Below are 70,127 nucleotides of genomic sequence, written 5' to 3' on the forward strand. Positions count from 1 at the left end.
CTTTTCTTACTGCCTCAGGGCAACCATTGTGATCCCAGCTGTGCCTAAGCGTGTGTAAGTAAGCGCATCACATCCCTCTCTTCTCTGACTCCCCTCTGTCTTGATAAGAACAATCATTAAAAAAACAATAATAAAAATCAAGAAAAGGACAATCATAATGACACTTATTGAGCACTTACCACATGCATTGTTCTTTTTTTTATATTTTATTTATTTATTCATGAGAGACAGAGAGAGAGAGGCAGAGACACAGGAGGAGAGAGAAGCAGGCTCCATGCAGGGAGCCTGACGCGGGACTCGATCCCGGGTCTCCAGGATCACGCCATGGGCCCAAGGCGGGTGCTCAACCGCTGAGCCACCAGGTGCCCCCACATGTTCTAAGTATGACCTGGTGTCACTGCCCTAGCCCTGGGAGGTGGACGGCGGTACTCCTGCTCTCTGGACAAAGGGAGGCACCAGAGTCTCAATCGCTTGCTCCAGGTCACAGGGCTGGCAGGCCGTGGAGTCAGAACTTGAACCCGGGCAGTGTGGCTTCCAGCCCCGGCACGCCAGGCCTCATCTCCCCAGGCCCCACGAAGAGTTTGAGGGGCGCAGACACCCACCCCCCGCATAGCCACGGCCTGGGAGAGAGCACCCCCTCCTCCAGAATCTCCACGCAGCCTTCCACAGGCCACCGGACGCTCCATGGAAACTCTCTTCTCTTCCCAGCTCTCGCCACAGCTTAGGAAACTTAAAGATCCTCATTCCTTCTCCGGTCGGCCCTCCGGCCCTGCCAGTTCTGAACTTTATACCTTCAGCCCTTTTCTGGCTCTTGACAAATGGAAAACAAAATCATTCTTAGGACTGATGCGCGCGTGTGTGTGTGCACGTGTGTGTACGTGTGTGTGTGCGTGTGTGTCTGCCCATAGAAAAAAAAAATGACATTTTTGGCCCTCTCCTCGACTCTGCTTACATAACACCAGAAGAGACGAGGGGCTGGACGGAGAGTCAAGGAGGTGGCCACAGCCGCCCCCCCACCCGGCCCCGCCGAGCACCACACAGCAAAGCCCTCGGCTGCCCACTCCCTTCCCCTGCCCTTCTGCAGGGAATTACTGTCGTGGCCTCAAACCCAACCTGGAAAATGTAGCATTCCTGCCCACCTTCCAACCTCATCGCCCACAACTCCCTGGCACGGACCCTTTTTTCCAGACAAACCAGGCTCCTCATTGATCTCAACACATGTTTCATGCTTTCCTACCTCCGTGCCTTTGCCCACACAGCTTCCCCTCCAGGACGGCCCTCCCTTCCCCTCTCCCCGCATCCAAATCTACCATCCTTCCAGACCCCGCCGGGGACAAGCACTCGTCAGGCCTGGCTGGTACCCACTATGTGCTGCAGCGCTGGGCCTACCGAGAGGAGGAAGGCAGCTGGGTTCGCTGCCCTCAAAAGGGTCATTAAGAAGCAATTGCACAGGGGGCGCCTGGGGGGCTCGGTCAGTTAAGTGTCCAACTCTTGATCTCAGCTCAGGTCATGATCTCAGGGTCACGAGATGGAGCCCCGTGTGGGGCCCTGTGCTCAGCATGGAGTGTGCTTAAAATTCTCTCTCCTTCTCCCTCTGCCCCTCACCCCACTTGCACTTTCACTCCCTGTCTCTCCCTAAAATAAATAAAATCTTAAAAATAAATAAGCAGGGATCCGTGGGTGGCGCAGCGGTTTGGCGCCTGCCTTTGGCCCAGGGCGCGATCCTGGAGACCCGGGATCGAGTCCCACATCGGGCTCCCGGTGCATGGAGCCTGCTTCTCCATCTGCCTGTGTCTCTGCCTCTCTCTCTCTCTCTCTCTCTCTCTCTCTCTCTGTGACTATCATAAATAAATAAAAAATTTTTTAAAAATTTAGAAAAGAAATAAGCAACTGCACAGTTGTGAATGGTGGGCAGCGTCCCTGTTCTGGTCTGCTCACACCCCCTGTGCCCAGGGGGCCGCCCACATGGCCCAGCAGCTCTCAATAATGCCAGGCTCTCCCTTCCACCACCATCTCCATTTATAACAGTCTCTTGGATCTTTCAGGTTATCAGCCAATACCCAGCTCCTCTGGGGAACCTTCCAGAATCCCCCGTCCAGACACATTTACTCCCCGCCCTCCAGCCTAGTTCCAGTGGGCCCTCTCCATGGGCAGCCCTGTTCTGGGTCTCATCACGGCACTTACACAGTGGATGCAATCCCTGATTCCCACAGCCTTGGGGGCTCTGACTACTACCTCCTTCCACTTACCTCAGTGGGCCATACGGAGACCGTGCTGTTCTACATATTCTATGACCGTGTCATAGCAAGGTTTGGAAGCACACTGGTGGAGCCATGATGCTTACAGGGCCTCTCTGATGTTGTAGTGTGCAACACTGCATTAAGGTCAAGCCTTAAATGTCTCACTGTTAACTGCACAGATCTACAAGTCTGTGCTGAGTAGTGTCATTCTTACAGTTAAAGTTGGATTATTTTTAATTTTTGCTCAAAAAATTTTTTAAAGATTTTATTTATTTATTTATGAGAAACCTAGAGAGAGAGGCAGAGACACAGGCAGAGGGAGAAGCAGGGCTTCTCCCATGGGGAGCCCAATGCGGGACTCAATCTCAGGACCCCGGGATCACTGAGCCAAAAGCAGACACTCAACTGCTGAGCTACCCAGGAGCCCCAAAATTATTATCTTGGGTAGTTTTTTGATATCTTTTTAATAATTTGTGCATGGGTTGCTTAACAGACAAAACACCATGTGGTGAACAGACACAGCTTCAACCAGCAAGAATCATGCTGCTATTTCCTGCCCCCAAAAGTGTTCCAGAATTGGAACAAGGAAAATTTTTTCATTAACAACTATTGTTCAAAGATAATTTGGTAGGACAAGGTAAACTCGGTGGGGAAAAGGCCAAATCAGGGTAAGGAAGTGTTCATTCTAGAGTAAAAGGAGGAGAAAGCTAAATCAAATTCTGGAATTATGATAAGCACTGAGGAGAGGACAGGATCTCACAAAGATAATGAAAATGGAGTCCAAGATGCAATCCTCACACCTCAAAATTCTTGAAGAAACTGTTCAATTTCCCTGGGGTGATAGCTCCTCAGGAGGGAGGTTACTACCCAGCCATGTTCCAAACAGAACGGATGGGCATGTGAGCTGGTAGGAAGTAGAGAAGACTCTGCGGCTGAGGGAAGCAGCGGTGTCGTGTTGCTGCCAGCCCACCATCCTCTCCCAGGACAATCCCACAAGATGACCACCCAGGCAGCTGCAGGGAGGTGAGCTGGGCAGCCATCTGCCACGCTGAGGATGACCTGCCCTACTCAGCCCGTTGCTTTAGAAGCCACTGGCCCGGGTGGCAGGGCACTAGCGATTTTCACATCGGAAGGACAGGTCTCGTGGTCCGAGGACTCACCTCCCTCCGTAGACTTATGTTTGGAACCCTCCACACCCATATCTGCAGGCAGACAGTGCTCAAGAATCATCCAACAGACCTGTGACCAAAGGTCCAGATGTCTTGGAGAAGCAGAAGACGCCTGGAAGCCAAGGCTTCCTCTAGGACGGAAGGACTCCCTCCTGCTGTTGTCAGCCAAGCACCTGCCCAGGGTGCTGTCATCACAGACAGGACTTTTCATGGGTGAATCAAAACACAAAAGCCAATAACTGAAAGATAAATGGGACTACTCGCGGAGCATTAAGAAAGAGGTCCTTCTGGGGAATGGGAAGCTGTAGAAGCTCACAGTTATTATTATTAATTATTATCACAATTACTGATTTGAGGAGGAGGAACAGAGAGATTCACTGCATCCTCACAAAAGAAAGCAGTCTGGTGACCATCCAACGTCTTGAGCCATGGAAGATGGGTTGCTGGGGAACTTGGTCCCTTCCATCTAGCTGGGAACCTCCTTCCTCCAGTGGCTTAAACAGGAAACACTGAACATGGTCCTGGAGGATGCCAATAATAAAAGCAATGCAATCGCAAGACCTAGAAGGATCTTACGATAACTTTCCATAGAAATGCAGGAAAATTGCTTACAATATGTGATGATATAGCCAGTTCTTTTGAATAAAAACAAGCACCTGCAAGGGTGTACATAGCTTGATGGGTGATCAGAATACCAGTGCAGGTAATGCATCCATCCCTTTCTCCCAAAATTCAAACAGGATCTCAAAAAAAAAAAAAGAGAGAGAGAGAGAGAGAGAGACTAGATGAAGTCTTGATGGCTGCCTAATCTAAAGGTGAGTGTAGATGGGGTTTGTTGTACTGTCCTCTCTACTTCTACATATGTTTGAAAATGTTCTTAAGAAAAAGCTCTTAGCAAGTGTTCCCCCCAAATTCAGAGGTTGGTTACAGCTACTGCTTCTGCTTTTTAAATACTGTTGAAGTCTTTGTGGTTTAGGACACTGATTATATCAGGCTTAGAACTACCCTCTTTGTAGTCTATGCAGAATACTCTTGTGTGGCTGCAGAAAAAAGAGGGAAGGAAGGCAGAGAAGGAGGGGACAAGGGGAGGGCATGAGCAGAAGGCACACAGCAAACTCCGGAGCTTTCAGAGGAGTCCAACGGAGTTCCCATCCCAGCTCCTCCACGCTCTGGCTGTGTGACTGTGGGTAAGTGTGTGGAACTCTCTGTGCATATGTTTCTTCTTTTGGAAAATGAGGCTATTGCTCCCCATACACACACACACACACACACACACACACACACAGGCTTTCATGAAGCTATAATTAAATAATAGATGGTGAGTATTCAGCACATAGTAGGCACTCAAGAAATCCTGACTATGACTACTTTATAAAGATAAGTACTTTACAAAAGAGATACATCCAGGAAATTCTATGCTTTACAAAAGAATTCACCACAGGGTCCCTTTAAGCCCTCAGCCCTGCCAGCGCATTTTAAACGGGATTGAGTTTGCAGAAACCCATTTACACAGGACTTTTCAAGAACGCAGCAGCCAAGGCACTAATGAAGGCAGGCGGGTCTACGGAGAGAGCTCCCTGGGCAGACTCTCTCAGATCCTGTCCAGCAGGATTCTCTAAAGGACTGGAGACTAAAAACATCTCCTCTGAAAACCCACAAAGACCCACCGGCTGCCCTCTGGGAAGCCTTTCTTCCGTGCTATTTGGAAGGGCTGCGGCATCTACAGCTATGGGCCCAGGCTTATGCAGACAATAGCAATAGGCTAACAACATGCGCTAACATTTCCTGAGGGCTTCCTGGGTGAGAGGCACTGTGCTAATGCCCGTGCATTATCCTGCACAAGGCAATAAAAGCTAATGCCTGTATGACAAGTGCTTCCAGGTGAAAGAAGTTCCTATGATTCTCACAAAGATCTCACAGGGTGTTATGATCTCCATTGGCTGGGGTTTTGTTTTGTTTTCTCAGATAGAGAAACTGAGGCACAGAGTAGGTGAGCCATTGTTGCCCAAGGTGACCCAGCTGTAAATGGTGGAGTAGGAGAACCTGCGTAGCCCCAAACCCCCCATCCCAGAGCCCCCTCCCCAGCAGCACTCCCTCCAGCAGAGACAGGCCTGCGGGCCACAGGGTCCCCCGGAGGCGGCTCCCCCCGCCCCCCGCCGCCCCCCCCATCTCACTTAGCCCTCCACAAGCTGTTGTCAATTGCAGTGAAGTATTTACAGCAACCAGCGACCGCTGCCACCTCTGGCCACGTGGGCTATAATTTGATGCTCAAGCTGTTAACCAGCCGCTTTTGAGCGCCGAGCTCTTCATACATGAGTGTCTCTCCCAAGAGCCAGGCTGGCCGCCTCTCGGCTGCTCGGGACGCTTGCACACCTCTCCTGCTGGCCCCAGGCGTGCACACATGTGCACACATGCCAAATATGCCATCGCACACAGACAACTCCTCTCACGAGATGGTCCGCGTTCACCGTGGAGGACACCCCCCAACACACACGATGCGCAGCAGACTCCGGCCCACCCCTTTCACACACCTCCTGTCATGCACACCCGAGACGCGGCAAAGGTAACAGCTGAGGGTGTTCCGTGTAAAGTAGCACACACACGGGAGCAGCTGCTCGTCACGCCTATGCCATACATATAGTCCCACAAAATATGTTCTCCCCACGTGATTATTTATGGGAAAACTATCCACGTACTCAACTCTGCATTAGTGGAACCAGAAAAATACTGAATATATACCTTCACTTGCTTGTGCTAAATGCAACTGCCACCAGGATGTACCTGAATCTGATCATTGTTTCGCTAAGTGATCGGGGTCTAGGGAAATTCGCTGTTCTCTCTGTGTATGTTTGAAAATGGTCATTCCGGTGCCTGTACCTGAATCCTCGACTCCACATCCGTGTGCTGGTGCCTGTGTGTGCCGTGGAGTAGGGCAGGAGTGCAGGGGTGCTTGTGCTCTCACACTAGCACGTCTGCCTCTATGTGTCTGTTTGTATAAAGCAGACCCCGCACTTTGGCTCTGTTGCTGGCCCTGTCCCCAGGGAGTCTTTGCAGCGTGGGGCTGTCCTCTGCTTTACCAGCCCAGAGCAGACACCTCATCGAAACCAGATCTCCATGCCACCCTCCATGAATGCGGCAATGTGTCTGTGGGGAGAGGTTCTGAAAGAGGCAAGGAGCAGGGGACAAGGCAGGGCCAGGAGAGGGGGTGAGGGCCCTGAGGGCAGAGGAAGAAACTGAGGCCCATCAGCCCTGGGGAACGTGTGCTCATCCATAATCACCAAGGAGATGGCCCAGAGCAGCGGAAACTGACCCATGGAGGGTCTAAGGAGGACACAGGTTTCCAGCCCCTCTGAGGCCCTCTGGGTCATCGGGTCTATGTGGACAGACGTCAGCCGTAGGCTCTTCCCTGGAGGTTCTGAGGGAGGGGCGCCTACGAGACCCCATGGGTGTAGACGACACAGTGGGCCTGAGCTAACCGAGGACCTTCTATCTAGGGGCTCCATCATTTTCCAAGTGAGAGCTCCCCATCTTTTTGTGCCATGGATCCCCCTGGGCAGACTATTAAAGCCCATGGACCCCAAAGATTAAGGATTTGTCAATGCATAACATCCAGTTCACAGGACTACAGAAGAAACCAATTATATTGAAGTTCAAGTATCAAAATATTCAAAATACTTTTTATGTTTTGTGATAGAATTGTGTGATAAAACAATAGAATCAGGTTTTTTTCTTAAAGATTTTATTTATTCATGAGAGAAAGAGAGAGAGAGGCAGAGACACAGGCAGAGCGAGAAGCAGGCTCCATGCAGGGAGCCCGATGTGGAACTCGATCCCAGGTCTCCAGAATCATGCCCCGGGCCGAAGGCAGGCGCTAAACCGCTGAGCACCCAGGGATCCCCTAGAATCAGTTTTTGATATAATAATAGCAACAGGGGCACCTGGGTGGCTCAGTCAGTTAAGCATCTGCCTTGGGCTCAGGTCATGATTCCAGGGTCCTGGGATGGAGCTCCGCATCCCTCTCCCCACTCAGTGGGGAGTCTGCTTCTCCCTCTCCCTCTGCTTGTGCTCTCTCTCTCTCTCACTCTCTCTCAAATAAATAAAATTTTTAAAAAGCAACATAAGTTAAATTTGAAAAAATAGCAACGGGGTTAACGATACAATTTCAAAATGTTCTTAGCATAAATGACTTTTTGATATTTCTGTAACAACCTAACACGATGTATAAAAATACCTGCAATTTCTGTGGGTGGCAAAATTACAGGTACAGGGAATAGTACTATGGTTTTTGGCCTCCCTTCATAATTGAATAAAATGCTGAATTTCAGTTCAGAGGTGTGTCAAAATAAAGATAAAATTTTTCCCACCCCAATTTATGGAACTTCCACATACCAGATTCTAGCATTGACCCCCCTGTGGGCTGTGGACCCCAGTTCTAGGTCCTCAGCTTGGAGCTTCTAAACTCAGAGGAGGAGAGAGACGGGAAAATTCTGGGGGAGATTTTTTTTAAAGGGCCAGGTCTGCAGGTGGCAGATACCACTTTTGACCACTTTCCTTGGCCAGAACCCAGCCAGGTGGCTCCACCTGCAAAGGACTCTGGGGAACAGTCCCGAGCTGTGCACAAGAGGAAAGGAGCAAGGAAAGGGACCACATTTGCCACACTTCTATCCCTGGGTAAAATCACCTGAAAGTAAACATAGCAGATGCTTAATAAGTAAATGTTGAATTGAGCGGCTGACTTTTCTTTCTCCTGGAGGTCTCTTGCCCTCTTCCTGCTTCTGTCTTCATTCCTCTATCCACCCATCTGTCCTACAGTCGGTCTGTCAGGGACTTTCCCCCTTTCAGCCACCTCAATCCTCTGTGGGATCAATCAGGACATAGAGGCATATATAAGTGGTAAAATAAAATCTCCACTTTGGCAGGTAACTGCTCAGTCATCTCCATCCCAGGTCCTGTGACTTCTTCCCTACTGGCAATCTTTTTAAAATTTCTATTTTTAATTTTTTTTAATTTTTAAATTTTATTTATTTATTTATTTATTTATTTATTTATTTATTTATTTATGAGAGACAGAGAGAGAGGCAGAGACATAGGCAGAGGGAGAAGCAGGCTCCATGCAGGGAGCCCGACGTGGGACTCGATCCCGGGTCTCCAGGATCAGCCCTGGGCCAAAGGCAGGTGCCAAACCGCTGAGCCACCCAGGCTGCCCTAAAATTTTATTTTTAAAGATTTTAGTTACTTATTTGAGAGAAAGCCAGCAAACCTGAGCAGGGGCGAGGGCGGGGGCGGGGGGGGGAAGGCAGCAGGAGAAGAAGGAACAGACTCCCCCCTGAGCAGGGAGAGGGATGTGGGGCTCCATCCCAGGACCCTGGGACCATGACCTGAGCCGAAGGCAGATGCTTAGCTGACTGAGCCACCCAGGTGCCTTCTTGCTGGCAATCTTGAAAAGTGAGGAGACTCATAGACCTCTCTAGAAAGTCTTTCCACCTCCACCGTCTTATTTAGTCCTCATAGGGCCTTGAGATGGGCACCTACAGCATCTGTATTCCAGTGAGACTCAGAGAAGTCTCATGGCTGTCGCGGGGTTGCACTGTAAGTCGCAATAGGACTTGAACTCCCATCTCTGACACCATGGGGCCCGCCCTCTGCTCCCTTTTTTTCCATCCCCTGCCCCCCTTCCTGCTTCTCCCTGGGACTCAGTCGGGTCCTGCTGCAGGGTTGGCTGAGGGAGGTGTGCTCACTGTCCCCCTGCTCAGCTCCTGGAAGGTGTCCTTGAGGACTGACAGCAGCTTAGTGGCCTGTGAAAGCTGGAGGAGTGACCCCGGTCCTGAGTCCTCACCTGGCTCGCACTGCAAGAGCTCCGGTCACTGAAGCTCTCAGCACAGCTTGGGTCCCCTGTGGGCTCAGTATTTTCATGCCTCAGACTCAGACATCCTTTCCTCCCTCCCTCCCTCATTCTTCCCTGTCTTGCCTTCCCCAGTGAGCCTTTTGGCCTACCTCTTTATCTTTATTTTGACATACCTCTGAGCTAAAATTCAGCATTTTATTCAATTATGAAGGGAGGCCAAAAACCATAGTACTATTCCCTGTACCTGTAATTTTGCCACCCACAGAAATTGCAGGTATTTTTATACATCGTGTTAGGTTGTTACAGAAATATCAAAAAGTCATTTATGCTAAGAACATTTTGAAATTGTACCGTTAACCCCGTTGCTATTTTTTCAAATTTAACTTCTGTTGCTTTTTTAAAATCATATTTGAGAGAGAGTGAGAGAGAGCACAAGCAGAGGGAGAGGCAGAGGGGGAGGGAGAAGCAGACTCCCCACTGAGTGGGGAGAGGGATGCGGGGCTCCATCCCAGGACCTTGGAATCATGACCTGAGCCCAAGGCAGATGCTTAACTGACTGAGCCACCCAGGTGCTCCTGTTGCTATTATTGTATCAAAAACTGATTCTAGGGGATCCCTGGGTGCTCAGCGGTTTAGCGCCTGCCTTCGGCCCGGGGCATGATTCTGGAGACCTGGGATCGAGTCCCACATCGGGCTCCCTGCATGGAGCCTGCTTCTCCCTCTGCCTGTGTCTCTGCCTCTCTCTCTCTCTCTCTCTCTTTCTCTCAAGAATAAATAAAATCTTTAAGAAAAAAACCTGATTCTATTGTTTTATTACACAATTCTATCACAAAACGTAAAAAATATTTTGAATATTTTGATACTCAAACTTCAATAAAATTGGTTTCTTCTGTAGTCCTGTGAACTGGATGTTATGCATTGACAAATCCTTAATCTTAGGGGTCCATGGGCTTCAACAATCTCCCCAAGGGGATCCATGGCACAAAAAGATGGGGAGCCCTCACTTGGAAAATGATGGAGCCCCTAGATAGAAGGTCCTGGGTCTCGAATGACTGTATAGAACAAAGTATCCCCCACCCACTACCACCACCTGCACTTGGATTACGAGATGGATAAATAAAAACTTCTTGATTTGTCAAACTACCAAGACTACTAAGACTTTGAGGACACTTAGACTACAAAGGGGAATCCTTGTGACCACAGCAGTAGGACCCACCTCTCAGTTTAAGGTCACTGTGGACTCACCCTTAGCTCTCTGAAATGCCCCTGCTCACAAAGGATGGAACTTCCAGGATGCCTTTCCCTCACACCCAACCTTCCACTATTGAAATTCTCCCAAACCTGTAAGGCCCATCTCAAATGCCACTTCCTCCAGAAAGTCTGCTGGGCCTCCTCTCCCCTCACAGAACTTACTGGACCTGACTTGAAGCACCAAGTACCAGACTGTGAGCTCCCCTGAGGGGTAGGCAGTTGCATAAATTCCCTCCCTTTTCCTCAACCTACACCCCAGCCCTACAGTGAGTCCAGGCAGGGATGCCCAGCCTCAGTAGGACCAGGAAATATTTGCTGCATGGGAGGCAGGTGAGTGGTCAGTCTGATTCATCTCTAGTCCCACAGCCTGGTCCAGGTCCACACAGAGTACACATGTTCAAGGAATATATGCGATGGCGGTGGTGGGAGAGGGGTGTGAAGAGCTAGTGCTTTCCCACACTGGGGCTGCAAGTTCCCTTCTCAGAGATGATTTCTGCCCAATCTGGATTTTACACCAAAACCTCTTCTCCTCTAGGTCTCCCAACATTTGGGTAGTCAGATGAGCCTAGAAGTCAGGAAGGAGTTAAAAACAAGCTGAGTCCTCTCCAACCCCATAGAAAGATACCCATGGGGTGGGGGTGGGGGGTCCCAGCTGAGTCAGCTCTTTGTCCACACCCCAGAAAGCCACTCCCTCTCCCCATACCCCCCTCTCCCCACTGGTCCCACTCCCAAGGAGAATTTGGAGCCTCTGCCCTTGGGCTGGGAGCACTCATCTCTGGGCAGCTCTGGAAGCCCAGCCCTGCTTCCTCTACAGATGTGCTCTGTGGGAGAGTGGGGATGGCAGGAGAGGGGGCTGAAGAGCCCAGGGGTCTTTTGGAATGGAGATGAACCAGCCTTGAGTAAAGGCCCCTCCTTCCCTTCAGGCTATCTCACTACACGGGGGCTCAGGGCCCCCAGACCTTGCCCCTGTACCATTGTGCTCTAATATTAAGGACCAGACTTCCGAATACTAACTCGGCTTGTCTCTGGCAACGTGACATACTTTAGGACCACTTCCAGACCCACGGTTGCTTCATTTACTCATGTGCCAGGCCTTCTGCTATGTGCTGGCAACTGTGTGATGCATTAGATTCAAATCCTGCCTTCAAGGAGCTCCCAGTCTGGTGTGGGAGGTGGAGCAGGGAGCAGAAAATGATACACCACAGTACATTCTTTAAAAGCTCCTCTGGGTAGGAGCCCAGAGGACAGGATGTAAGCCCAGGCATGGGGAATAGGGAGAAAAGAGGGAAGGCTTCTGGAAGGAGGTGACACCTGAGTTAAGAGTGAACCAAATAGAAAGGGGCAGAAGGGACAACCAGATGCATGAAACAGAGAATCACTGGCTCTTGGGCTCATCAAAGGGTAGACTCCGAGACTCCTAGAATCATTCTTTTAATGAAGTTATTTATTGCACCAGATGCCATGCTAGGTAAAGAGATCTCCGAGTTGAAGGGATCTCATATCCCAAAGCCAGCCTGGCTTCCACACCTGGGGAGAAGAAAAGAAGCCTAAAGATGCCCAGGGTGTCAGAATGCAGGGTGAACCCCTCCTGGCGGTGGTCAAGGAGCTCTCTGGGGATGGACGATGGCTGGGAACCCTGACTCCCTGAGCTGCCAAGACTGGCAATTCCAATGGTCAGAGCTCTACCCAGAGTCTGAGCTGAACAGGATGGAGCTCTGGGTGTCGGTTACTGTCCCAACAGGTTCCAGCCTAGCAGAGTTGGGGAGCGATTCACCTTCCAGGTACATTCTTCAGCTCTTCTCAGCCAAAGCCCCAGCTGTTGTTCCCTCAGAACCTATATTCCACTTTTAATCAGAGACACATCTGTGTTTCTTCCTCTACTCCTCTAGATCACCACCACCCTGAGGCCAGGAACAACATCTGTTTTAGTCAGCACTACTGGATCCCCAGCACAAGGCTGAGGCCAGGCGCAAAGTGGTCATAAAAGACTCCTGAAATGAACTGAGGCTGCCGGGTACATGCGGAAGGACATGCCAGCGATGAGGGCTGCCTGGTGATGAGCTCATTTCATTCCCCAGGAGGACACGGACACGAGGACACCGGGCCCAAGGAGGGTGGAGCTGCCCCAAGACAGAGGGGCCAGTGTATATGCAGGTGGTGGGGTGCAGCCAGGCCTGTTACAGGCCGGGTACACAGGCACAGAAAGGCATGGCCCTGGCCCCTCAGAATCAGTCCCCTTTGGGAACCCTCCTTCCCCACCCATGGCCACCTTCTCGGCCTTGTACACTCCTTGTCCCAAGACTGCAAAACCCGCAGGGCTTTCTCCTCCAACGGAGGTCCCAGAACTGGCCTAAAGGCCGGGGGGGGGGGGGCGGTGGGTAGCAGCGGTGGGCGTGGGGGCGAGGCCCTGTTCTGGCGACGGATCAAGGGGGCAGGTAAGCCTCAGCAGCCGCAGCAGGCTTGGCCCCGCGCACCGGCTGGCGCGACAGCGCGGGCGGTGAGGATCCTGCCCGGGGCGCAGGGTCGGCGCGCCCCGCGGGGTCATCATCCCTTCTAGTCCCTTCCAGCCCCGGGCCGCTCGGCGCTCAGCCCGGGCGTTTGCAGAACCAGGCGCTAAGGGAGGGTCAGGGCGGGCGGGGCGAGGTCAGGGCGGTCAGCGCCCGGCGCTCGGGTACTCGGGGGGCAGCGGCGCCCCCAGGTGGCAGGGCCCCGCCGGCGCTCGGGATCCGCGTCGGGAGGGTTTCTGGAACCTCCCGCCTCTCGCCCTCCAGCAGGGAGCCTGGCGGACTTGTTCCCGGGCTTCGCCTTTCAGGAGCTTCTGCATCTGAATGTTCCCGGCAGTGTTCTTTGGGGCTCTCTGTGCTCCCAGAATGCAGGTGGGTGCGCGAGCGCATCCGAGAGCAAGAATCCTGGACGCAAGTGCAGGGGAGACCAGCCCCAGGCCGCCCGGCTCCAGGGGAGGCGACCACGGAGCCCGGCCCTTCCGCCTGGCCCTGCCCGGTCCTCTAGATCTCGGTCTGCCGGCACCCACTCTGCGGATGTGTCTCCGCGAGCAGCCAGCCGATCCCCCAGACACCTCCCAGGCTTCGGGTGCTTTCACTACAATCTCACAAAATCTGAAGTTCTCCATTTGGACCTTGCACGGGGCACTGGGGGCAGAGCCACAGCCCCCTCCCCCGACTCTGGCTTTAGGACTGTTTTCCCTGCACCTTTAGGACTGTTTTCCCTGCACCACCACCCCTGTACAGGGGTGTCCAGCTGTCCAGCTCCTGTGACATGCCCTGTCTCTCTTGCCTCCTCCTAAACACTGGAACACTCCCCCAGGGTTTCCCAAGGGAAGGGGGGCCAGGGTGAACAGGGATAAGAGTCAAAGGAGGTGGGGGGTGGCTCCCTTTCACATTTTTGGGCCAGCCTTCTACTCCATGCCACCCCGCCCCAGTGCCAGGGCAGGCATACGTCGGCCGGGGCTGAGAGCTCAGTGGGCTGCCAGGTGGGAACTCACCTTCACATCCACCCACACTGTGTCCCACAAAGGAGCCAAGTTTGTACAGAACAGAGGAACCAAGGCATCCACGGACACCTGGCCACCTCTCTCTGGCCCTGCCAAGGAGGAGAAATCCCAGTCTTGGGTGGAAGCCCCTCACATCCAGAAAGGGGGATCCTTCCCTGCCCCATGTAGTGGAAGCACCGAGGGAGCCACCTAGCCTGTGTCCCCGGAGTCCCCCTGTCCCCACATAACCTGTAGCAGGCTAGCAGTGCCCCATCCTGTACCCTCGCTACAGAGGGAGAGCTGAAGGAGGGGGGAGAAATCCAGCAAACTAGAGGGAGGAGCTGGGAGGAGCCACTGACCTCAGACTCAGAAGTTGAGTCCAGGCTAATGTAGTCCTGCTCCACTTCTCAGACAGAGAAACTGAGGCTCAATGAGGGTGAGAACTGCTGGCCCAACATCACAAGAGTCAGCACCCTGGCTAGGATCACGAATCCTCTCTCCTCCTCCCCTTCTCAACCGGCAGTATTAAATAATCGTCTTCAGGGTAGGTTCTAAAATAGAGACCAAGAAGGAAGAGGAAAGAGGGATCTGATCTCCGTCACCTTTCAGGGTAAGTATAACTCTGAATCCTTACTGCTGCATGCCTAGCACATGTGCAGCGGTTGCGATTTCCCACGCGCCCCGATTTCCTTCGTGTATTCACCATGGCCTGAAAGGTTTAGAGGCCAATAGGGGAGGGGAAGCAAGGCTCGGAGGAGCCAGGTGGGCCCACTGGCTGACAGATTCAACAACAGACTCACCTCCGAAGTAAGGGAAGGAGGGAAAACTGAAGGGAAAGAGTGATTGACTAGAAAACTCTGACCAACCGTCCCCCAAACTCCTTCCCCGCAGCCAAGCTTGGGTCCCCAGCCTTCCACTCAGCTGCCTACCCCCAAGGACCCCAGAACATGGTGGAAAGCACGCTGCTGCTCATCCCCACTACTCCCAGCTGCTGCCTGTGCCTGTTCACTTTAGGGCAACAGATTTCATGCCCCGATTTATCTGGATAATTGACTGCTCTCCCACACCTTGACCTTGAAGATGCTCACACTCTGTCTCTGGAAAGGAAGGAAGATTCAGAAGATTCACAGCCCAGACAACACTTGAGTTTCCCCAGAGTGTAAGGGGAGATGCTAGATTTTCAGTTTTCTCACAATCTCTAGCTTAATGCGTCAGTTATCAATGCTGGTGCATGGAGGCTGCAGGCTCCGACTTTACACCAGCATCCTGCTGAGCAACTTTAGGCAATTCCTACCCTTACCCACCCCCCAGACCTGTTTGCCCATCAGCTCTGTTAGCCTTGGAAACCTTGCAGACTCGGGGTTTCTGGCTCCACAAATCACACCCACCCCATAGCTGCAGGAGGATAGTTTCCCGGGAATGGAAGGGTAGGCTCCGGAGTTCCCCAGGACCACCTAGTGCCTCACATGAGAGGAGCACCTGGCATGAGAGCAGGTCGGAGGCCAGACAACGGAGCCATCCTGAACTGGAGGCAGGCTCAGAGGGCTAGACAACAGCAAGAAAGGGAGGAGGCAGGAGCTTCAGAAGACCAGCCTGCTCCACTGTTGGTCAAGTAGCTGTGCCCCCCCCCACCCTCCCTGGGTACTCTGCATTCCCAGACTTGTCTGCAGTGAGGAAGGAAGTAGGGAGAAGATGGACAGCCCTTGTCTTTGCTAGAAGAATATTGGTCAAGAGGCTTAAAACTCAAGCCTCTTCCTCTACACACCCGTGCAGAGACCCATTCCTAACCCTTGCACCTCAGTCCTCCACACCCACCAGCGTCTGCTTCCGCCACCCAAGGAGGGAGGTCCACATTCTTGGACTCGCCCTGCTACAGTCACAAATATCCGTGGTAGCGCAGAGTCACAAATATTCCTAAGCACGGTCACCCACACACACGGCTATGTTCAGGTCCTCTCTCATACACAAACATATACACAGTCACAGACCCCAGATATCCAAAGAGCACATACACACCCCTGGGCTGTGATACCTGGAACCATCATCGTAAAGTAGAAATCTTGCAATCCTTAACTCTTAAAACACCAAACTTTTTTTTTTAACCTCAAATATGGTGATAATCACTTGTTTTGCCTTTCCTTTGGTTCTCAACTACCTAAGTTTGATGGAGAGTAATGATGCTAGGCAGATGTTCGCTGCTTGTATCTCTGGCACAATGCCTAGCACACACTAGGCGCTCAACAAATATTTGTGGAAAGAAGGAAGAAGCCAGAGAGGAAAAAGATCTCCAGGACTGGGGGGCGATTAAACTTGCTTGTGTTTGATCCTTACCAGGTAACTCCTCAGGCGGGAAAACTGTTCCTGGACACAGACTAAGCCCTGAGGCTGGCCTCACAATCTTCAGGTGATCCACAGAGGAGGAGGGCCGCAGGTGCAGGGCACGCAGATCAGAAGCCAGGGCTGCTGCTGCCTGGAGCTCATCAGAACCCAAGCGGCCTAGCAGCGCATCTGCCCTCGCATTGCTGCACCGAAGATCCACGGGTCTGCAAAAGGACACTCAGAATGGTCCTCCATCCTCCCCCTTAACTGCGGCTCCACAAAGCGTGACTGGCCAGCGCCACCGGGACGTTGGGAGCTGGAGAGAAGCCAGCCCTGCAAGCCCCGGGATCCGACTCCTCGTACAGGGATTGGATCCACTCCGGGACTCGCAATTGGTCCGCGGTGCGATGGAGGCCTGGTCCCTTCGGCTCCAGCACAGAAAGCGGCTCCTGCCGCCTGGCTCTGAGGCTAATTGAAGCGATAACCTCACCGGCTGCCCTCTGATGGGGTGGCTCTTGAGGAGGCCAAAACTGGCCCAGAAAGATGGAAACCTCTGCACAGAACCCTGAGCTTCAGACAGGAACCCACAGGGCCCGGGAGAAGAGGTGACCCTGGCGGCAGGGAGGCACCAAAGTGGGCTGCAGGGGGGTGGGGATCTCCCCACACCCAGCGGGGACCGACACACCTGCATGGGGTAGGGCATCCAGGTCCAGGAGTCCTGCCCAGCAGCACCGACACCTGCCGGAGGGGAAAGGCGGGCGCCGCGAGGGCGCTCCGCAAGCAGCGGGAATGAACGCGACAGGAAGCCCCGCTCCTGCACCCTCAGCGCCCCCCCCTCCCCGCCCCTCCACACACTCACACTATTTGGCAGCGTCTACACAGCTCACTTGAAATATGCTTTTCAAGACAGTGGTGATTTTTAGGAAAGGACCGAATGAGAGAGACGGATTCAAACGTATTGTTCCCCAGTCCTCAAAGCCCTCCGACCGCAATGCGTCTCCCTGCCTAGACAGAAATGCCCCGGCGGGGAGAGCAGTCCAAGGAGATTTTCCAACGCCGGGGAGTCGGAGCCCGACCCCCAGGCCCGGCTTCCTGCGGCGGCCCGCGCGGGACCCCTGCAGCGGCAGCCCTGCGCATCTCCGCGGCCGCGCGCCTCCCCACAGCCGGGGCGCAGGAGAAGCCGCGGAGCCGCCGACCCCCTCCAGGAGCACGGCTGCGGCGAGGAGGCGCCCAGGGGCCCGCGTAGGCCCCGCCGCCGGGAGCAAAGCGAAGGCGCAGACCGCGGGCAGCTTCCGCTCCGAGTCCGTGTGCAGCGAAAAGGCAGCAGCGCTCGGCGGAGAGCGGGGCGCGGAGCCCCGCGGGGGGCACCCAGGGCGCCGGCGCCCACCGCGCCCCGGGCCCGGCACCGGGAAGCCGCCTGGCCTCGCCGCCGTCCGAGGCGTCCGGGCCTCCCGCGCGGCTCCCGGCTCCCGGCTCCCGGCTCCCGGCTCCCGGCGCCCGGCGCCCGGCTCCCGGCTGGGAAAGGAGGCGGCGCCCGCTCCGCCCCGCGCCGCGCCCACGCGCTCGCGGAAAAATTCGCCGCGGAGACTCGAGCTGGGGACGCCTGTCCTCCCTGCAGCTCGCGGTCGGTACGCGTCCGTCCGGCCTTGCACAACAGAACCATCTTCCTGCGAAATCCCAAGTCACATTTGTTTTGCTCTCAAAACACCCTGATAGACGGAAAAGCCCAGGAGGCCGAATTATCCGGTGTGACCTGAGCCCACCTCAAGTTCTCCTTCCCCGCCTCTCCAGGAAGCTCCGGGCGCCCGCCCCGAGGGCAAGCGGGAGCTGGTCCCGTCCTGCCGGTCGGTCCTCCTGGACACCTCCCCAGTCCTCAGCCTGGACAACCTTGGGAACCCCGCATCGTAATAATCTAGGCACAAACCCAAACTCGCCTCTCTTCTCTTTGGCCGGGTGCGCGGGGTCGGAATTAAATTCATTCCGAATCCGGTCCGTAAAGACCCTATGCGAGCTGCCAGTTCCAACGGCTCGAAATCCTACGAGGCACGCTCCACACTCAAAACCCTTTCTCCCTTTCTCTTGCAGGGTCCCTCGTTTAAACAGCGTCGGCGCCTTTATTCGCCTGACCCTATGCGAAGGAAAACCCGCCTGATCGGTCATTGTCTGGTCCGCGACCGCCCCCACCCCCGCCCCAATCAGTGTCACAAAAACGCCCCTTTCAACGGATTCCAAACCCTCTTCACCCGGGCGCACCGAGCCTTCAACTTCATTAAGTGCGCGCTACGGCGGCTCTGGAGGAGGCGAAGTTTAAATAAACCCGAGCGCAGAGGGAGGAGGGGTGGGCCTGGGGAGGGTCGCTAGTTGAAGGGGAGAGAGGGAGAAGTGTTTTTGAAAAGGGGAAAAAAGTCATCAGGGGAAAAGCGCTTTGTAACCACGAAGACGCGCCCGCTGTGGCGAGAACAAATTGGATATGGAGGGGAAGTGTCCGCCCCCACCTCCACTCGGCTCCTGGGTGGTCCGGGGAGCCCCTGGAGAAAAGAAAGATGGGGAGGGATCGGCGGTGAAAAGAATTAACCACTTTAATTGGGCTGCAAGAGAGAAGTAGGGAGAGGTTCACCGATGTGCCTCGATCACCCAAATCAAACGCCCTTCAATAAAATAAAATAAAAATGCCTGCCCTTAGCCCTGGCTGAAAGGCGTGTGTCAAAAGTTTGAGAATCAAGGCTGTTCTCAGCCATAGAAAGTAAATCTGCAAGATGGGGTAAAATTCTGTCCGGAAAGACCCCTCCCCCTCCTTGTGGCCTCGGGCCTCCCGGCGCCGGATGAAAAGGAATGAAATTGAACGAAATTGAACGAAATGAAGTGAAATTGACCAGTGAAATTCGCCAATTTTCTTCCCTTTAAACTGCCCGCTCTCAACAGCACTCTCTGAACCCCAGGCCGATTTCTTAGCGTTTTTTTTTTTTTTTTCTCACCTCAAGAGATGAAGGTGTGCCCTGGATATTTTCTTATTGTCACCGATTGTTGGGGCCTCTTGGGAGGGGGGGCAGGTAGAGGCTCAGCTGTCTCCACCCAGAAAGGAAGGGAACCCACAGAAGCTGCTCCAGATGGGATGGCCTGTGTCTCCTCCCAGCGAGCTGGTCTCCTAAGTAAGCCGCCTTACACGGAACACCCACCCTTTGCACCCACAGGGTGGGAAAGAGCCGCTTAGGGGGTCTCTCTGGTCTGGGGGAGTGGGCGGGTAAAAACAAACACAAGGCTCTACCAACAAATCCGCAATCCCCTCATCCTTCTTGCTCTTCCCTACCGCCGGGTCCTATTCCCAGGTGGGTCCTTACCAGTTCCTAATTTACAGGTTCTGGGCGCACACAACCTAAAGGAGTCTCCAATTCTAGACACGCTCCCATTTCCCCTGCCTTCAGTAGTGCGGCTCTCACAGCAATTCTTTTTCTGGTACTTTCCAAGGCCAGTTGGGCATCTGTGGCTTCTTTCTGGCCCCCAGTCCTCAGCCATAATCTGAGCCAGATCTGGCCTTTCTTGACCCATGGGGAAACCGGGATCTGAGGCATGGGTCTGGGATCTCGAGCTTCTTAGAAGCCCCTGGAAGGGTGCATCTCATTCTCCCCTAATCCTCTCGTTTCTGCCTCTTCCTGATATGGACCCTCTGATAGACATATAGATACAAGCAACACGCTCCGATGAATTTACACACATTTACTTTCATAAAAACACACTGAGGGGACTGGATCTCCTGCTTCTCCTGGAAGTAGCGACTGAGGCAGTAGGTCGCGTGTCTGTCCGCCATCAGATAGGCATTCTGGCTGACTAAATTTTCTAAAGAGGAAAGGCCAACTGATAAATCTTTTACTTGAAGCTCCAACCTAGCATCTGGGAGTGACATATTCATGGTAAATGAGATCATGTAAGCTACAAAATGCTTTATTGAGGGCAAACACACACGGTCATGTTCAAACCTCCTCAAATGAAAAGAAATGAAATCCAGCTCGGCAACGGAAGTCCACCAAGCTGCCTGCCAGAGCCATCATCCCAGTATCAGCAGGCATTTCCCGTTCTGCCACTGACTGTAACCTTACTTCTGGTGGCTTGTTTGAGAAGATCATGGGAAGGTGGCCCACTGCATTCGACCTCCCCACCCTCCCACAGTCCCTCAAGGAGAGGGAGGAGAGGGCACCCCACCTCCGCAGAGGGGCTGCACTGACCGTCTGCACTTCCGACCTTGTCTCTCCCGTGTTGGGGAAACAGAGGAGAGACCTGGGAGTTCCAACCACAGTTCCTCAGCCCTGGTGCCTTCTCCCTCCGCTGATCCTGATCCTGACCCTCCTCCCTTAGGGGCACTCTGTCCTCTACCTCCCTCCTCCTTTCCAGCAGTTGTTAATGCCTGGGAACCTGGCTAAGGAGGCCTGTGGAGTTTCTCCCTGCCTGACCCTCTCAAGTTCTCCGGAGCTGGTTCCCTGACCCTGTCTTCCTCTTTCCTCAGCATGTGTCTATTTTCCGTGATGGCTGAACTGCCTGGCTCTGCACCTCCACACTTCTCCTTCTCTCCTATGTCCTCAGTTGAACGTACAGAGAAAAAGAGCTAAGTAACCATCTTTGTTCCACCCAAAGCATCCCCTCTTGCCCCACATGCTTTCGAGTCTGGCCAGCTGAAATCCCTGGCACGGGCAGCAAGCCCAGACACACTCCATGAGCTTATGGATGGCTCCAGCCATGACTCCCGATGGTTTTGCACCCTGGCAGTAGGTTCCGGCTGTGAGCGTGGCTCAAAGGTTGGGAAGGTTTGCCTTAACAGAGAAGGACTGCACTGCCTCTCTCCTTTGGCTCGTAGTATGCTTCTGACCCTCTCAGGCTGGAGGAGAGAGGGGTTTCACAGTCCCCCGCCACCCCCGTTCAAGCTGTTCGTTATGCCCTGTCCACAGCAGCAGGAGGGAGGAGGATCCAAAAAAAAAGGCTCTACGGTGGCTAATGAGAGATCTCTCTCCTCTTAAGAACCCAGAACAAAAAGTGACAATCACAGACATGGACACATTCGTGAACACACAAAGAAATAAAAATACAGATATCCCAAAATACAACTTACCGCCCCAGCCCAAAGAAGGACAAAAAGAATACGTGACGACCCTCAGAAACACAAATAGGAACCACAAGCTCCATGAAAACCTCTGCACACAGAGGCATACAGAATATGCATCCAGAGACACATTCACTCAAACTGTACTTAACAGGTAGAGTGCCCATGAGCCCTGGGCACCCAGGTAAGCCTAGGCCACGCTAAAGTCCAAACTAGAAGATCTGAATCCCCAGGTGCATTTGAAACAAAACCTCTCCGTAGAACCCCAGGCAGACATTTAGGACCAGAGCGAAAATGAAAGTGCTACGGGGTCACAGGCTTCCCAGAGTCCTGGCCCCATGAAGAGCCAAAGGCCCAGGCCACAATATCCCACATATCCAGAAAGCCCAGGCCCTCCTTTACCTGTCCGGGCTGCCCAGGGCCCTTCCCCACTCCCGCTCTACCGGGGAGTCGGGTGTCTGGGAGAGCCCCGACGGGGAAAGGGGAGTGCAGGCAAGCAGACAGAGCTGGTGACTGCCGGAGTTCACATACATTTATTCAACTGACACCGATGGGAATGGGGAGGGGGAGCCAGATTTTTCTTTTCTTCCACACAAACCATCAGACGATTTCACAGAGTCTCCTCGAAGTGAAGTCTAAATCAATGCACACACAGTGGACAGAGAACGCACACAGCGGCCCGCTGTACAGATATTTACACGTAATTACAGGACCCCCTGCCACAGGATGTGCCCTCGCCCACCCCACCCCCACCTCTCCAGTCCTTGACCCGGACCCTCCTCTCCCCACCCCAACCTCATTGCTTTTAGCTACAATAAATATCCCAGGGCCTGGGACAGAGCAGAGCGCGGAGAGGGCCGCTGGCCCTGGATGGCTGGACCCAGCCGGCCATGGGAAAGGGGGAAAGTTCCTTCAAAAGCACCCCAATACAAAAGAGGGAGGATGTTCCTCAGTGTAGTGGGATCCGGGGTTTCCGCAGGGATTGTGGAGACCCCCTCACTTAACCTCTCCCTTCGACTTCGCCTGTGTAGACACTGCTTTGGGCTTCAGCGAAAACGAACTTCCTTGAAGGGCGGCAAGAAAAAAACAAATGGGAATTTTCTTTTAAGCACAAGGCGGATAATAGGTATCTTTAAATTATCCTGTTGAACAAGCGGAGCCTCGAGGCTGAGGAAGGAGCGAGGGAGAGGCAGGAGGAGAGAGCGGTCGGCGCAGTCGGGGTTTCTGGCGGAATCCGCGGGCCGGGGCCTCTCCGGGCGGGCGTCCTCCGGCCCCCGAGGGGCAGGGGCGCAGAGGCTGGGCGGGCGGGAGGGCGCCCCCCGCCCCGCGTGCTGCTCAGGTCCGAGCGGGAGCGGGCCGGCGGCTGCCTCGCGTAGGCCCGGGCCTCTCCCTGCGCCACGGAGCCCGCGGCGGCCCAAGCAAGCTCCGGAGCCCGAAGTGCCAAGTCACCGCGCGGGCCCAAGGTCTGGAGACTCCTCATAAATAGACTCCCTGAGTTCCGCTGGGGCCGCCGGGCGCCCGGGGAGGCGGAGGCGGAGGCGGAGGCGGGCGCGCGGGCCTCGCCGGGCCTGGGCTCGACGCGGTCAGAAGTGGCAGCCGCTGAGGCCGGCGACTTTGCTGGCGAACGGGGGCCCCGAGGACAGGAGCGCGTCCCCGGGGTGCGAGAGGCGGAGGTGGCCGGCCACCGGGGCCAGGGCCGGGGCAGTCAGCATGGCCAGGACCTGCGCTTGCCCCCCGGGGCCCGCCGGCGCCGCGAAAGGCGACCCCGGGGAGCCCTCGCCCCCGCCCGGGGGGGCCGCGCCGCCGCCGCCGCCGCCGCCGCCGCCGCCGCCGCCGCCGTGGCCCATGATGTGGTCTATGGAGAAGGAGGGCCTCTGGCCGGCCCCCGCGCCCCCGCCGCCCGCCCCGCCGCCCGCGTCCGTCTTGAGGCCCTGGCGCAGGAGGGCGGCGGGCAGGCCGGCGGCGGTGCCGGCCGCGGGGGGGCTCAGCGACGCGGGGTAGAAGGCCTTGGCGCAGCCCAGCTCGGCGCCCAGGAAGGCGGGCAGGCCCGCGGGCCCGGGGCCGGACGCTGCGCCCGGGGCGGGGGCGGGGGCGGGGGCGGGGGCGGGGGCCGGGCCGGACGCCGCGCCCGCGAACACCGAGGCCGTCGGGGGTCCGGGCGGAGGGGCGGCGGCGCGGCCCGGGGGCACGGACAGCTGGCAGGGCGCGGCGGCGGCGGCGGCGGCGGCGGCGAAAGCGAAGGCGTGCGCGTGCGGGTGCGGGTGCGGGTGCGCGTGCGGGTGCGGGTGCGGGTGCGCGTGCGGGGCCGGGCCGGGCGGAGGCGCGCCGTAGGCCGGGAGCGCCAAGCCGTAGCCGTAGCCGTAGGCGCCGTAGGCGGCGAAGCCCGGCAGGAAGGCGCCCGCGTCCCCCGCCGCCGCGGCCCCGCCGCGCAGCAGCAGCTCCGGGTGCGGGTGCGGGTGCGGGTGCGGGTGCGGCGGCGGCAGCGGCTGCCGCTTGAAGCGCTTGCGGCGCCGCAGGAAGCTGCCGTTGTCGAACATGTCGGCCGACTCGGGGTCCAGCGTCCAGTAGTTGCCCTTGCCCGGGTTGCCCGGCTCGCGGGGGATCTTGACGAAGCAGTCGTTGAGCGAGAGGTTGTGGCGGATGCTGTTCTGCCAGGCGGGGAACTTCTCCCGGTAGTAGGGGAAGCGGCCGCTGATGAACTCGCAGATCTCGCTCAGCGTCAGCCGCTTCTTGGGGCTCTGCAGGATGGCCATGGTGATGAGCGCGATGTACGAGTAGGGCGGCTTCACCAGCGGGCTCCGCGCCGCCGCGCCCCCCGACGGCGGCCCCGGCCCCGGCCCCGGCCCCGCCGCGCCCCGGGCCGCCGCCGCCGCCGCCGCCGCCGCCGCCGCTGCCGCGCCTGGCCCGGGGCTTCCCGCCGCGGCCGCCGCCCCCCGGGGCGCTAGAGCGCGGGGCTCGCCGTCCGAGCAGCCGCCGGACTCCTCCTCGTCCTCGGCGGCGTCCGCCTCGGCCTCCTCGGGAGGCGGCTCGGGGCCGAGCGGGAGCACGTCCCGGGGGGCGCGGGGCCCGGAGCGGGCAGGGAGCTCCCCCCCGCCGCCGCCGCCGCCGCCGCCGCCGCCCACCACGTCTATGTCTGCGTCGGCCTCGGACAGCGCGGCCGGGGAGCTCTCGGAGGACATGATCTCGCAGCAGCAGCTGCCCAGGGTCATGGTGCCGCCGCCGCCGCCGCCGCCGCTCTCCGGCTCCGCTCCGGCCGCGGCTCGGGCTCCGCCGCGCTGCCTCTGGGGCGAGTGTGTTTTGCGCGCGGGCGGGGAGGGGGCGGGGGACTGAGGCGGGCAGGGAGGGGTGTCCCCCGGCTCCGCAGCGCCCCCTCGCGGCCCAGCTCGCCGCTCTCGCCTCTCGGGGAGCAGCCCAGCGGCCGCCCCTCCGCCGCCCCGGGAGCCCGAGCGGGGCGCCTGCAGCGGGGGCGCGGGCGGGAGGACGTGAGGCTTCCCCCGGACCCGGCCGCTCCCGGCCCCCAGCGCCCCCGGGACGGGGGCAGGGGAGCCAGTCCCTCCCCGCCTCGCCGCTGCCTAAGGCGGAAGAGCGCGAAGCCGGGGCGGAGCTCCCGAGCGGGGCGGGGCGGGGCGGGAGGGGGCGGGCGGACGGCCTCGGCGGAGGGGCCCGGCGGGAACACTCGGCCGCCGCGGCGGGAGCTGGCCCGGGTGGCCGGAGGCGGGTCCTCGCCTTCCCGCAGGTCCCGCCGACGCTCCGCGCCCGGGAGCCGCCGCCCGGAGCCCGTGCGCTCAGCCCGGGTGTTCGGGTCCGCGCGGGCCGGAGAAGCGGCCCCCGCCCCGCCCTCGCCCTCCGCCTCCCGCCCTCCGCCTCCCGCCTCCCGCCTCCCGCCTCCCGCCTCCCGCCTCCCGCCTCCGGCCTCCCGCCTCCCGCGGCGGCGCCGGGGCCCCGAGGCCGAAGCGCGGTCGGAGCGCGCGCGGGAGCCGAGACGCCGGGACCTGCGCCGCCGGAGCGGGCCCGCCGGATCCCCAGCGGCTTCCGGCCCCGGGGAGACGCGCCGGAGTGATCGCGACCGGCAAGCCCGACGCCCTCCGCCCGGCCTCGGAGAGGTGAGCGACCCCGCTGCGCCGCTCCTTCCCGACGCCCCGGCCCCGCGCGGGGAGACCCGGGGCCGCCGCCCTCTCCCCGAAGCTTCCGTGCGGCGTTTCCGCCGCATTCGGGGCGCGCGGCCGCCTCCCGCGCTCCGACGGGGCCTGCCCTCCGCCCTTGCCGGCCGGGTGGCCGTTTGTCCTGGGCTCCGTGCCTCTGGGCCTCCGGCCTTCGGTCAGTCTCTGCCTCCGGTTCCTCTGGAAACCCTGCGTTGGTCCGGGCGTCTCTTCGTGGGTGCAGAATCCCTCGCTGCATCCCTCCCCCTAGTCGCCCCCTTTCTGGCGGACTTGTGGGCTCAGCAGACCCGCAGCAGGACCCTACAGACCCCTTCCCCAGTGACCCCGACCTCAGCCCCAGGCCAGCGTTGCCTCTGCTCTCGGGAGCCTGTGCACACGAGGTTGCCCCGGTGCCCTTCTTCTTACCAGCCCGTTGGATCCCCCCCCCGCCGCCCCCGGCCAGGAACCCAGCAACCAGTAGCTCCAGCTTAGACGGGGCCCGCCCCAACCCCGAGGGGCGACCGGGGTGAGGGCACCGGTCTTGGGCCTTGGGCGAGAACGGAGCCGATGGATGGGCGGCTGCCCCGCCAGCGCCGCGCAGTGGTCAGAGCTCGGCGCGCGAGGCCTGAGCCCCCAGCTGCCCTCAGCTTTGCCCGGGCGGTATGACAGTCAGCAAGCTGCTTCCCTACCTAGCCTCAGTTTCCTGCTTTGCCTAGTAGTTAAGATCAGGGACCCTGAAAAATTAGGCTTCGGGGATTCTGGTCCTGGCCCTATTTCGAGGTCTGTCGTCTTGGATAAATTTCTTAAACTCTGTAATTGTTTCTTCCTCTATGAAAATGAGATTTAAAAACAACCCACCTCATGACTAATACGTAATGTAGCTCCGTCACTCCAGGCTACCTAGAAAGAGGGTTTGGAGAGCACTTTGCAGACTCCTGGGGAGAGAGAAAGTGGGTGTGGGTGGTGTAGTCTCCCACCTGGATCTCAAGCCTGGGTCAAGCCCTCCACTAGGTTACCCCTACTGGGCTATCGAACCCCCTCTGGTCACTGTGCTGGGTCAGATCCCCTGTGGATAGTGCTGGGAGCAGGGTGGGAGGGCATGCACAGCTCCTGCAAGCTGTAATTCAGCAGGGTTAATGTCAGGATGGATACGTTATCTCTTTCATCTAGCAATTTCCAATCTATGGAATAATTTAGTGTAAATCTAACTTTCCCATTCCACTGGTGGGGCAAGAGGCCCAGAGTGGGGAAGGGACTCACCTAGACTCCTACCAGGTAGAGCAGGGCCAGGTGCTTATCTCTTAACCTTCATGAAAGAGGTCTCCATCCTCTCAAGCCATCTTGGCTAAGAGCAGAGGGGAGTGGAGGCAGGTCTGGCTGCGCCTATCCTGGGAGAGAAAGTCCTCTGTTCCCCCTACATACGCTCCTCAGACCAAGGGAATCCACCTGGTATGCAGAGTGCATAAACAGACTGTCCTCCGGAAGAAGAGAGGTCCAGTTCTCAAACCATGGACTGGAATTGGGCAGGGGTAGTGGCCCTGAGGGGGTTAGAATTTTCCAGGTGATGAGGCCCTCCAGAAAAAAAAAGTAGGGGGGTGGGCTTTGGAAAGAAGTTTTTTTGCATGAGTTCAATAAATTCACATACCTAGGGTTGCTAGATTTAGCAGATTTATTTTATCTGGCAACCCTACACTTACCCCAGCTTGTGTGTTACTTCATGGAGATCTTTCTCACACTCACAGATCCCCCATACTGTCTACCACACGTCAGCTCCAGCCTGGCTCTTCTCTGCTAGTAGCTGAGAAGATGGAGGGGAAAATCAACATTGGTCTCATCTTGCTGCAAATGAGTGTCTTCATTTGTAAAATGACAGGCATGAACCAGTAACTTCCTTCCTTGGAAGCACTCTCAGGTTCCCCAGGCACCTGCCCAGCTCCGGGGTAAGACTGGCTGCAGCTGCCGGCTGTGCCTCTGCCTGGCTCTGCTGCACGCTCCCTGGCAAGGGGACACAGGTTGGGGAAAAGGGACACAGGCCCCTAGCCCTTGTTCTGCAATGTGGGGGTAGAACATGATCCCAAGGAACCACCAGACCCCTCAAACATACATGCACTTTTACAGGGGTGCAAACAGGCTCTGGAGATCATGTGACCTGGCCAGGCTTTTGAAGCCCCTCACCCTACTCCCAGGGTTGGGCTGGACCCAGGTGTCAAAACTCTCAGGCCAGAACTCCTTTACTGATCCAAATAACTCTGCTTAGCCCCTGACCAAGCTCCACTCTTGCCTGGGGAGAAGTGTTTCTGGGAACCTCTCATCCCTCCCAAGGTTTTAATGTAATCTAGAAGGGCCAAGTTGTCTTGACCAAAGCCAGGAGGAGGTGAACTGAGTGCTGGGAGAAGGTTGATCAGGACGTTTGCAAGGCATTTCGTTTTCTGCCCTGGCACCATCCTTTCCCACCTGTGGGCTCAGCCTCTTCCAAGCCTCCCGGGCACATTTGCTATCTGGGTGACTGTCACTTCCCTCCAGGGAAATCCTGTGCTTCAGCCCCCACTCGGGCAGCCTCCCAGGAAGCAGGAGACAACAGGCTCTGTGGGTCTTGGTTACAGTGTCACCTGGAGAATGTGGCTTCCTCCTTCCTCTGCCTTCCTATTTGGTCACCTCCCTGAAGCAGCCAAGAAACAACTGGAAGGCGGCTTTGCCGGGCGCCTTTGGGAGGGGATCCGCCCCCAAATGCTCGGACAGCAGGGAGTTGCGTGTGTACTGCGACGTGTTGCGGGCCATCAGCGGTGCCCCTGTCTTTGTGGCTCCTGCCTTGCCCTCTCGCGGTCGCTGTAGACGTGCTGTTCTCCACAAGGAGAAAGGGGAGAGCTACCGGGGGGGGGGGGGGGGGGTTGGAGAATGTAATGACATCAGTCGCGAAAGTGGCGAAGCGCGGCGCGGAGCTCCAAGAGGCGGCGACGCGGGCGGTCCGGAGCCGGGCAGGGGGCACCGCGCGCTCCAGCGCTGCTCTGATTTCATTCCCACACCGTGGCCAGCCTCAGCGACGGCGGCGAGGCCCGCGCGGCCGCCCCGTCCCTCCGTCCCTCCGTCCCTCCGTCCCTCCGTCCCTCCGTCCCTCCGTCCGCCTGCCGCTCCGGGCACGACAGTTGCTGGGCCGAAGCCGGGACGTCTCCAGATCCTTTTCGCACCCAGCTCTCCGCCCGTTGCGGACCGATCCCTGGGCCCGGGGGGAGGGGGCGGAGACCCCGGGTCGGGAGCCCTGCGGCGGCGGTGCTCCCCCGCGCACGCCCAGGAGCGGGGCCCCAGTCAGTGTGGACGCGCGGATCCGCCGCGCGCAGAGACCGGGAGCTGCCCCGGCGCCTTCGCCCCGCCTGCCCCCAGCGCCTCTGAGCTGTTCCCCACACCGCCACGCCCTGGACTTCTCCCCTTCCCCACGCCTGGCCACAGTCGCCCCCCAGCTGCCCTATCCTGGGACCGCGTGGTGGGGGGTTCGCTTGAGCCCGGGATGGCCCCGGCCCGCGCCCCGGTGAGCCCGGGCGAGCTGCGGAGCCGTCGGCTCTGGTTCGCGGGGAGAGGGTTGCGGGCCCAGGCGAGGGTGAGGACGGTGCGGCTCCGCAGCCACCACCACCCCGGGGCCTGGCCTCGCCGCGACCCAGGGGCGACAGGCTCCCCTCGCCGGGAGAGGCGCAGCTTGGGCGCAGGGGAGAGGGCGCCCTTTCCAAGTGTGCCGCCAGCCTCGGGGCTGCGAGCCCTCCCAGAGTCGAAGTGCGTCCTGGGCTTTTCGTCCGAGGGTCGGTCCCTGCGGAGGCGGAGGCGGAGGCGGTGGCGCCGTGTGTCCGACCCGCGCCGGTCCCGAGTGCGGGGACCGCCCTGGACGCCTCGCCATCCGGACCCGCCGCTCCGCCCAGAGGAGGCCCGCCGCGTGCCGCCGACGGCTGGAGGCTGTGCGAGGGCGCGGGGCCGCGTGCGCGTGGGTTGGGGACTGGGGCGGGGAGCGCAGAGGGCGCGGCGCGGGGAGGGCCCCGGGCGGTAGCGCGGCCCTGTGCGCTCCAGCTGCGCTCGGCGCCGGAGAGCGGGACCTCGGCCCCCGCCGCCCCTCCGCCGCCCCGGAGTGGGGCCGACAGGGGGAGGGAGGCGGCGCAGCCGTCCGAACCCGGTAACCGACGCACACATGCACGCCGTGGCATTTAGCCTTTCGGAGCCCCAGGCGGGGGAGCTGGGGAGACCGTAGGGCCCTGCGTGGTGAGGGAAGCAGTGCCGCGTGCCTGACCCCCGCCGGAGCCCTGCGGAGCCGCGCAGAAGCCGAGCGAGGGGACCAGAGGGCAGCCCGGCCCTGCCCGGGAGACGCTGGTGACGGATTCCTGGAGAGCAGCGACCTCTGGAGGAGCGGCGCGGCCACGCAGCGAGCCAGGAGCGGGACGACCCGGGCTAGGACCACAGGGCCTTCTCCACCCGCCCCTTGGCAAAGTCGCCCGGCGCCCCAGAACCTCCGGACTCCTCTTGGCGCATGCTTGCTTCCTTTCCCAACCCGCACTCTTGCTTCAAATCCTGCCTCCTCCAGAAATAAGGCTTCTCGAGAGCCCAGGCATCTTGCCCTCTTCCTGCTCTGAGCTCCTCAAACTGAAAGCCTGAACCTTGGACAACAGCACCAGCGCCCCACGCTGCACAGCCGACCTGCTTCCTGCCTCCCCTTCTCCAGGAGACTGTTAATCCATACACTCCACCCACCCTTTGCATTGCATACTGCGTGTGCTGTTTTTCTTTTCCCTGCAGTAAGTAAGAGACTGAAGTCATTTATCCCCAAATTGGACTGTAGGTTTTCAAAGTCTGTTTCCCAGAGGAGGAAGCCCAGAGGAAGGGCTGACTTGCCCAAGGTCACACAAGCAGAGTGATCGCAGAGGCAGAACTAGATCTCTAACTTCTCATTTCCCAAGCCCAGAGCCCTCTCCATTTCACGTGGATGTGGAGAAGAGCTCCTTTTGAGTGGCGAGGCCTGGTTGGTGGAGTTTAGAGGTAGGAGAGGGGACATACAGGGGAGGATTGGGGTAGGGGTTCGCTGTTACAGGGTGTGGCAGGAAGGAAAGAAGAGAGGGCAAAGCTGCCCCAAAAAGTCAGACTCTTCCTTTCCTCAACCCCAGCCCAGATCTAGCGACTGTGAAGGACTCCAAATTTCAGGGGCTGGCTACATGCCTTACATCAGGAGGTGCGTGGGCTGGAGGCTGGACACAACCTCAATTCAGGCAAATACCGCCGTCCCCTTTGCCCTGGGACAGGGGCTAAGAGACCCCTGCTAATACACACCCAGGGGGTGCTGCTGAGGCCTCAGAGCAGCAGGAGGACCCCCCCACCAGCTGCTTTGCTTTCAGGGAATCCTATGATTGTCTACACAGGTTACCGGGCAGCCTGGCCCCTGCCTTCTGGCCCAGCCTCACCTCCAGCCACTGCACTCAACTCACAACCTTTTTCCCTTTCTCACCTCTGTACCGTTGCCCATGCTCACTCTGGGCCTGGCTCAGCCCTCCTAATCCTCTGCCCACTTCAAATGTCAAGCTTTATGACATGCCTCCCCCACAACACCTCTCATTGGCCCGCCTGTGAGGGGCTCCTGCCTATGTGCCCCCCCAAACACAACTCCCTCCATTGTCATCATTTATCTTCTAGGCTATCACCTGTGTAGACTGTGAACTCCTTGACAGCATTCATTATTTATCCTCATTTGGCCTCCTCTCCAGAGTACCTACCTCATGGAGTTCTCATGAGGATTAAATGAGATAATGCATATAAAGCACTCAGCCCAGGGCCTGAAACTGAGAGACGGCTCATTAAAGGTTTCTCATCATTATCAGACATTCTGCCTCCTGCCAGCAGCAAAACCCAACACAGAGTTAGGTATTCAGTGAGTGACAGACATGTGGAGATAGGAATGAATGAACGATGTGACATATTTCTCCCTCTTGTCGGGACTCCCCAGACAGCTTACATCAGCGGAAATACGTGTCCTTTGGGAACAGACACTATTTCTCCCCCATTGGTCCCCATCCCTGAAGGGAGAGAGAAGAACATGTCCCCCTATGAGAGAGAGTCTTCCCATGGTCCCTGACCCCAGCATTCACTGGATTTCTCCCTTGTGTTCTCTGCCTCAGTTTCCTTCTCTTAAAAAGGTTGTGACCAATCAAACCAGCCAAATCCCAGCAAAATCTTCCAGGGACTCCCCATTGCTTATAAGACAAAATTCACTCTCCTTAGCATGATGAATGGAACATGTTTACGGTTTTGGGGTATCCCATCTCTCTGGTGGGTAAGACTTCTCTCGCCTAGTCCACAGGCTCCTGATGGGACTGTCCAATCTCTGTGTCCCTCACACTTACTTCCAAGAGTAGACACCCAGCATGGCACCCCAGCATGCTCAACTATAGCATTGCAAATCCAAGGCCCAGTGATTGGTGTAGGCAAGTGACCTAAGCCAAGCCGGTCACTCCTTCTACAAGATTTGATATATGGACTCTGGGACTTCAGGAGAGGTGCGAGGTGCTTCTCCTGGATCAGAAGATCACATGGAGAATGCTGTTTGACATTGAAACCCATGCATGGAGGGAAACAGCCAAGAGAGAGAGCAGGCGCTTAACAACCGTGCTGCATCCCCTGGCTCTGCCTGAACCTAGAACCCTTAGACTTTCCAGATATTCTAAAGATATCCTCCCCTTTCTTAAGCTAGATGTAATGAAGTTCTGCTAGTTTGAGTTGACTTTCATAAACAGCAAGGACCTGGGTCCCTAAAACCTTTGAGGTGCCATACCACCCTGAACTGCCTGCACAGACTTATTTCAGTATTGGTTAAGCCACTGCTCTGGAATTTTCTTTGGCGGGGGTGGGGGTGATGGTGGGGGTCGGGGTGGAGTAGTCTGTTACTCACAACTGAACTGAACCCGAATTAATACAGGAGGGGATGGAAAGATGTCCTGTAGACACAAAGGACCAGTCTAGGGTCATTGGCCTGAAGAATAAAGAGCTCAGGGTTGACAGAGACCCCATCTTCAAATCTCCACAGGGCTGATCTGGAGCACAGAGACCAAGGCAAAAGCCTGAAGGTTGTCAGGACACAACATCTGTAACTCAATGGAAGGAAAGCCTTCCAATAGAGCTGTCCCTCAGAGATGTGATAAGCTACACTGATGGTAGTGAGCTCCCCATCACTGGAAATGTGTGAGCTGAGGCTGGGTAATCACTGGATAGGAATCTCAGAGACATCTAGGTTAAGGCAGATGGACTATAGGACTTAGAGGTGGGTTCAGATTATGCCCCCACCCCGTATTAGTCTCAAACAAATTACCTTTCTAAGCCTCAGTTTCCTTGTTTGTGATCCAGATAGTCGGGTTGGAGACAGACACCAAGGAAATTTCCTAGCCTGGCACCTCACAGAGACTCCTGATGTCTAGTACTCTAGGTGGAGCCAACTATGGGTCAGGATGACTCAGTGGGGATCTTTGCTGGCCTCTCCAACCTTGACATTTAAAAAAAATATTTTATTTATTTATCTATTTGAGACAGAAAGAGTACAGAAGAGAGAAAAGCAGACTCCCTGCTGAGTAGGGAATCTGACACAGGGCTGGATCCCAGGATCCTGAGACCATGACCTGAGCTGAAGGCAGACACTCAACCAATGGAGCCACCCAGGTGCCCCAACCTTGACACTTTTGAAGATGCCTGCTCCAGCTTGCCAGCAGAATGCACCTCCCCCTGGTTTGTTCTTACCACTGGAGAGGAGCAGTGGAGCCTGAGATCTCCTCCCATCCCTACTCTGCCCCTCCCAGGTCCTCCACTTCCTTAATCTGATTTGTAAGAAGTGCATCCCCTATTTTGAACAGTCTGGCTCAAGAATCAGGGCTCTTAACTACTGTGCCCTACCTACAATTCCAAATGTGAGTGCCATTCACACCAATAATAATCATGTTTCTGCATGGCCCTGACCTGCCCAGGCTCCTGCTCATCCTGGTCTCAGTCAGCCAGAGTGGTGCCATCTGCTACATGACCTGACACCACAGTTCTGGGCCAACCCAGACATCCCAGGCTACTTGAGGGCCTTGTTTTACAAAGTGGATTTGGCTCTGCTTTAGTCACAGGAGTGCATCTCATGGGGGGATGGGGCCGGGGGTGGCCTGTTGCTGAATCTTCCTTCATCCATTTCCTCCCACAAAGCTGGGGCCACTCCCAATGACATGGGAGATCCACACCAGAGAGTAGCAGATCTTATGACCCTATGATCAGAAGGAAGTCACAATTGGGGATGAGGGATGGCAGAGAAGGGGAGACGGCAGCTTTTGACAGGAAGTCTCAACAGTGGAGGTCTATCTAAAGAGCAAGCTTCCTGTACCTGCCACTGATGCCCAGAGTTTGGGAACTAGACAGGAGAAGGAGCCATCACTCTGGACAGACTGATCACCAGGGCACAGACCCCATGCAGGGTGGAGGTGGCAAGTGCCCAGGCTTCCCAGATCCAGAAGCCAAACCATCTGGTGAAAGGCCCTCAGGAGAGGTTCTGATGGGAAGGTCACGGGGGAGAGGGCAGTGAGGTTTGAGAAAGTAGAATTCTGTTCACAGTCACCAAGGGTCCCTTTGAGAAATAAAACTAGACAGCTGCCAAAAGAGCCAGTGTGGCCACAGGGAACTTGGTGTCCTGACAAGGATTGTGCAGAAATGCACTTCCAGAACTTCTCCTGTAGATACACCTGCACACGTGGAACATGTGCGAGCTTTCATTGCAGCTGCTTTTGGAATGCTGAAAGGTTGGAAACGGTGTAAATGTCCAGTGACAGGGGGTTGATTAAGCAAATAATGGCACATGTACACGAGGAAATAGTATGCTGTGTAAAATAGAATAAAGAAGTTCTCTATATATTGATCTGGAAAGAGCCCGAGACGTGAAAAAATTCAAGATACCTAACAGTGTACACTTTATGCTTCCAATTGTGTTTTTTTAAAAGGAGAAAATAATGTATATTTGTTTTGGTTTGCATGTGCAACAAAAATATCTAGGAAGATGAATAAAAAACATCTGTTAGAGAAATAGGAACAAAAATAGAAGAGAGATCTTCCACTGATACTTTTTGATCATTTTAAAGCTGAGTAAATTTATAGCCTATTCAACAGTTGAATAAATAGGTTTTTTAATAAAGAATTTATTTATTAATGAGAGAGAGAGAGACAGGTAGAGGGAGAAGCAGGCTCCCGGGAGCCCGATGTGGGACTCGATCCCAGACCCTAGGATCATGCCCTGAGCCAAAGGCAGACGCTTAACCACTGGGCCACCTAGGCGTCCCTGAATAAATAGTTTAAAGCAAACAGTGGAATCATCTGGATGAATAAGGCTGTGTAGGTTGAACATATGAGTAATAAAAACTGTAACTATGTGCTCAACACTTTCTGTGGGCTCCAACCTGAAAATATGGCTGGTGGCTATACATACAAGGGAGGGACATACAAGCCCCATCCAGCCCATGCCTGTGGCTGGCCTGTCGCCCATCAGGTGGGGAAGGAGGCGAGCCTGCCAGCTAGGACCTCAGCCTTTCTACCTTACCCTTTTGCTCTTCTCTTCCCGTCCCTGTCTCTGCCTCCTGTCTTGGTCCCACCTACATTGCTTTGAAGGTAGCCCGACTTTGCCAGGCTGGACAGGGAGTGGGACGCAGGAAATGGAGATTCATAGAAACTGGAATAACAGGCCTTCTCCTTTCTTTTTTTTTTTTTTTTTTTTTCTCCTTTCCTTCAAAACCTCAAACCAGGGATCCCTGGGTGGCTCATCAGTTGAGTGTCTGCCTTCGGCTCAGGGTGTAATCCCGGGGTCCCAGGATGGAGTCCCACATCAGGCTTCCTGCAGGGAGCCTGCTTCTCCCTCTGCCTGTGTCTCTGCCTCTCTCTCTCTGTCTCATGAACAAATAAATAAAATCTTTAAAACAAAACAAAACGCCAAGCCAGCTCATCTCCTCCAGGAAGCCTTCCTTGTGAATCCCACCAAGCCCAGGCCCTGCCCCAGTCAGGGAGCCAGTCTGGTGCTACAGGTGGGACCTGCCTATCCCTTGAGCAGGGTGCAAGCCTCTGGTCTCTCATTCTCCTCCACCCCTGGAACCTCAAGCCCCGCCAAACCCCAGGGTGTCCAGCCCTAGCGAGGCTGCCCAATAAGGGACACAGGGTAGAAGAGCCTCACCCACCATCACAATGGCTTTAGCAGTTACAAAAGCCATATCACCCTGGCAGAGGGGGCAAGGCACATCTTCCCTCTTTCAGAAGAGACTGAGGCTGAGCTCAGAGCAGAGGCTTGAATTGGTGACCTGTGAGCCCCCTCATCCTGTTAGCACTCTGCATACTACATTGCCATCCACCTGTATATGACTTCTCCGAGCAGGACCGTGTTGGATTCATTGGAGTCCTCAGCTGGGGAGGAATACACAATCCCAGAGCTTGGCAAGTGGTGGGAAATGCTAAGAAAGAAAAAGGAAAGGGTTGCCTGAGTGCTTGACCAGACCTCGGATTTCCAGACCTCAGCCCAGCAGGTTTTCTCTATTTCCCTCTCACAGAATAGACCAATTCTTGGCAGCTGGGACTGCCTACCCCATTCCAAGCCTCCCTACAATGGGGCAGCTGCCAAGGGCTGCCAAGAAGGATGGGGGACCACAGGACATTGGGAGCACTTGACAGGCGAGGTAGTGAGGGCCAGTTTTCCTCTCCCACACCAAGCAGCTGGGTTCCTCCCTGGAGCAAGTGACTTGCAGCAACAGAAGCCACTCCCAGCTCAAAATAGCATCCAAGTGGATTCCCGGCAGGTGCCTACAGAGTGGCCAACAGGTGGCGCTCTTGTCTCCACAAAATTGGTGAGGGGAGGGGGAGAGAGGAGGGGAGTGGGGGGAACCGGGTTTGAGTGGGGGAGTCCAGAAGCAGAGGAAGTAGAAGACGGAAAGAAAGAGGAACTGAAAACTTGTCACCTGGCTTGGAAGGTGACCTTTCAAGATCAGGACTGTGGGGGGAGGGGGATGGAATTTTGGGGGGCTTTTGAGGCAAGTTTCACTTCCTCTTCCTCAGGGGCAGAGGACTTTGAAGTCACGTGTACCAAGAGTCAAGTTCTGAGTCAGCGACTTTGCAACTTGACCTGAGCGAGTCACTTAATCTTTATGAGCCCCAATTTCATATCCTGTAAGTGGGAGCTGATAATTCTAATAATGTCACCCTGCATTCCAGGAATAAACTGTACTGGATTATGCCTTTTCTGTAATACACTACTAGGTTCAACTTGCTATTTCATCGAGGAACTTTGAATCTGCTTTCATATGTGAGAATGGCTATATTTTGCATTCTCATCCCTTATCAGGCTTTGAAAACATAATTAAGGGACACCTGGGTGGCTCAGTGGTTTGGCTCAGGGCGTGATCCAGGGGTCCTGGGATCAAGTCCCACATCGGGCTCCTCGCAGGGAATCTGCTTCTCCCTCTGCCTGTCTCTGCCTCTCTCTGTGCGTCTCTCATGAATAAATAAAATCTTTTTAAAAAGAAAATGTAATTAAGTAGATAGAATTGGAATGACTTCCATTTCTTCTGTGTTCTGGAAAAATTTATATAATTAGAAAAAAAAAAGGTTTCTTTATAGTTTGGTGGAATTCACAGGCAAAATCAGTTAGCCTAAGTGCTCTCTGCTGGGAGCAATGGAGGAACAGTTTCTGACAGTGTTTTCTGTTTCTTCTGTACTATGGGTCTACCAAGATTAGTCACTCCTTAAATCAGTCAAGCCAGACCAGGTTGTCTACCAATCGAAGGACCGCCCCTAGCTTTCAGAGTTGACACAAGGCTATGATTATGTGCAAAAGTTTGTAACCTCTGTGAAATAGGAAGATTTTAGCCAATGGCTAATTGTTTCTGTACCTTTGTATACCTATTTTCTACCATTGCCACTGCTACCTCCACCAAGCTACCGTCCTTCACTGCCTGGATACTGCAGTAGCCTTTGCATTGGTCTCCCAGATCTCCTCTAATAGCATGCTTAGGGCTATGAAATTTCCTCTGAGCACAGCTTTGACTACATCCTATGGATTTTAATATGTACTATTCTCACCTTTATTAATTTATAGTCTGTAGTTTCAATTTTCCTCTAACCTGAAAGATAAGCATTTTTAAATTTTCAAGGGCTACATTCAAAATGTGGTCCAGGAACATATTCTTATACATGTAGGAATTTATGAACATTTTTGAATGTTGTGTTTTCATTTCAATAGTGATCTTATGTGGTATATATATATATATATATATATATATACACACACACACACACACACATATATAATGGAATATTACTCAGCCCCATCAAAAAAAATGAAATCTTGCCATTTGCAATGAGGTAGGTGGAACTAGAGGATATTATGCTAAGTGAAATCACTCAATTAGTGAAAGACAATTACCATATGATCTCACCCATGTGGAATTTACGAAACAAAACAGAAGAGCATAGGTGAAGAGAGGGAAAAAATTTAAAAAAAATAAAAGATCCCTGTCCCAGAGAGGGAGACAACCCATAAGAGACTCTTAATCATAGGAAACAAACTGAGGGTTGCTGGAGGGGAAGGTGGGTGGGGGGATAGGGTAACTGAGTGATGGATGTTAAGGAAGGCAAGTGATGTAATGAGCCCTGGGGGTTGTATAAGACTGATGAATCACTAACCTCTACCTCTGAAACCAATCATACATTATATGTTAATTAATTGAATTTAAATTAAAAATTTTTTTAATGATAAGAAATCATTTAATTAAAAAATAGTGATCTTAAACACATTCATATAAGCATATAATGAACCACTTACATGACCTCCTGATATAAGTATCAGAGGCCTGATATTTAGAGTCTTCGTTTACATATTGTCAAGTAGTACTTTAATCTTGAGATAAAGCAAAAAACAATGTAGACTTTATAAGTAAATGCTGTATTGGGGCCAGTTGGTGGCATGGCCTGCCATGTGAAGGAATACTTGCACTTCATTGAAAAGAAAACAGTAGGAAGGCATCTGGGTGACTTTGTTAAGCATCCAACTCTTGATCTCAGCTCAGGTCTTTTTTTTTCTTTTTTTTGTATTATTATTATTATTTTTTGGAGTTCGATTTGCCAACATATAGCATAACACCCAGTGCTCATCCTGTCAAGTGCCCCCTCAGTGCCCGTCACCCAGTCACCCCGTCTCCCCGCCCACCTCCCTTTCCACCACCCCTTGTTCATTTCCCAGAGTTAGGAGACTCTCATGTTCTTTCTCCCTCTCTGATATTTCCCACTCATCTCTCCTTTCCCCTTTAATCCCTTTCACTATTTTTTATATTCCCTGTATGAATGAAACCATAGAATGTTTGTCAGCTCAGGTCTTAATCTCAGAGTCATGAGTTCAAGCCCTGCATTGGGGGAAAAAGAGGAAAACAATGGTGGATGAATTTAGTCATCACAGCTCAAGGCACCAAATCCAAAAGACCTGTGATGGAGCAGGCAAGGCCACATTTATGGGGCAAGTGATTTATTTAGTTTCAGCAAAATTATATCTTCTTTTACATTTGATTAATGTTATGAATATGAATTTTTATTTTGTAGGTCTATTTGAATTGAATTTGTGAATAAATTTTTGTTTTACAGTTACATAAGAGATATAAGTATAAGGATTTTGTGCCTGCACATACTAAATGACATTATAACAAAAAGTTAAGGTCAATGCTGGGAGTCCACAGAATTTTTCTGTTTAAAAGAAGACACTGTAGCCTGTATCTTGCAAAATCCTCCCCAACCTCATCTCCCAGAGAGGTACTTCTCATGGGCTTAAAACCAACCTCGTCCCTAATAGTAAAGGGTTTTTCTATGTTGTGCATTTTTTCCTCTGCCTTCCCAAGTGAAGCCCACAGGCCTGAAAAATTGCCCAAAGCAGCCTCTCTGTTGATCTGCTTACCTGTGTGCCTTCCAAGGATGTCACTTTCCTATGTACTCAATTTTCCCTGTGGCGGGGTGATGGTAGCCACTTTCTTGAACTGGGTCTGACAGACCTTCTAAGCAGCTCAGCACCATTCTGGGCCCAGAGCCATCCTTCCAGTGTCCCAAGTTCCCTTAAGTCTGGGGGCAGCCCCCTCAGCTCACCTATACATTCCCATAAGGAACTCAGAACTGTCACCTGCCTTAATCCTCCTGCAAAAACATGCACCCCCCTCATTTCCATAACTCTGAGCCACCTTCCCAGCCTTCCCATACACCGTGCATACTCAATCCATATAACCATGTCTCAGTCCCCTCTTCCTCAACCCCCCCGGAAATAAGTCTACAAAGGTACAGCTTTGACCTAAAAATTTCATTGTCAAAGTGTACATTTAGCTTCCCATACTAAAATCATCATCTTAATTTCAGATGCGCAAAATTTCCCCCTAAATTTTGGTCTACCAAAATATCAAAATTCTTAGGGCACTCTGACATAGAGCATATCCTCTGAGGGCATCAACAGTCTCCAATCTGATTCTGCATTGGCCTAGGAGGCTACTAGCACGGGGCCCGGTGCATAGCAAGCGCTTGATGCTGTTGAATAAAGGAAGATTCAAGAGGTATTTAAAAAAATAGTCTCAGGTCACCAGGGTGGCTCAGCGTCTGCCTTTGGCTCAGGGCATGATCCCAGGATCCTGGGATCGAGTCCCACATCAGGCTCCTCTCAGCCTGCTTCTCCCTCTGTCTCTGCCTCTCTTTTGGTGTCTCTCATGAATAAATAAATTCTTTTTTAAAAAAATAAAGTCTGATTTTCCAGTTCGGCAGTGACCTTTCTACTGTTTCTGTACAGACATTTCCCGCCTGGTCCTCAGAGTTCTAAGATCCCAGGGTCAGAGATCTGCAGGGCTGTGGCAAGAATGGAAATCAGAGCTCACAAGGTGCTTTCTGGCTTCAACAGCCTGAGAAGGGTTCTCCCCTGCCCTGGAAAGTGCTTGGGTTTGGAAGGATTTTACCAAGAGGTGCTCTGAGGCAGGAGGAGGGGCTGTAACACTATGTGTAACGGAAGGAAGTTTACATTTTGATGTTTGTGGTGCTCTACTTCTTAGAAAACAGACAAGCTTGGGAGCCCTGGGTGGCTCAGTGGTTTGGCGCCTGCCTTTGGCCCAGGGCATGATCCTGGAGACCCGGGATCGAATCCCACGTCGGGCTCCCGGTGCATGGAGCCTGCTTCTCCCTCTGCCTGTGTCTCTGCCTCTCTCTCTCTCTCTGCCTCTCTCTCTCTCTTTCATGAATGAAGTCTTTTTTTTTAAAGAGTAAAATAAATGAAAGAAAAAGAAGAAAGAAAGAAAGAAAGGATAGAAAAAGAAAAGAAGGGAAGGAAGGAAGGAAGGAAGGAAGGAAGGAAGGAAGGAAGGAAGGAAGGACAGACAAGCTGGATATTTGCTGCCTCTTGGGCTCCAAGAGGGGCAATTCTCATCCGGTAAGTGGGGAAATAGCCTCTACCTCCATCTCTTTTGCAAGTCACTGCAGGGACTGCACGTGGGAAAGACCAAGAAGGTGCCAAAGGACTGTCAACCCAGTCATTAGTCAGTAAGTCAGGCCCAACATTAGACACCAGAGAGTCGGTCAGTCAGCATATTAAATGAAGGGCTGCTACGCTTCAGGCAAGTTAGCTCTGACTCTTGCTCGGAGGGGTTAAGCGCTACAGGAGGGTATCTCCTCAGGGCATTTCATACCAGACTGTACCCAGTGTTGTACCACCAAAGAGGCCCTTCCCTGCCTTCTCACATTTCCTGCCCTTTCTCTGCTCTAAGCTGCTGAGTCTCCACCCTCACCCTCCAGCACCACTAAAGAACTTTAAATTCTTGTAACCAATAGAGGTGCTCTAGGTACATCCAACATCCAACATGGAAATCACGTTCACCCTGGACTCAAGACACACGATCCCCTTCCCTGACACCCAATCCAGGCCCCACTAGATTGGCAGTCCTGAGGTAGGAGAGCTTGGAAGAGCCTGATGCTTAGCATTTAGGTCAGCACTAGGGAGCAGGACAGGGTCAAAGGCCAACCCCCTAGAGCTGCACCCTCGGAGTCTCTCTTTGGTGCTGCCCTGTCCGTGGTGCTGGGGACAGTCAGTAAGCGGCTCAGGGTCCCTCTGCCTCAGCTCAGATCTAGCAAGGTGGATAAAATGGGGCGTGGATGAGGATGCAGAGTCCAGCTCCAGAAGTCCAGTGGGGAAACGTGTGGTTCATGGCACCCCTTCCTTCAAGCAGGGAGCTTTAGCCTTTTAAATTGAGCCCCCAGCCTTGGCTTTCCAAAGCCAAAGCCTTTCTTTCAGAGTACTGTGCATACTGAGCACCTGGCAACGCCTTTAAAATGCAGAATCTGATGACTGGGCGGGCCTGAGATGCAGTCAGAGATTGTGCACCTCTAACAAGCTCCAGGGTGATGCTGGAGGTCTGTAGGCCACAGTTTGAATATAAAGCTCTAGAGCCCTTATCTCATTTCTCTGAGGACTGATTGGTCATGTCTCGTCCCCACCCATCCAGAAGTGCCTGATAGTTCACTAAGTACTTGTCAGAGGAGTGGTCAGTGCTCCCTTATCCATGGGAGCTGGGAACAATCTCACACAGCAAACCTCTAGCCAGATACAATCCTGTTCACACGCCGTCTCATCTCTGTGGCTCCGGGATGCAGCAGGTGGTGGCATTTTACTAGGCCCACTATGTGCACAGCTGTGGCTTAATCACATCCTAGTCCTACTCCGTGAACCTCTCTGCCTGATAGTTGACAAGGGGCTCACCCCCTGGCAACCCGAGAGCCTGCACCGCACCCATCCCGTCTCCCCAGACCACTCCCCAAGTCACCAGCCAGCACACGGAGCCCAGAGGAAAGTTTCTTGTTTCTTTTTAATCAAACCGGCTTTAATTAAAAAAATAATGACCCAATAAGTCCTACGTTTTCCAGATGGTGGGGCAGGCCGCTAGCCCCGACTTCAGTCAGGCGCCCCTGGTACCGCTGGTCTCGGAGATCTCGAAGACCCGTCCTCCGGGGCTGGAAGGGCGCAGCCAGGCGTGTCCGTGCGGAAGCGGCGCGCTCTCCCAGTAAGGAAGTTGGGGGTGGTGGCGAACTTGGGGGGAAACGGAGGGAAGGCAGCCAGGGAGTCGGGAACCCGGGAGTCTGACCTCTAACGTGTGGTGAAAACACACAGAGAGAAGGCGGACGAAGTTAGGAGCCGGGCGAGGCGGCGGCTGGGGAGCGAAGGTCTGGCTTCCGAAGGGCGGGGGGCTCACCAGAAGCTGGGGCGGGAGGGAGCCCGCGGGCGGCGGGGCCGAGACGGTGCGCGGGGGGGGCCCTCCCGGGGGGGCTCACAGGCGGCGGGAGCGCGCGGGGCGGGCGGCCGCAGAGCTCACAGGTAGCGCTCCAGCCCCGGCGCATAGGCGGCAGGTGAGCGCGGGGTGGCCGGTGCGCGCGGGGCGGGGCGGCAGGTGTGCACGGGGCGAAAGGTGCGCGCGGCCGCAGAGCTCACAGGTAGCGCTCGAGCCCGGGCGCGTAGGCGGCAGGTGCGCGCGGGGCGGGGTGGCCGGTGCGTGCGGGGCGGGCGGCCGCAGAGCTCACAGGTAGCGCACCAGCCCCGGCGCATAGGCGGCAGGTGCGCGCGGGGTGGCCGGTGCGCGCGGGGCGGGCGGCCGCGGGGCTCACAGGTAGCGCTCGAGCCCGGGCGCGTAGGCGGCAGGTGCGCGCGGGGCGACCGGTGCGCGGGGGGCGGAGCGGCAGGTGCGCGGGGGGCGGGGCGCCGCAGGTGTGCACGGGGGCGAAAGGTGCGCGCGGGGCGGGCGGCCGCAGAGCTCACAGGTAGCGCTCGAGCCCGGGCGCGTAGGCGGCAGGTGCGCGCGGAGCGGCAGGTGCGCGGGGGGCGGAGCGGGCGGGGCGGGCCAGGGCGGCGGGTGCGCTCGAGCCCGGGCGCGTAGGCGGCAGGCAGGTGCGCGCGGGGCGGGCGGAGCGGCCGGGGCGGCAGGTGCGCGCGGGGCTCACAGGTAGCGCTCGAGCCCGGGCGCGTAGGCCGGCTGCCTCAGGTAGGCGTCCCCGGGGCCGAGCGGGCCGAGCGCGGCGGCGGGCCCGGCCAGCGCCAGCAGGGGCTCGGCAGGCAGCGGGCCGGGGCCGTGGCCGGGGCCGGGGCGCGGCGCGGGCAGCCCCAGGCGCTCGGGGCCCGGCGGGTAGAGCGGCGGGGAGGCGGCGGCCGCGCAGGGCGGGAAGGCGGCGTCGGGCGCGGCGCAGCAGGGCGGCTCGGGGGCGCCCAGCCCCGCCAGCTCGGGCGGCAGGCTCACCAGGCTGTCGACGCTGAAGAGGCGCGCGGGCGGGGGCGGGGGCGGGGGCGGGGGCGCGGGCGCGGGCAGCGGGGGCGCGGGCGGGGGCGCGCAGGGGCAGGGGCAGGGGCAGGGCGGCGGGCCGGCGGCGGGCGCGGGCGGGTCGGCGCGCTTGAAGCGCTTGCGGCGCCGCAGGAAGCTGCCGTTGTCGAACATGTCGGCGGCCGCGGGGTCCAGCGTCCAGTAGTTGCCCTTGCCCGGGTTGCCCGGCTCGCGGGGGACCTTGACGAAGCAGTCGTTGAGCGTCAGGTTGTGGCGGATGCTGTTCTGCCACTTGCGCGGGCTGTCGCGGTAGAAGGCGAAGCGCTCGGTGATGAAGCGGTAGATGGCGGCCAGCGTGAGGCGGCGGCCCGGGGCGTGCGCCAGGGCCATGGCGATGAGCGCGATGTACGAGTAGGGCGGCTTCCCGCGCTGCAGGGGCCGCCGCCGCCGCCGCCCCGGGCCGGGCACCGGCTCCCCGCGCGCCCCCGCGCCCGCCCCCGCGCCCGCCCCCGCGCCCGCCCCCGCCCCCGCGCCCGCGGGCTCCGGCCCCGGCTCGGCCCCGGCCAGCGGCGACGGCGGCGGCCCCGACGGCGCCACCGAGGGCAGGGCCGGGAAGCCCGGGAAAGCGGCGGGCGGCTCCATGGCGCTGCGCCCGGCCTCGGTCCCCCTCGGTCCCCCTCGGTCCCCCGGACGGCCGCCCTCCCTCCCGCGCCGCTCGGGTCCGCCTTATATGGCCGCGGCCGCCGCCCCGCCCCGCCCCCCGCTTCCCCGGCGCCCCCACTAACCAGGCGCACAGCCCGCGCCACCTACACGTCGCCCCTCCCTCGGCCTCTCCCTCAGTCCTTCCAGACCCGGCCTCATCCCCTCCCCACCCTCGTTGGGTCGGGCCCCCTGCCGCCTCCCCCGCAACCCCTCCTGTTTGGGTCAGTGCTAATCACAAATCCGCCCACGCCGCTGTGTACTCTTTGGGGCCCCCACCCCATTATGCTCCTCCGGGTCCTGTCCCCTCCGTCACTCTCTCCTAGCCTCCCCCAGGCCCTCCCCACCCCAGCTGGGGCACAGATGAGAGCCACCCAGGACCACCCTGCCAGGCTTTGGGGAGGGGGTGGTCCTGACACCATGCTGGTCTTGGACATTAAGAGCGTAGGGTAGGAGGAATGGCAGAGCCGGAAGGCCAGCTCTGTCTCAGGAGAGGATGTCTGGTGGCTCAGGGTCGCCAGCTCCTCTCTCTGTTATCTCCCACTCAACCCTGTCCTGCCCAAGCCATTTGGAAGCATCCTTTGAAAAAACAGAACCCTAAAAAGTGATCCAACTGGCCTATTTGAGAACCACGTGACTGGCTGCTTTAAAATCCAGGGCCTCCAGAAACTCTGTAACTTGCAGTTGCCTTTCAGCTGCCTCCTCTCCGCGCCCCTTCTGTTCTAGAGAAAGGGCTCCCCTTTCATTGCACACACTCTCTCTCTCTCCCCCCCACCCCCGCCCCCAGCATACACACTGTGGAGATGCACAAAACACAGGCCTACACAACCCAAAGTTCCAAGGACCAGTTGCTGGGTCAGAGAGAGCCCCCAAGTGCTTCCACAGCCCAAAAGTCTGACAAAACTGCTTACTGACCCAGAAATGCCACTCACATCCCACGGGGGTGGAGGTGGAGGTGTCTTAGCAGTTTTTTATTAAAAACTCACTCTGGGAAATACCACCTACCACCACCATCTAGAGGTCACGTCTCCCTGAGCTTATTTCAGGAAATCTCTCCAAGGTGACAGGAGAGCCAGCTGTCGCTGGAAGGGAACCAAAGGGTGAAAAAGGCTTGCCTTAAAGAGGCTGGTCTTGGGGGACAGGCAAGATCAAGGGAGCAGGGCTGGGGTAGGTGAGGCAAGCAAAGTGCCCACGGCCTAAATTTAAGGGGGCACTCACCCTCGGAGTGGTGCAAGTGCAGGACTGGCACCTGAGAGCCAGGGCCTTCCTAAATTGGGGCTCTAGATGCCTCATCCCAGTTGGCCCTGATGTGGGAGCAGTGGGGTACAAATAACCAAAGCTAGCTAAGCAGGCCTGTGGCCTAGGGCTTCCAGATCCAGAGGGGAAACTCAAGGCCCCCACTCTCCAGCTCCATAATGTGACAGCCACCATTACTGAGTGTTTCATTGGTGGCAAACGCATCACACTCATTACCTCACTTCAGTGCAAACACTTTGTGAGGTCGGCGCTGTTACAATCTCTGTTTCGCAGAGAGGGAAACTAGGGCTTGGGGAGGCCAAGGGACCTACCCGACTTTGCACAGCTAGTAGGTAGCAGGGCTAAAATTAACCCGAGTCCGGAGCACTAGCACCATGACGCTGAAGTCATCCAGGTCTCAATAACTTTGGCTGCAGAGCTGATGCCGGACCGCTCCTGACCTCCAGGTCAGCATATCCAGCGTCCACTGGACATCAGCCTCAACCCAGTGCGCTCCCAACCCCATATCAGCAAGTGGGCCCTTGCCCCTCGCCACCCAGCACAGAAACAATGACCCTCATCTTGGGCTCCTCCTTCCCCCATCACTCCCTCCATCCCAGGACCTGCGAGTCCTGTCGGTGCCCCGGGACCCTCAGTCCACCCCTCCTTCGGTCTCCTGGCCTCAGTTCAGCCCACGTCACTCACTGAGTACTTCCACGCCAGGCCCTCTGCCAACGCTCAGGGAAGACGGAGATGAAGAGACTCTTGATCTGCTGGGGAGATGGACACACATTTACAACTATGAGAGAGGTAGGCAGACAGGGCTGTAGAAGCAGAGGGGAAGGGGGAGGTGACACTCAGCGACCGAGAGATGACCCCTCAACCCTTCCACCGTGAGGATCAGCCTGGTATGCCAGTTACCCCCTCTGTGCCCTCTCCACGCTGTGTTCTACTGGCCCAGCACAGGCCAGTTGCTCATTGGAGCTTCAGTTTCCTCACCTGCCAAATGGGAGCAATAATGAGCCCTGTCCATAGTGTTAACAAGACTCAGATGAGATCACGTATGCAAGGTCCCTGGCCCCCAATGGCACTTGGTGACAGGGGATTTTTTTTCCTGCTCCCCAGTTGGCATTTCCAGTATTAAGCCAGGAAGGGAGGGAGAGCGGCAGCCCAACAACTGATTTCAGAGCCCACATATTCTCAACCAGGTGCAACAGAATCCTGCAGCTGGACTCAGGCACAGAACCAGAGCCACAGTCTTTCTCAGACTTGGGGTTGGAGGCCCTCTGAGGCCCTACCACAGCCTCTGTCTCACACCTACAGCTTTGCTGTGGGGCTCAGAGTATGGAGAGTGGCTCTTATTACCTCCCACGGCTGACTGCAATTTTCTTGTACCTTCACTTTGCCAATCCATGTGTAGAGCCTGGGACATAGTATATGTTCAATAAATGATACTGAATGTGCACTTGGCTAGGCTAATCCTGGGGAGGGTGGGGGCAGGGAATGGGGCCAAAGGGGTGAGAACCCAGACTTTTCCAGTTCTCTGTGCCTGCCTGGCCCCCTCCATTGGGCCTGCTTCCCGGAGCCGAGCAGGCCGGTGTCAGGGGGTGGCCCAAGGGCTAATCCGTGTTTTCAGCGTGGCTGGGCCCTCTTTTCACAGGCCCTGGGCCGGACGGGATGCGGCTGAGCATCCGGGCATAAGATGGCCAGTGAAGGCGGCCCCTTTCTCATGGGCCTGGATTCCAGGCAGCCCAGCGTCTGAGTGGAGCCCCTGGGGCGGGAGGAACACAGTGGCTGGGCTGGGCAGTCCTTTGTCTGACCACGCTGGGTGGATATTCAGGCTGGCAGGAGGGATTAATGGCCAGGGATTGGCCCTGGGGCCGGCCTTCCCACTGCCCTTTGGAGGCCAAAGGCCCAGGTCAGGGCACACAGCTTCGATGGCTCCCTAGATAGGAATGGAAATTCCCACCCTGTCCAAAGCTGTTAGCATCAGCCCCCAAGGCTCCCTGCCCCCAGCCCCACCCCTACAGAGACATGGAGAGCCAAGATGGGCTTCGAGGCAAGGAGCAGAGGGTGGGGGCCAGGCCTTCCTAGCCACTCGGAGAGTCCTTTCAGGTCCTTGCCCTGAGAGTCGCAGCCCCTCAAGGAGGGCCCATGATTGCCACTCCAGAGCTCTGGAGAGGAAGAGCTATGCTAAGCCAGCGAGAGTCCAAGGGGCCAGCCTCAGCTGTCACCAGGCCTCGAAAGACTTCCTGGAATATTCCTCAAATACCCCTAGAGACCACTCTAAGGTCATTTATTCCTTAAGCCCTTCATCACAGCTGCCACGGATCCCATAGCCCAGAGGGTGCAGAGGGGCTCAGGGACCAAAGAAGCTCTCAGGGACACCCCCCGACCCCAACCACCCCAGGATTCTGAGGGCTGCCACAGGGCCTCTTCCCTCTTCCCCCCAAGGCTAGAGCTGCCCAGAATACTGCTCCTTCTCCTCCGGAGCCTGGGACAAGGGCTTTCAGCCTGGCTAGGGGTATTTGGGCCTCCATCCTGGTGTGGCCTTTTCTAGCTAGGCTGCTCCTGAACTAGTTACTGAAGGCAGCAGCCCCAGCCTGACCCCTGTGGGGTGCCCTCTGGGCCAGGGGCCCGAGCCAAGGCTCGGGAAAGGGAAAAAAGTCAGGCCTGACTCTGGGGAGAGCAGCAGAGAACAACCCAAGAGGAGGAGGCCCGTCTGTGATTCTTCAACCTTCAAGCACTTCTATTCAGTGAATCCCAGGGGTCTGTGTCCAGGCGGCCTCGGGTGCTGGGTGGCTGCTGAGTCAGAGTGCTCTCTGCCTTCACGTGTGCTCCCTGTGCACGGTGGTCGCTGTGTGATGTGGGCCTAGAAGGGACAGTAGGGGCACAGAAGGGGGACCTCACCCAGGTTGGCAAAGCCAGGGAAGCTTCCTGGAGGGGGCAGAGCTCCAGCAGCCCAGATTGGCAGGCCCCTGGCTGGAGTAGGGCTCATTCTGTGCACCCGTCCTGTCACTGCACTTACCCTATCGACTCTCCGTGGATGTGTCTCCCACACTAGACTGTACGCACTGAGGGCAGGTACACGTCTCCCTCACCCTGGGATCCCTGGCATAAGCTAATGGTCCATAGATGTGTACTGCTTGGCTGGAAGGATAGCTGAGTACCGGAACAAGCGAACTGAAGGTACAGAGATCGGAAAGCAAGAGGATGTGGCCCACTCTGGGAAGTCCAAGACCTGCCATATTTTTCTATCGAGAACTGCATGAGCAAATATATGTAGCATCCTTAGGACACTGCCCCCATGTTGTATGTCGGCTGTTGTTTGTGGTTGTTGCTGTTACTGTTATTGCTCACTGTGGCTAATAGAAGGTGCCAAGGGATGGAGACAGAAAAGGTAGACAGGGTCAGAGTGTAGATGACGTTATTTGCCAGTCTAAGGAGCTCAGATCTTTCGAGACAACAGGTAGCGCTTGAAAGTTTTTCAGCAGAGAAGTGACACAGTCAGATCCCTTGTTGAGATCAGTGTGACTGCAGAGACTACAGAGGGAAGAGGCTGGGGGCTGACACCAGGGGGGACGCTGAGCTGACAGTGAGGTATGAACCAAGGCTCTGGCTCTGGGGGAGCATCGTTCTCCTCGTTCCCATTCGCTCTAGACCAGGACGGAGAGGGACCCTCCAGCCATCCGTCTCAGAGGCTTAAACGTCACTGCCACACGGTGCAGGAATTGGCCATCATCCCGTCCATCCCTGTGCGCCCCTCCGTCTCCTCCTCCGACCACCTCCACTCACCCAGACCCGTCAGTTCTCAGAAACCTCTCTCAGATCCGTGCTCTGCTCTCGTCCCTCCGTCCTGGTCGTCGTTCAGGCCAATACCAGTTCTCACTGTGCCCAGTAGCCTTCCGGCTGCTCTCCCAACCTCCCCCTCTGATTCCACCTCTACTCAGCAGCTAGTGCGATGCCCCCTCTGCAGCATCTTCAGCCCCTCCCCCCCCTCGCTGCCCTCGGGAGTCTGCGCCCCGCTGCCTTACCAGCCCCCCTGCCTGCTCCCCTCGATGCACACACATTCTATCCAGAGCCGCTTTCAGCCCAGTGCCAGGTCCTCTCCACTCTGAGCCTTTGCTAACGGAAAGGAGCACAGCCCACTTGGCCAGCTTTATTTTTTTTTTTAAGATTTTATTTATTTCTTCAGAGAGAGAAAGAGAGAGAGAAGTAGAAACACAGGCAGAGGGAGAAGCAGGCTCCATGCCGGGAGCCTGACATGGGACTCGATCCCGGGTCTCTGGGATCACACCCTGCACTGAAGGTGGCGCTAAACCGCTGAGCCACCAGGGCTGCCCTTGGCCAGCTTTAGATACAAATACAGACCCCTTTATTTTTCTAGCCAGCCCCTCCGTCTCCTAAGATCTTTATTTTTTTTTTAAGATTGATTGATTGAGGGATCCCTGGGTGGCACAGCAGTTTGGCGCCTGCCTTTGGCCCAGGGCGCGATCCTGGAGACCCGGGATCGAATCCCGCATCGGGCTCCCTGCATGGAGCCTGCTTCTCCCTCTGCCTGTGTCTCTGCCTCTCTCTCTCTCTCTGTGTGACTATCATAAATAAATAAAAATAAAAAAAAATAAAAAAAAAGATTGATTGATTTATATGATAGACACAGAGAGAGAGGAAGAGACACAGGCAGAGGGAGAAGCAGGCTCCATGGCGGGAGCACGACGCGGGACTCGATCCTGGGACTCCAGGATCGCGCCCTGGGCCAAAGGCAGGCGCCAAACCGCTGAGCCCCCCAGGGATCCCCTCCTAAGATCTTTATTATATAATTTTTTTTAAAGATTTTCTTTTTTTATTTATTTATTTATTTATTCATGATAGTCACAGAGAGAGAGAGAGAGAGAGGCAGAGACACAGGCAGAGGGAGAAGCAGGCTCCATGCACCGGGGGCCCGATGTGGGATTCGATCCCGCGTCTCCAGGATCGCGCCCTGGGCCAAAGGCAGGCGCCAAACCGCTGCGCCACCCAGGGATCCCTCCTAAGATCTTTATAAGCAGGACATCCCATCCTTCCCTCTGAGGCTCCCTCTGCCCAGCCTGTGGATGGGTGTACTCCTTGTCTCTCGAGTACCGTTCACACAGATAACCGCTTTACTCGCTGGAACACAGTCCCCTGTTTCCCCTCTGTCTCCCTTGCCCAGGCAGAAGGGCCACTGGCCCGACCCCACCCAGAGAGACCGGAGCCCATGCTCTGTGTCTCCCTCGGTCTGTGCCCAGCTCCTCCTCGGACCCTGTGCCAGGCTGCAGGCCGCACAGCCCGGTGAGCACTGGTGAGGGACTGAGTCCCTGGCTGAACGAATGAATGATGAATGAACAAACAAACAAATGACACACGTGTCTGGAAAGGCAAAAGATCCCCGTGCCTGGTTTCCAGCTAGGGATCTGCCTCCCGCCTCCACCGCCTCTCTGCTCAGCTCTGCAGCCCTAGCCCCAGACCCCCCACGCGGTCCCTGCCTCTGCAGGGTCCCGACTTGGTTCAGGCTGAGACTCAGACAATGTTGGCTCAGCCCTGAGGGTGTAATTCCAGCCGCTCCTAAACCACGCCCCCCGGCATCTGAAGTATGTCCCCTGTCATTTCAGGCTGTCAGCGTTCTGTGTTCTGCCTTCGACCTTGTCCCCCCACCCTAGGCGATCTCAGGGCTCACAGGCCTCCCTGCTTCTCATTTCCAGAGACACCGAAGGGGACCGGTGCTGTCGGCCAGGCTGGCTGAGCCAAAGGAGCCCAGACGGGAGAAGAGTGAGTCTGAATTCACCATAATTGCCATGTGACCCTGAGTGAGAGGTACAACTGTATGGCCCATGCCAGACACACAAGCCCCCAGTGCCCGAGGAGCTCTGTGATGGTCCAGGCCAGTGTTCCCAGCCTGCAGGCCCCCTCGCTCAAGGAAGGCATCTGGAAACCACGTGGCACACAGTGCTGTCTGTAAAGAGGACAGACAATGTGTCACACACAGTATGAAGGCTTTCCAAACGGACTTTGATGCTGCCGTGACACCTGCATTTTAAAGCTTTGCATCAGTGGATTCTGAAAGCATAATCGCTATTATATAGAGGCACTGAGAGGTATTTTGAATCCCAATTCTTAAACTATTGCTTTAGTCCACAGTATGCCTTCTCTACACTTTTGGATATTAAGGTCCAGAGGAGAGATGCACCAAAAGTCCCAGAACAGGTCAGTGCAAAGCCAGAAATGAAGCCTAGGACCCTGACTGGTCCCCCTGCCCCCACCCCCAGCTCCTCTGCACTTATTCAAGTGTTTATTAAGCACCTGCCTTGTGGTGGGCTCTATGCCAGGCACCAGGAGACAATGATGACAACCCAGTGCTCTCCTCGCAGGGGCTGACGTCTGGGAGGTGAGTAGGCATGAGGCAAGGAGAGGACACAGTGAACAGAGATTTGGTCAGACTCCCTAAAGAAGCCAATGAAGGACTGGAATCAGGAAATGATGTGATTGGGTGCCTGGGTTCAGTGGCTGCCTTTGGCTAAGGTCATTATCCTGGAGTCCCAGGATTGAGCCCCACATCAAGCCCCCCATCTACCCCTGCATTGGGCTCCCTGCTCAATGGGGAGCCTGTTTCTCCCTCTGCCTCTTGTCCTGTTTATGCCTCCTCTGTCTCTCTCTCTTCAAATAAATGAATAAAATATTTTAAAAAAGAAAAAAGGAAGTGATGTGATACGATCCCTGTTGTATAACAACCACTGCATTTGCATGTAGATGATGGACTGGAAGTATTTCATCATTTAGGATGCTTTTGGCCTCAAGTAACAGAAAACATCAACTCAAAGTGATTTAAGCTGGAAGGAAATATATTTTCTTCCTAACAAGAAGGTCAGAAGGAGGATGCAGTTAGCACTCTGGCTCCCCTTTTCTGTGATTCTCTGGGCTCTGCTGTCCCTCATGGGTAGGCTTCATCTTCAGGCTGGCGACAAAATAATCACAACACCCAGAACACTGAGTTGCAGGCATCCAGAAGAAGAGAGGTTGTCTGTCTCTTTTTTTGCACAGCCCCTTGCTCCCACCCCGTGTCTCCTCAGCTCTCATTGGCCAGAAGTGGATCACTTCCCATCCCTAAACAATCTGTGGCAGGGAGGAATAAATTACAGGTTTGACCAAGACTGATCAGAACTTACCTACTCCCAGAACTGGGGATGGCTCACTTGCCCATGAAACGAGTTGCTACATGAAAGAGTAGATACTGGGGGAAAAAAACGGGTTCCCCAGGGAAGGAGCAAGAGAAGTCCTCAACAAGTTCTGCTGCCGGGAGAGAAGAGAGAAGCGTGGAAGCCCAGACTGCAGATGCTGAACAGAGGAGCTCCTACAGGGCACTCACCCCTCTGCCTGGTGTAAAACGCACACATGTGTCTGCCTCCCCACTTGGCTCTCAGCTCCTGGAGGGCAAGGCCTGGGACCCGTGCTCTTGTGGATCTGGGCACAGGAGTCCCCAAAGAGGAGGGGGAGGAGGATGAGTGTATTTCTACAGTAGGAAGCATGGGCTCCCATCTGAGAAGTGTCCCAAGCAGTGAGCAGGGAATGACACCCAGTGGAAGGTCATCTAGCTGGGTGACCTGGGGCAGTCATCTGGACCCCCTTGAGCCTCAGTTTCTCCTTTAGAGAATTCTCCCAGAGGATGTTCTTATTCTTCAGCAACATCCACCTCCCCACAAAATATTCAGTTGGTTGAGCCTGGGGGACGGTGGTGAATGGGGAGGAGGAAGATGAGGGACCAGAGGGAGCCATGGGCAGATGGAAAGACAAGTGAGCTCCGATCAGCCTGTGGCATTGGGTGCATCTCACCCCAGCTCTGCTTTCCATGACGTGTTGGCAGTTTGAAATTGGCCACAACAGAAGGTTTTACACCACAGAAATGGGCAAATGCCACAAATCAGAACCTAACCATCCCCCCACCCCAACCACCACCCAGAGTCAGCTGTTAAACATTCACGAGCCCACCATATGGCAAGTCTCCAGTGATTGAAATAATAAAGCTCAGACAAGACTGACATGTTCTTTTGTGGCTGTTGGGAGACCTCAGGGAAGGAGGGCTTCTAGGGAAAGGAGGAGCAGGCATTTACCTGTGCTTTCTCTGTAGCCACTTAGCTCCCACTCACAGAGCCCCGTGTGTGTGTGTGTGTGTGTGTGTGTGTGTGTGTGTGCCCGGCCTGAGGACAGAGCCTTACATAACGTCTCTAACACAGCAGTTCCATGCATCACGCCTGACCTTCCATGCTTTCTCCTGAGCTGTAATACTATAGTTCATACTATTCAGTTCAGTGATTCCCCTGCCAGGAATTCATCCAGAGGGATGTGCTCCATGATGCATGTTCAAGGATGGTCATCACTGTGTTATTTATAATAGGGGGAAAATTGAACCTGATACCCTACAGTAAGCTTGGGTCCTTGAAACATTAGGCAGACACTGAAAGAAAATTTGGGGGGAATAAAGTTTAAATATAAAAAACGGGCCCAAGCTGCAATGCCATCCAGCCTAGCAAACCCTGAGTATGTTTGGCACTTTGAGTTTTCAACGTAAGTGCTGCTTCCCTGCAGACTCATTGCCACGTGATAGATACAGAAGCTGAACACACACTCAAGTTCAGAATCCCCCTGCCCCCCTACCCCCCTGCCCCACCCAGATCACCTAGAGCACTGGCTCCTGGCTTCCCACCCGGCACCCTTCTCCCCACCACCCCCCCATCAGGCGGGTAGACCTAGTCTCCACAATGGTCTATGAAGGCAAAGATCCTATAGAATACCCCTATAAGGCCAAGAGAGGTGATCACCTACCCCAAGACCCTCAGCTGACCCGATGTCTCCCAAAAGACTAGACCCCAAGGAAGAGTCCGGAACCTCAGGCTGGAAGAAAGAAGGGCTCTCCCGGAGGCAAGAAGTAGCATCTGGAATAGTTTATGCCTTTGGAGCAGGCGTGCAGTCATTAGTTGAGCTTTGGCATGTTTGGGGCAATAAGTGCATATTTTCTCCGGGATGCATTGTGAACCGCCTTTGCTCAGAATGTAATGAGTATGTTTCCCAGGAGGGGAGATGTTTGCGCTCCTCCCAGGGCTGCTCTTCTGCCGTCTGCTTGGTGTTAGGCTCCCTGCCTTCCTATTTTTAGACAGGTCCAACAGCCTTAGGAGCAGCCTCTGGATGCAACTGCGAGCACGGCCTCCCGAGGGGCCAAGGACCAGTGAGGCAGCCCCCTAGGGAAAGGATCATTTGCTCCAGTGCTTTGCTGTGGTCAAGAGTCACTTCTTTTCATCCCTGTTCGGGACTCCACCCTGGGGATTTTCTGAGCTTAAAAAAAAAACCAGAGGTTTTGTTATTGTTTTTTCCTCCCCGCAGAAGTTACAGGGGTGGAAAATACAAATAAATCCATCTCCTGTGACCCTTCTGTCCAGCCCCGGGCTACTACTTTCCCTCATTCTCCTTTGGGCCTGTACAGAGTTAGCTGCTTCTGCCGGAAAGGCCCTTTCTCCTTTCCCAGCTCCCACCCCCATCTGAAAAACTCAGCTCATGCCACCTCCTCCCGCAAGCATTCCAAATGGTCCCAGGCTCCTTCTCTGACTTTCCTACAGCTCCTATGCTTCCCTCCATCACAGCCATTACCACACTCAGTACTGGAGGCCTGCACAGCTCCCTCCTGACTCTGTGCGTCTTGGTGTGAGTTATTCCTCTAAGGAGGCTCCCAGCATCCAACACGGGGCCAGGGACAGAACAGATGCCGTGTAGATGCTGACTGACTGCTCATGGATGAAAGGACAAAATTGATGAATGCAGTAACAGAGCATCAGACATGAAGGGACAGGCTGCAGCCCCAGGGTTTCATAGGTAAGGATTCTGAGGCTTACGCAGGGAGGGAGAGGTATTACCAGGAGTCACTGCTTGCAAGTGACAGGATACCAACTCAAACCAACTTAAGAAAAATGCAAAGGAAAGGGACGCCTGGGCGGCTCAGCAGTTTAGCACCTGCCTTCGGCCCAGGGCATGATCCTGGAGTCCTGGGATCGAGTCCCACGTCGGGCTCCCTCCATGGAGCCTGCTTCTCCCTCTGCCTAATGTCTGCCTCTCTCTGTGGGTCTCTCATGAATAAATAAATAAAATCTTTAAAAAAAAAAGAAAAGAAAAATGAGGGGAAAAAAAAGAAATGAGGAAGGTATACTGGCTTATAAATGATGGTAAGGGGATGCTTGGGTGGCTTAGTGGTTGAGCCTTTGGCTCAGGGCATGATCCTGGGGTTCTGGGATGTCCTGCATCAGGGTCTCCCCACAGGGAGTCTGCTTCTCCCTCTGCCTATGTCTCCGCCTCTCTTTGTGTCTCTCATGAATAAATAAATAAAATATTTTGATTAATTAATTATTAAAAATCTATAGCGTCACTAGCATTACTGGAGCATCTCAGCACCCAGCCCACACACATGCTCATGTGTACTGTCTTACAATGGACTCTGTGAGGTGGATATCATTGCTCCCATCTTACTCCCAGGTGAGAAAGCAGAGGTTCAGAGAGGGTAAGTCATTGGCCCAAAGTCGCAGAGAGTTTAGGAGCCCAGCAGAATTCTCAGTCCTCCCCCTCCTCTGTGTACAGTGTAACCACAGCCCAAGAGGGGAAGGAGTAGCATGAAGTCACAGAGTAGGTGAGTAGGATAGTCATGAGCATTTAATCACAACGTTATAGATACGTAATGGACATCTCTGGGGTGTCTGCTCTGCTCGTGACCATGTTCTTCTGTCAGAACAGCCCAGCCCCCGATCCCCATGACTATGGGGAATCACACTCAGAGGAATAGCCGGGCAGCCACGTTAGTAGGCTGTGACCCCATTCCCCTTTCCAAGGCCCACTGGGCCACACTGGGACACCTGCTTCAGTTGGGCCAATCACCTTCTTTTGGGAATTTGGAGATTCTTTTCATGTGGCCAGAACATCAGGTGCTGTGAGCACTCATGTTGCCCCATCTGATGGAGGGCAGAGAAGGCCAGCCTGGGAAGAGAACAGAACAAAGGTGGAGACAGAAGAAGGGAGATAAGCCACCCCCGGATCACTCGGTCAAGTCCCTCCCTGCATTAGGTTGCTTGAGATTCCAAGTGCCTTGTAATCAATTCCCCTTTCTTTGTTTAAACTGACTTGAGTGGATTTCTTGTAAAAATAGCATCCTAATACAGCATGTAGCAAAGCATTTACTGGAAAGGGGATCATTGCATGAAAGTGCAGAGTTACCTCAGTCACCTTTGGTGGTCCAAGAAGGCCATAGCCGGCTGGAGTGGGCAGGAGGGTGTCCCTGGAGCAAGCAGGACTCCTCTGTTCTTGCAGGAAGAGATTTGAGTAAGCAGGGAGAGAAGAGGTGGAATGCTTCCAAGCACCTGAGGTGATGCAAGGGAGGCTGGTTTGAAGGAGTTGAATGTGCGACAAAGCAGGGAGGTCAAGTAGCAAACAAGAAACATGGTGGTCTTCTGGTCCCCAGGAGCTATCCAATCCATCCAACATGTTGGGTGGGTATAGGGAGGGGTTGGGGAGCATTAAGCCCTGGGAAGGTTTCTCAGTCCTGGTTATAAACCAAACAAGACCCTCTGCAGTGACAGCAATTATATCCCCCTGCCCCAGCCCCCCCACCCCACCCACTGAGGTGCTCTGTCTAGCTTGACATCAGACAGTTCACCATTTCCTGCCCTGTCCCTCATTTGTGCCTCTGGTTCTGCAGTTCTGCTGGCCGAGGAGCCCTTCATCCAATCTCGGCGCAACTCAAAGGCCATCGTATCCTGACAGCCTTTCCTGTCACCCTCCCCCAAACCCCAAAGTGAAACCCAGCCTCTCTTCCTGTGGATTCCCACGTGGACCCTCTACTGTGTAGACTGTATAATACTGACCTGTGCAAGCATCTGTTGTCCCCACTAGAATGTGAGACCTGAGGCCAGGAACTCAGATCGGATTCATGGCTTCTCTCTTGCCCAATGCTGAGGCTGGCCCAAAGTGGGGAAAAAATTTGCTAAATACCTGTACATTTCCACGGTCCATACTAAGCACAGAAGAAGTGATGTGTTTGCTGCGTCCTTACCGGCCTCCCTCCCTGACTTACCAATCAGAGAGTGGGTGAGGTTTGAGGGGCGGGAGTCCTTCACCCAGAGGGAGCTGTGGAGTTGGGAGCGGTGTGTGGATATGCAGTCTACTGCACGGGTATGGGCATGCACGGGTACCTGCGGGGAACTCTAGGCTGTGAGTCAAGGAGGGCTCCCCCGAGAGCAAAGCAGTTGGCAGCACACAGGCCCAGCTGTGTCGGCCACCCCCTGGCCCCTAGTCTTCATTCTAGTCACATGGTCCTATGGGCCATAGGCATCAGGCCTGGAAGCTGACGGACTCAAAAACTCCAAAGCCCACCCAGTTTGGTCTGGTGCCCAGAAGGGCCCGGGGTACAGTAGACACCAGTCTAATCTTCTGTCAAATGATGCTCCAAAAAGATCTGGTTAATCTTTGTTAACCTGTAGTTTTATAACCAGGCTGATTTGGTGTACCCTGAGTCTCATGAGGGGCCAGGAGACAGATTGGCACAGCCGTATGAGGAAACCGGCTTTTGGCAAAAAGAAATGAGCAGAAAATGAGCGAGAGCTTTCTGAGGATCTACAGGTTCCACCTCTGATACATATTTCAACTTTTCCTCCCAGAAAGCCTGGGAGCTAGTTACCCCTTCTCCATCTTATAGGTAAGGAAACAAGTCCCTGGGTGTTGAGATGGCTTGCCCCGCAGTGAGGGCTGAAAAGTGGCCCCGTGGGGACTTGAACTCAGTTGGCAGATGGCCACCCTCTCATCATGGAGTCCCATTGCCTTTAGAGGGTGTAGAAGCAGCACCTTGTCTTCCCAGAGCTCCATGGCCCCAAACTTTCAGCCCCCTACTTGTCCGGCTCTCTCAAAAACTGCTCTCCTCAGGCTGGCCCCCCATGGACCACAGTCAGATCATCCTGTCACAGCTGCCCTTTCTCTCCTAGCATTTAGTCCTGAGGTTGACTAGGTGTCTAATGTCTGCCTCCGCCATTGGACTGTAAGTCCCCCAACAGTAGGGGCTTTATCTTTGTCACTGCCTTCGCCCATCTGTTTACTCAGATATCTATTGAGCACCCACTCTGTGACAGCCACTGTGCTAGGTGTTTGGTATTCAATGGTGGGAAAAAAAATGACAAATAACCCTGCCTTTTGGAACTTACCTCCAAGCATAGACAGACAATTGGCAAATCTTACAGTGTTTTTTTTTTAATTTTTATTTATTCATGATAGTCACACAGAAAGAGAGAGAGGGGCAGAGACACAGGCAGAGGGAGAAGCAGGCTCCATGCACCGGGAGCCCGACGTGGGATTCGATCCCGGGTCTCCAGAATCGCGCCCTGGGCCAAAGGCAGGCGCCAAACCGCTGCGCCACCCAGGGATCCCCCAGTGTTTTTTTTTTTTAAAGATTTTATTTATTCATAGAGACACACACACACAGAGGCAGAGACACAGGCAGAGGGAGAAGCAGGCTCCATGCAGGGAGCCCGATGTGGGACTCGATCCCGGGACTCCAGGATCGCACCCCAGGCTGCAGGTGGCGCTAAACCCCTGCGCCACTGGGGCTTGCCCTCTTATACCTCTTACAGTGTTTTAAGTCTTAGGAGGTATTAAGCATGATGGACAGAAATAAAGGGGGAGGGCATAATAGAAAGAGTAGGGGTGTGATTGTATGGAGGGAGGGCAGGAAGGGCCTGGAAAGAGGTAAGAAAGGGAGCTATTTGGATATATGAGGGAAGGGCATTCCAGACAGTGGGAACAGCACATACAAAAGTGCTGAGGTAAGAGAGTCCCTGGCATTTTCCAGAAACAACAGCAAGAAAGCCAGCAAGACTGGAGCAGAGTGAGCCAAGGGGCAGGGCATGCGAGCTGTGCAGGGCACCCTGAGGGCTTCCCCTTCCCTTTGTGTTGGGAAGTCACTAGAGAGTGACGGAGAAGTTGATCTGACTTGGGTTTGATGTCACTCTGGCTATTGTGGTAACAAGAGATAGTTTCAATGCACTTTAGTTTTTTGTTTTTTGTTTTTTTTTTTCACTTTAGAGATTTAATAGGGATTTTTGAATGAATGAGCAAAGGAGAGTGAGAAGGAAGAAAGAGCTGCTCTCGAGGGGAGAAGCTGGAGAGGCAAAACCAGAGGACACTTCTGACCTTGAGCTCAGTGCTTCTGAGTCCAGTTAGGAAGATGCGGAAGGGAACGAATGTCCCCTGAGCAGACCTGGCAGGGCATCTTAGTACATGTCCTGCGAGGTTATAATACCTCGTTGTGGGAGATGTGCAGCTCAAGCGCCGCTGACCTCAGGAGAACGATGAGCTGTGGCCTTCCATGGGCAAGGGACTGCCTGTGTCCCCCCCATCCGTCCTGCAGCTCAGATGGCACAAGTGGGCGCAGTAAGGTTCCTGTCTCCTACTACTGGGCCTCAGCAGACCCTCAGGGATGTCGAGCCCCCTTGGAAAGTCTGGTACCTGCCCTGGCTGGGGCAGGTGATGGAGGAGGCCTGGCCTCCAACCCGCAGGAGACACTGGCAGCAGAGCATTTGGAGTGGTACTTGGCTGGGGCCAGGAGGCTGTCCAGAGTGGCAGGCCCTCTGTGGGCAGAGTCCTGGATTCCAGGGAGCCAAGGCCAAGGCAGGCCAGGAATTCCTTGCCTTAATTTTTGCCTCTAATTCCTCCCAGAAATGAGGCATGTCAGTCTTTAAATTCTCGGGTTTTTATGAGGCGATTATGGTGATTACTATAAATCTCCCGTGTGTTGTTTTCAAAGGGGCAATTAAGTGGAGGAACCAGGCACCATTTTCGTTTCTCATTAAGTGATTAGGGTTTGTTTGGCAAATCCCAACATCTGTGGCTAAGAGGCTGGCTCTTCGGAGCTTGACTTGGGTAGCACATAGCCTTCACAGACGGGGGAAGCATCCGGCACTTCTCGTCTGTCCGGCTTCTCCTAGCCTGAAGGAGTTGGAGGGCGTCCTTCCATTGTATAGATGAGGAAACTGAGGCACAGAACAGGGAACCAATCCACCACTATTGCACCACTAGCAAGCAATAGAGCTAGGTTCTGCCTTCCAGAGAAAGACTAACCATTGCACCATACTTGCCATCTAAAGAAGGAGTTTTCAGTAAACCTGTTCCCACTGGCAGCTTTGCTTCTGGAAGGGAGCAGTGATGGCTCCTTCCTTAGTGGAGGGTCACTTTCTTCCACCTTCTTTTCCTCTTTCTCCTTGAACAACCATAGTGTCAACAATATAGCAGACACTGTTGGTGTCCACCCAGTGGTCATTTCCGACCTCCTTTTCCTTTGCCTCCCACTAAGGAGGCCGTGCATTACCTCCCTGATGGCTAGGAGAGACTGCGTGACCTAGTGCTGGCCAATGAGAGATGTGGGGGATTTTGCTGCTGGATTTCTGGATAGATTTTCTTCCTCCTTGAAGTAACTCAAGAAGAAAACCTTTGTTCCACACGTACTCCCTCACTTCTGCTTTTACCTTTGGTGGTTTGTAGTGATGCTAGCTGCTGAGGCAACCATCTTGTAACTTGAGACAACACATTTGAAGAAGAAAGCCAGCTGTTCCGGTCACCTATTACTAGGTAAAAAAATCACCCCCAAAATTCAGTGTCTTAAAGGAACAATTTATTCTCTTTCACCATTCTGTATGTTGACTGGACTCAACTACATGGTTCATACTTGAGGACTTTGGTTGCAGTCTGATAGAGGTGGGGGCAGGAATCATCTTAAGGCTCAATGGGGCTGCATGTCCTAGATGGCTCACTCGCATAGCTGGCCGCTGATGCTGGATGCCCACTGGGAGCTCAGCTTGGGCTCCTGACCAGGACACCTGCACAGGAATTCTCCATATGGCTCGGTGTCCCACAGCATGGCCGCTGATTTCCAAGGGCAAGTGTTCAAGCACTAATCATTTTTTTAAAGATTTTATTTATTAATTTATAGAGACACAGAGAGAGAATGAGAGGCAGAGACACAGGCAGAGGGAGAAGCAGGCTCCATGCAGGGAGCCCGACGTGGGACTGGATCCAGGGTCTCCAGGATCACTCCCCCGGCTGCAGGCGGCGCTAAACCGCTGCGCCACCAGGGCTGCCCAGCACTAATCATTTTAAGAGGCCCAGACCTATGCTGCAAGACTCATGATGTAACCTTGGAAGTTCAAAATGTCATTTCCAGGGACGCCTGGGTGGCTCAGCAGTTGAGCACCTGCCTTCGGCCCAGGGCATGATCCTAGAGTCCTGGGATCGAGTCCCATATTGGGCTCCCTGTGTGGAGCCTGCTTCTTTCTCTGCCTCTCACTCTGTGTCGCTCATGAATAAATAAATAAAAATCTTAAAAAAAATAAAATGTCATTTCCAGTACATTCTATTGGTTAAGCTAATTACTAAGGCCCGCTCTTATTAAAGAGGAAGAGAATTAGACTCTATATCTAGGAGAAGGAATGGCAACATGATATTGCAGAAGAGCAGGTGGCATGGGAAATATTGTTCTGTTCATCTTTGGAAAATGCAATCTACTCTACCCACATGATGTGATAAGCTGGAATGAGTCATGGTCCTTGTTACCTCTAAGCCACTGCACTGGTCCTGGGACTAACCTTTCTGGACTTCTCAAGTAAACAAGCAATGTCCTAAAAGTTTAAGCCATTGTGAGTTGGATTTTCTGTCCAAATTTGGAGCAGGAGGCAAACATGATCAGGGAAGACTTCCTGGAGAAGGTGGGACTTAAACTGCACATTTCAAGGCCATCTCAAGTTCTTACACTTTGGTATCAAATACTCCTAGATTTGAGTTCTATTTCTGCAATTACTACTAGCTGTGTGACTGAGCAACTCTCTGAGCTTCAACTTTCTCATTTATAAAATAGGAATAATAATATTTGCCTCCAAGGCCCTTCTGAGAATTCAGTGAGATGATACATATAGTAAGAGCTTAGCATGAGACCTGATGCATAGGAAGTGATTTTTTTTAAGATTTTACTTATTTGTTCATGAGAGACACACAGAGAGAGGCAGAGGCATAGACAGAGGGAGAAGCAGGCTCCCCGTGGGGAGCCTGACACGGGACTCGATCCCAGGACCCTGGGATCACAACCTGAGCCAAAGGCAGACACTCAACCACTGAGCCACCCAGGTGTTCCACATAGGAAGTGATTTTAAAATATTATTTATCATGACTATCTTATCAAATTATTAAGAGGCAAAAAAACTAACCCAGTTGGTTTTGTGTTGATCCAATGTTGCTGTTGAGACCACTGAGAAGTGTCAGGAAAGCATTTTGTGGGGGACATAACTGCCCCTAGATGTGCCCCTTCCATCTCCAGGGGCAAAAGCAGAGCTGAAGGTGCTGTGAGCGAGACCAAGGGTGGGGGACTTCTGCCCCGGGAGAAGCTGGATTGTCCTGTACAGCTCAGTGATGGGAAAGAGGTGAAAGTAGCCTATCTCACAGGCTGGTGAGAGGAGCCTGGTCGAGACCCCTGAACAATCACTCAAAACAGTCTAAGGCCCCAAACCTTCTTCTATGGAAATCTGAGGTTGGGATGGGCAACAATCTTTCACAGGTAGGGTGACCAGTTTGCCCTAGTTTGCCCAGGACTTTCCAGTGTTAGCATTGAAAATCTCACATCCTGAGAAGCCCTTTAGTGCAGGGCACACCAGGAGGGTTGGTCAGACCTTGTCTGCAGGGATCCTGCAGGTGGAGCCCTCCAGGATTCAGGGAGTCCTGTGTCCCAGTATAAGGGTTAATATCCTGGCCAAGTAGTCTGTCCCATGGAGGCCCAGGATGCAGAGCCCCTTCCGGCAACCAGGCTTTATAGCCTTTTAGGTCAGGGGCAGCAGTGGCCCCTCAGTGATCACAGGCTGCATGTCCGGGCCTAGAGACAGAGGATCAAGTATGGAGTAGCAGCAACCTCTCTCCAGCCACAGTTGGCCTGTCTCAGCCCTTTGGGAGATTCACACTTGTGCTCTTATCACCAGTGAGTAACATGAGATAATTTTAGGGGTCATATAAAAACGGAGATCATATAAGAACGGTGATCATATAAGAACAGTGCTCAAGCCTGAGCTATATAGCTTTCCCAAATCATGCCTGAAAACTGAAATAGAACCAATCAGTCTTCATTTGTCAGGTACGAACCAATAGGGACTGTGTTCACCAGAAGCTCTCACCTGACTTGACCTTTACACACTCGGTGTAAAGAAGCCTACAGTCCTTTCCTGCAGAGGAACGAGCCTTGAAAGGTGAAGAAGTGGTTCCTGCAGCTCAGGGACGAGGGAACGACCACAGGAGTCCCAAGACACATTTTGAGGACCTTGCAACTGGGCCAGTGTGGTAATAAGAGGGACAGGAGTTTTGGCTGACACGTCACTGAGGATGATATATTGATGGCTTCTTTTATTCCTGTTTTTCTCGAGAGCCTTTCCAAAATGACAGTTAAGAAATAAGGATGTAGGGATCCCTGGGTGGCGCAGCGGTTTAGCGCCTGCCTTTGGCCCAGGGCGCGATCCTGGAGACCTGGGATCGAATCCCACGTCGGGCTCCCGGTGCATGGAGCCTGCTTCTCCCTCTGCCTGTGTCTCTGCCTCTCTCTCTCTCTCTCTGCGACTACCATAAATAAATAAAAATTAAAAACAAAAAGAAATAAGGATGTAAACCCACAACAATAAAAATAATGAGTGAGGTACCATCAGCAGGGGAGATGCTACAACAAATTTCAGGACAAAGAGAGCAGATGGAAGAGTGTAACTGATGCAGGAGGGCAGAGAAAGCCTTGGCACGGGGCATGCAGAGAAGATACAGCCAAGGAAAGAGGTGGTTTTCCTTGGTGCAACCAGCAGACACAGAGCTCAAATCAGCGGATGAAAGGAGAATCTGCAGACTGGACAGTGCCTCCCCACACCTGGGCACAGAGCACCAGGAGGGCAGTCTACTCTTCAGGTGGGAGCAGGCAGTTTCTGGAGAAATCTAATGTTCCCTGGTAGGGGGGAGGGGATGGGGGAGGAAGTCCTCTGCTGTCATGACTAACTGAGCGCCTTGTCAACTGGCGCATGCCAGCTAATCAGCAAGCTCTTTAGTTCTTCATTCTTATTTTTTATTTTTTATTTTTTTTTATCTTTTTTTTAAAAATTTTTATTTATGATAGAGAGAGAGGGAGAGGTACAGGCAGAGGGAGAAGCAGGCTCCATGCACCGGGAGCCCGATGTGGGACTCGATCCCGGGTCTCCAGGATCGCGCCCTGGGCCAAAGGCAGGCGCCAAACCGCTGCGCCACCCAGGGATCCCATTCTTATTTTTTAAATTAAGATTTTATTTATTTATTCGTGAGAGACACAGGCAGAGGGAGAAGCAGGCTCCCTGCAGGGAGCCCGATGTGGGACTCGATCCTGGGTCTCTGGGATCACGACCTGAGCCGAAGGCAGATGCCCAACCACTAGCCACCCAGGCGTCCCTAGCTCTTCATTCTTAAATGCGAATGGACACCCAAAGATTACCACATATTTGAGGAAAGCCTCCAAACTGAACCTAAGGCAAACAAATAAAGTGACCCCAGAGGAAATGGAAATGATGCAAGGAACAGAGATCTAGAAAAAGTTTACACTCTATTAATACCCCCACAGGGATTCAGGGGGGTACTGTGTCCATAAAATAAAAACTGGATAATATAAAGAAAAAAGAACCAAACAGAGCTCTTGGGTTAAATATATATATATTTATTATATATTTATATTACATATATATTAACTATATAATTGTATATGTGTATATTAATTATATAATTTATATAATATGTAAATAAATTATATATAATGTATATATAGTATAAAAATATATGTAACAGAAATAGAATGTTTTCAAGCTAAGGAAGAGTTTCAGAAAGTGAAATAAAAAGATAAGGAGGTAGAAAATATGAGAGAATGGGTTTCCTAGCTGGCTCAGTTGGAGGAGCATGCAACTCGATCACAGGGTTGAGTTTGAGCCCCACATCGAGTGTAGAGATTACTAAGAAAAATAAACTTTAAAAAGATTTTATTTATTCATGAGAGACACAGAAAGAGAGAGAGAGAGAGAGAGAGAGAGGCACAGACACAGGCAGAGGGAGAAGGAGGCTCCATGCAAGGAGCCTGATGTGGGATTCGATCCTGGGTCCCCAGGACCACACCCTGGGCTGAAGGTGGCGCTAAACTGTTGAGCCACCCGGGCTGCCCAATAAACTTTTTTTAAAAAGGAAAATATGAGAGAAAATATAAACTACTTAAAGCATCAATCCAAGAAGTTAAAAATCCAACTAACAGGAATTCTAGCACAGATACAAATGGAGAAGAGGAATTATTTAAAAGTTACATAAGAAAATTTCCCATAAACCAAGTTCATAAAATCTCCATATTAAAAGAGTTCAGTATGTGCCCCCAAAATGAATGACAAGGTGACCCACACTCAGGTACAGTATCTGGACACTTCTGAACACAGGGATTAAAGAGAAGATCTAAAAAAAAAGAGAGAGAGAGAGAGAGAGAGAGGATCTAAAAGCTTTCAGAGGGGAGAAAAATGAAAATAAAGAAAAAAAGATCACAAAGGAATGAGAATGACTTCAGAATTCTCAGCAGGAACACAGGATGCTAGCAGTCAGCAGAGAAATGCTTCCAAATGCAGGCCAAGCAGAGTTCTCAATCTAGAACTCTATATAGGCTAAACTATCAATCACTAGACTAGAATAAAGACATATGGAGCCATACTGGAGTCAGAGTATTTATGTCCCATGCACCCTTCCTTAGTTAATTACTTGGAGCGTTTTCTCCAGACAACCCTCCAACCCATGGAAATAAGCCATGGAAGAAAAAAGATATGTTCCAGAAAAGACTAGCCCCCGTGCAGAAGCTATGATGAGAGGAATTCAGGCTGACTAGTTAGTGACCAGCAGGTTTAGACACTCGCAGATGAGATTCGAGTGGGAGAGCAGTGGGCCCTGAAAGGAGAGGTGTCGAGGGGGAAGGGGAGGCTGAATGAGAGACTGGATAAACATGAGAGAGAAATAAAGGCAGTAAGGAAATAGTAGAAGAAAAAGTTGTGCATGAAATAAAATGCCGTCTAGTAACCACCAGCTCTGCAGTGAATGATACTAACACAATTATACAAAAAAGAATTTTATTAGTTTCTAAATTTTTGGATGCATTTATAAACAAAGCATAAAAGACATGACTGTCTAGCTGGAGACCGAAGAGAAAGTCAGAGATGTGTAGCATGAGGAAGATTCCATCTGCCTTTGTTGTCTGGAAAATGGAAGGGGCAAGAGACCTGAGCCCCGCCTCTAGTGCCAAGAGCACCCCATGACCAACAGTCAACAAGGAAATGGGTGCCTCAGTCTTACAACTGCAAGGAACTGGGTTCTACCAACAGTATGGATAAGCTTGGAAGTAGATTCTCTTTCTCCCAGCCTCCAGATGAGAGCCCAGCCCAGCTGGTTTCTTGATTTCGGCTTTGTGATACTGTGAGCAGAGAACCCAGACTTCTGAACTGTTAGGTAACACGTGGTTGTTTAAAGTCACCAAGTTTGTAATGATTCGTTACACAGAAATAGAAAACTAATACGCCTGGCATATCTGCCCCCAAACTCCTGTTGTAAGAGATGTTTGGCCTAGTGGTTAAACTGTCAGACTGCAGGCAGGCTGACCTGGGTCAGAACTGTTCCTCTGAGGAGCAGCAGTCGCAAACACAGTAAGCGTTCAATAACTATTGTTCTATTCACTGTCTCTGTTCAGCTCTCAGTCCCTCGGACTCCCGGACTCCCTGCCTCACTCCTCTGGAAAGTTCACCACACCCTCCCCTGCACTTTGTACTTGCTGCACTAATGCAGATCTCAGGCTGTGCTTTCCAGACTATTAGCTTGTGAAAGAGAAGAAATCTAGGCCTGCCGCAGACCCTGTCATGAAGACGGAGCTCTGGGAATGTTTATGGAGAAGGAACATAGAGAAACTTCCTAGAAGTCTGAGCCGCCCAGTGGGGACAACTGCTTAGGGAGTGGTGAGCAATCTGTCGCTAGGGTAGTTACCTGTCAGGGATGCTGAAAAAGACAGACTTCATGACATACCAGGGCCTTTCTACCCTAGCTTATGTGTTGAAGCCAGGATTTTTTTTTTTTTTTTTTTTTTATGATAGTCACAGAGAGAGAGAGGCAGAGACACAGGCAGAGGGAGAAGCAGGCTCCATGCACCGGGAGCCCGACGTGGGATTCGATCCCAGTTCTCCAGGATCGCACCCTAGGCCAAAGACAGGCGCCAAACCGCTGCGCCACCCAGGGATCCCCCAGGATTTGTTTTATAGACACACTGAGGGGGAAAAAAGTCAGGAGGCAGGTGCTGGGGGTGGAAGACCTCTCAGGTAGGGCTAGTGGGGAAGTTGTTGAGTTGGGCATGAACTCATTCAGTTATTTTAACATGCATTGTTAACTCGGGCAATCCTGCCCTGGGAGATGCTATCTCAGGCTCTGAAAAAGAGATGGGATTTTGACAGCTGCTCCAGGGGGAGAAGCTTTTGGGAGAGGTCACATTATGATTAAGACCTGACAGATCCAGTTCCCAAGCCACGGTCTCAGGACGGGACAGGGGGCTCTGAAATATGTTTGTTCAGCTAGGAGGGAGGAGACAGGAGGAGCTGTGACTGTTTCAGTGGTTTGGGAGAGGGAAAAGGTGAGAATGAGTACAGTGGATCCTAGAAGGTTGAGGTTGGAAATAAGGAGACTCCCAGCTCTGTGCAGGGAGCTGGATCAGGAAGGGGCAGGCTCCTGGGACAGAAGCAATTGACAGGCTGGCGGAACCAAGGGCAAGTGGATGCAGGATGGGTGACGGGTGCCCCCTGGCGGCCACACTGAACAACTACACCCGATGCCAACCAGGCACAGCCAGTGCCCGACTGTTTCACTCAACCTGAGGACCAGAAGGGCCCACTCACCCGCACAAGAGAACCACTTGTTGCAATAAAAATGATTTGTGTGAATGCATTTGTGTGTGGGGTTGTGTGTCTGTGTTGCCTAACTGGGTAGGTGTACACGTGTCTATGAATTTAAGCATGTGTATCTGTGTGTCCGTGTACTGGTGCTGGTGATGGGCACATGTGCAGGTTGTGTGTGCATGTATGTACTACGTGCTATTGTGCAGGCATTGTGAGCACTGGAGCCAGAAGGTGCATCTGTATGTTGGTATGTATTTGTATCTGTTGGTACAATTGCTTGTGTCTGCATGGATGTGTGTTAATGTAACTTTTTGGGCCTTGGCTTTGTTTTCTGTTACACATTGAAATAGTTAAGCTCCATAATCTTATTGTTTGTTTAAAGTTTGCTCTTGGATGCAGGCCTGTTCCAGAATAACTAGCAGATGCGAAAAGCATCCATTATGTATTTTTGCAATTAGCCGAAAACCCAGAAACTTTTCTTAAATAACAGACACAATTCTGTGGGTTGCTTATTGCTAGGAGGCGCCTCCTCTCCCCAGCTCAGGCAGGCCGGCCCTGGGCCCAGCCCTAACCCAGGCCAAGCCAGGGAGGGTTTGCAAACTGTCCCTAGTGAGATGGAAAAACCATTAGGGTTCAGAACAGAACTCAAGGGACAGCTCACAGCAAGGAGGAGAAAGAGGAGAAAAAGAGGAGGGGGTAAGGAGTAGAGCAGCCTCCAAAATCTGAGAAGCTTTTGTCAAACAGCCTCATCTAGCTAGGCAGTTGCCCAGCATTCTAGTCTGGACTCGGCTAAACAGACACAGATAAGTCCACATTCTTTTACCTGCCTTTATGGTTTGTCCATTACATTTCCCCACCTTGTCTTTATGTCTTTATGTTCCTATCTCCCATTGTTTGGTATATGGACCCCACCCTTCACTCATCCTGTCATGCTTTTGCTAGTGCTATTCCTCTCCTCTGATTCAAAACAGGCACCTCCTCACCACCAGCGGTATTACCACCAACAAACTTTGTTGAGTACCTATTCCAGGCTTGGGGAGGGGACCCGGGAGGCAGAAACAGAAGCTTAAAGAAATTTCTCAGTATCTGGGTCCCTGTGGGAAGGCACAGGCTCCCATGATGTTCCTCAGCCTTTCCTCCCTGCTCCTATTAACAGGAAGCTGTTTTGCATGCTGGGTTTCAAGAGAGCCCAAAGAATATGGCTGGGATTCCAGGTGGACCTCAGATTTAGATAGCTACAACTTGAACAGTATGGTCCACAAACCATTGAACCTAAGGGCTGGAAGATTCTAAAACATCCTGCTGAGTAGGCATC

At 54.2% G+C, this 70,127-nt stretch overlaps 2 protein-coding genes and 1 long non-coding RNA gene across 4 annotated transcripts; 1 reads left to right on the forward strand and 2 right to left on the reverse strand.

The window, feature by feature from the left end:
• Positions 1-22,758: 22,758 nt before the first annotated feature.
• FOXD2 (forkhead box D2) lies at positions 22,759-24,667 on the reverse strand. Its single transcript, XM_038557578.1, has one exon. The coding sequence runs from the start codon at positions 24,610-24,612 to the stop codon at positions 22,987-22,989; it is 1,626 nt and encodes a 541-aa protein (XP_038413506.1). The 5' UTR covers positions 24,613-24,667; the 3' UTR covers positions 22,759-22,986.
• Positions 24,668-43,544: 18,877 nt separating this feature from the next.
• Positions 43,545-44,549, reverse strand: FOXE3 (forkhead box E3; the record flags this gene model as incomplete). Its single annotated transcript, XM_038557637.1, has 1 exon — positions 43,545-44,549. A coding segment is annotated over one exon (1,005 nt), but the record flags the coding sequence as incomplete, so codon positions are not given.
• Positions 44,550-44,632: 83 nt separating this feature from the next.
• LOC119869333 lies at positions 44,633-54,284 on the forward strand. Of its 2 annotated transcripts, XR_005370258.1 has the most exons (4): positions 44,647-46,264; positions 46,521-46,607; positions 51,518-52,019; positions 52,184-54,284. It is a non-coding gene; the product is annotated as an uncharacterized LOC119869333 (long non-coding RNA). The 2 variants fall into 2 exon arrangements; XR_005370257.1 differs by having other exon boundaries at positions 44,633-46,264; positions 51,518-54,277.
• The last annotated feature ends 15,843 nt before the right edge of the window (positions 54,285-70,127 follow it).

This window comes from Canis lupus, chromosome 15 (genome assembly GCF_011100685.1).
Source record: "Canis lupus familiaris isolate Mischka breed German Shepherd chromosome 15, alternate assembly UU_Cfam_GSD_1.0, whole genome shotgun sequence".
In the NCBI taxonomy this organism is placed as follows: Eukaryota; Metazoa; Chordata; class Mammalia; order Carnivora; family Canidae; genus Canis; species Canis lupus.

Excerpts from the sequence above, each read along its gene's own strand:
- FOXD2 (XM_038557578.1), bottom strand. The coding sequence starts at position 24,612 with ATGACCCTGGGCAGCTGCTGCTGCGAGATCATGTCCTCCGAGAGCTCC.